The following is a 72,089-nucleotide window of genomic DNA, read 5'->3' as shown; positions in this document are numbered from 1 at the left end:
AAAACTTGGGAAGTCCTTGAGCATATGGATCTTGAGGCTCAAAATATCAACAATCCCTACTTTAGAATAAAAGTCAATCATTCAGCCCTTGTCCAAGCATACAAGGCCATTGGCACCCTATGATACGCACGATCCTAGTAGCATCCTTGCTAATTATGTGAAAGATAATGAGCCAACCCCAAGAAGCTATGGCCAACTTGATCACAACTCTTTTAGATGTCTTTATAGATATATATATATATATATATATATATATATATATATATATATATATATATATATATATATATATATATATATATATATATATATATATTCCAAAGCAAAAAGCATAAACTAGAAAGATAATTACCGCATTCCTTCCCTTAAACCTATTTGGAATCAAGTTTATAAACGAGATTATGGAAGAGCCTAACCTTGTTGTTTGAGGAGTCAATATCATAGTAGGCTTGCATTTTTTAAAGAGCTCAAGAATACCTTATCTAGCTCTATGAGATTGAGAAAAAATGCCTCATCACCTTAGCAGGAAGTTCAAGAATTAGAGAGGAGAAACCAAGATCAACCCCCATCCTTGTAGTGGTATTCACTCAAGGCCATCACAAAAATGCAAAGAAGTCAATTGATGAGTAATCTTAAAGCAAAAAAGAGCCATAAACCCTATCAAAGATGACCTTGCACATACAGAACCCACATCCATTAGGGTGATTAGTGCAATGCATAAAGTTTTCCTAGCCCTAGAATTACTTAATCATCCTCTTATAAAAGGAATCTCACATAAGAAGAACTGCATGTTGACATTTTCTTAGACCTCAACAACCTTTTACTTGATGTTATATTGTATATCACATGGCTTATAGTTAGATTGCCAAGCCTAGATCCGTATTTATAACTTTAATATAAGTTAAACTCTTATGGCTTCTTTCAAGACTTAAGACCCATGTACATATATGAATTCTCTTCTCCTTATATATAATTAATCTCTAACAATTTCAAAATTTTGCCTACACACAAGACTACATTCAACATGACAAAGAGAGATGCAAAGTAATCTTTAGATCAATTTTTGATCCTAGGTTCTCAAAGAAACAAATGCAAGGGCCTCTTGATTTCTCCAAAGCCTTAGTCATAGCTAGGAGGGGGATAAAATTCCTACTCACTTCACTCAAACTTTCATCAACTTGGTAAACTTGGCATTGCTTCATCATGCAACTCAAAGCAAAAGCAATCAAGACCCATTGACTAAACCCTAAGAAAAGAGTACTATGACAATCCACATCGCCCAATGTCAAAATTCTTCAAGAAGAGTCACTCAATGCATTGTTAACTATCTTAAATATCTTCATCATTGGCAATATACATAGTGATCTTGGCTCTTCTTCAATAGCAATATCACCATTAAAGTTTTTCAATCAAAGCAATCTTGGCCCTTGTCCTCCTGTATACATGTGTGATTAAACGTAAGAGTCAGGTTTATCGCCCCATTAGCATTTGTACTCCAAATCACATGTCAATACGGCCTAATGTAATGATGCTATATGACACTCAAAAGCACACACAATCAATGCACCACACTCAGGGGTCCTCAAGTTAGAGATGCCTAATGGACTCGATCAATTGGCTCCATCTCTAACCCTTTACCCCCTTCCTCTATGAAAACATATGTTGGAAGTTATTGCTTGCCTAACATTAGACTCGACCCCTTTGATGAGTCCCTTACACTTCTCTTTCCTACAACTCCCTTCACCCATCCTTGCACCAAAGGAATGAACTTGCAAAATGATAAGGCTAAAAAGGAACTTTACCCACAAGAAAGTCTCTCATTCACCAAATACTATCTCTTAAGTGATGAAGACAGAGTTACCATGGACGCATATAGTTTAAGAACCACTCAAGTGAAACTACCTTTTCCTTGAAATTGACAATATTTCCTACCTCTCAACCATGGAGGTCACCCTTGCTACAACAACAACCTTCATTAAGAAGCAAACAATGAAGTTGTCTTCTATCCTCCTGCATTAGCCTATATAAACACATTCACTTGCATACAATTCACACTAGAACCTATTGAGATTGGGTCCTCAAGTTGGAATATGCCTAGGAAATTTCAACTTTCCTAATGTTAAATCCATCTCCCTATTTTTTTAAAAGTTCTTCATGTCTACTTCCAAAAGCAAGTTCTTCATCCTTTTGTACCTCGCAAATTCCTCCTTTCTAACACTTCAAGTCACAATCACGATGGAGGACTCACGAATGGCATTAATAGCAACACTGCCTTTGGCAGACCCATTTTATCTATCATTGCATGAACTTTCATCTAGCAAGAAAGACAAGCTACAAATATTTCTCAATGTTTGCCACAACATGAAACAACCATTACTTCTCTATCAAACTTTGCCACTCAAGTCCCAGCATTTCATATCTATGTGCACTCTACAACATGCTACCTTCAATAAAAGTCACAAGGGACTCACACTCATCTAGGAGGAGAAAAATGTTGATGGACTTCACTAATTACCAAAAATAGTAGTTGCTAAAGTCTAGGATGTCAAAGAAGCTACCAAAGATACCATGATTATTCAAATTACCATTTTAAAAAGCTTTAAAAAATAGTGATTGTGAAAAATATTCCTTGCTAATAATAGTAAGTGAAGTAAGGCACTTAAAATAACAAGAATATATAAAGACTAGAATCTAAACAATAATAAGAAAACTTTTAAAGATAGTTAAGTCTCCAACATCTCTTTAAGTTACATCTCTACTCATGTTTTTGGTCTTGTAACTGTTCCAAAACATTTTCAAGTTAGGTTTGGAAAATTGTAGCACGCAGAGAATGCTTATTATACAAAATTTGAGTGCTAGAGTAAGCAACTTGTATAATCCATAGGTAAAACTAAAATATTATGCAAGCTTGTGTGCAATAGAACATATCACAAGCTAAATATAAGAAACACATGCATGTACACCATGGGCAAGCTGCCAAGGCATTGGCTAAAGGCCCAAGCATTGTATGTAGACAACAAAGGGACAAGAGGGCTAAGGGAATCTAGATTACAATGAAGGAAGGTAAGACTTGGTGTGCTCACCACAAAAAATCATCTTAAGATTCTTGTTCAATTCTTTTGTGGATAAGAGAGAGTGTAAGAGAGGGTGAGGGTAGCTCATAGTTTTGGAAGGTACATCATCAAGGTAGATATAGATTGGAGCCACATAGAGGAGGATGCTTGAAGTAAGCATTCTATCATGTAAACTTTAACAATAAGCTTGAATATACGAAAACAAAAATGGATTATGAAGTCCAATCCTATAGAGATCAAAAGGTTACAAGTCCATGCAAACTAGACCATCTCAAACAATCAACTTTTGGAGTACAACATTAGCAAAGTCTCATTCAATCACTCTATACAATGTCAAAAGAGAAACATCTCTAGACTATCTTGTGATCTTAAACACTCCAATATACTATAGAACACTAAAATTGTGTTACTCATTGTTTAGTTTTGCATTCATTGGCATTCAACTCATTCATGTAGTGCCATCTAATTTCATTTCATGACCCACTATTCGAATTGAATCTCTTGGGTGAATGAAAGAGGCAAACCCCTTTTTGCAAAGAAAAAGCATGACATGAGAGAGCCCAATGCTAGTTGATTGTTGAGAACTATGAGGAGATGTGGAAGAATGGGGGAAGAAGGAAGACCCACGAGCCACCTTGAGGATGTGGAATAACTAATTGAAAAAAGCACTAAATGTTACCACATCTTTCAGAATTAATGTCATGCTTTGGAGGTGGTAGCTAATAAACTTCTTACCAAGTATCGGCTATCAAAGTTTAGAAATGTATTTCCACTTTGTATGCTCTGTAGGAGGGGAGTGGAAGATGTTAAGCATGTCTTTTGGAATTGCATCAAGCCGTAGGTCATATGTGTAAGGTCAAAGGAATGGATAAAGTCAAGCTCCACTTAGTGGTCAATTGAAAACGGATGTTATTAGGAGATAGGGGTAATCTGAATGATACTTTTGAGAAGATTTGGGCTATTTTGAGGGGTCTTGTTGTGCTAACCATCAAATTGATTAAAAATAAGGCTAACTTTGCTAGACTTAAGTTCATTGAAGGAATCTTGAATGCTCAAAGCACCAAATTTTTTTATGCTACCCATTGTATATAAGGGAGGTTAGGCAAGAAAAATGAAGCTTTCAAGCTAGTTAGTAAGTTGCTAAAGAGCTTAGCTTGAGAATTCGCTTTTGTTTTGGCCTATTTGGCGATGTAAATATTTACTTAAAGTAACTCTTGCTTATATAAAAAACAATTATTTAAAGTAGATCATGCATCCTAATGGGCCATAGTTAGTCCTAAAAGTATCCTTACACATATCCACTTTACTAATACAAACCTTGTGATAACTAGTACATAGTCTTTATTATAACATTACTCAAACACTTATACTTTATGTACACATGTGAAGTTTCTTGGTCATCCTTCTTCATACAAAAAATATGAGTGCCCCAAGAAGATTTACTTTGCCTAATTTGGCCATCCTCAAATATTCAATCAATTGTCTTACTACCTCACTTTGGCTAACATATCACATTACGAACTAACACAATTCTTTGGTTCACCCCCCATTTGGGAGTTAATCCATGAGGAAATTCTTCAAGAAATTTTAAAATCAATTTTTTACAATGTAATGTTTTGCTAAACATTTTTTGAAATAATGGTAACATCAAAAGAGATGCATGATGTTGTTGAATCCATTGTCCATATTTAACCTTTCATAGTATTATCGTAGTTGTGGAATATGACTTGCCTTAAGAACTATTGCATCTATTTTTAGAATTATGAATTTACAAGAACTTCACTATGATAGAGAACCATCAAATATTTAATCCAATTGACTATATAAAGCCTAGAAATCCACTATTTCCCTACATTGTAACATATATATACCTTAAGCTCATGACATGAAATTCAACTTGCTTAGAATGCAACTAGATGTCAAAAGGAAACAAACAATGGAAAAGCTTAAATATCCAATGCTTGGATCTCAGGACATCCAACACAGCCAAAAACTCAATCTTCGGTATATGAAGGGCACGGTCATGCTTGATCCTAGCCTAAGACCCAAACAAGTAATTATTTCTATGAACCCAGATAAACCTTAATGTTACAGCAATTAAGAGTGCAACTAGTTTCCACATGCTCTCATCCAACGAAGCTTGGTCAGTGAAGAAAGCCATAGACATGCTGAAATTGTCAATCAGATTTGCTCCCTTAAGCCATCTTTTGACTTTTTTCCAAACAGGGGAGACATGTAAACAGTCCCAAAAGAGATGTTTCTCTGTCTCATCAGATCTTCCACAAAATGGACAGAGAGAGGAGATTTGGAATCTCCTAGCTAGTCTAGCATGTAATAGGAGCTTTTTATGCATTAGTCGCCATCTCATAACATTGCATCTATGGGACGACATTGCTCTCCAACTTTGCCAATGCGCCTCTTCCATGTATCCATTCTTGCCAAAGGGGATTCCTTTTTCCATTTCTCTTGTAAATTCATGTAGATAATAGGAGACGAAGAGCAGATGTCTCTAGATGATCTGCAGTGACTCAACCGCTTGCCTGTTACGAAAACAAGGTCATTCAACCATGAGTCTTCTCTTTTAACAATTGATGAAGGCCATTCCACTTTTTTATTTTGCAAGACCGCAACTAAAAAATCATTTTCCTTATCTAAAAGAAGAAACCTAACTTGAGCTTCCTCATCTGTGACCCACAAGTTGCTTTTCTTGTTCCAAATGTCATCCTAGATCCTAATGCCTTTCTCATGAACAACCCTTGCAAGCTTAGGCTTCTAGTGAATTCGTGAAAGGGGGGGGTCATAAGCAAAGGGGGATAGTCAAATACTCCTACTCAAGGAAGTGTCATCTTGTCTTGATCCCTTGGATGACCATTCAGCATTCAACAAGAGTTTCTGCCAATTTGCTACTAAGGCTTGCGCCACATTCGATTGCGGGATGGATATCTTCAATTGAGGACAAGAGATAACATCTTGCCATGGTACCTGATGCCATGGAGCTCCTTTGATCTTAGTTATTGAGATCCAGAACTTTAGAATGATAGACCAAGGCTGTGATTCCTGCATTCTCCTAAGTAGTGATAGGCTTAAGCTGAGTAACTTCGTAGGTAGGCTTTCCAGTCCTACTCCTCCTTTAGATCGGTCCTCTAGGAGTATGTCCCAGCTGATCTGAGGTTGTGCTCTCTTGCCATTTCTTGACCACAAATAGTCTCTTAGCAACTTCTCCACCTTCATCCAAGCTGCTTGGCTGAAAGGTAACAATGATCCCACATAGACAGTCATAGACAGAAGTATTGTCTTGATGGTGGTCAATCTACCTGCAAATGAAAATGTTGTTTCCATCTAACCTTTCATTTTAACTTGAAGTTTGTTAAAAAACCAGTTAAATCGTTGGGATAGTGTCACCCCAACTCCAATCGGTGCACCTAAATAGCGAACTATCTCTCCTGACTTGACAACCTTGAAACCAAGCTGAAGAATCCATTGGTTAGGGTCATTCCATGACAGTAGGAACAACTCTGTCTTAGATTGGTTGATTTTGGAGGCAGATAGTGCTGAGAACTCATCATATATTCCAAGGAGGTGGACCACAGATTGGTAATCAGCTTCAACAATAGAAGCATTGTCATCTGCAAAAATTTGAACTGTAGCTTTGGATCCATCACGGAGGGGAAGGTCTCTGATAGTACCTTTTTGTATCACATTGTCCACTTTTCAGAGAGTGGGTCAGTAATCAGTGCAAACAATAAAGGGGCTAGAGGACATTCCTGGCTAATAGATCTCTTGAGATCAAAGGCAAGGGTAAAGACTCCATTAATGTTGATAATTGCCGAAGCATTCTTGAACAATGCAGTCACCATACTGCAAAAGATTGGTCCAAACTTCATGGCTTCCAAGACACTCATTATAAAAGTCCAGCTCATTGTATCATAGGCTTTGTCCCAATCCATGTTGATATCAGGTTCAGCATCATACTTGGTCATTTTGGGTTCTTACTTTATGTGCTGCCATGGCCCTCGTCCTTTTCCCCAGAAGGAGTACATCAGCTTGAATGCCCAGTGTGGATTGAGTTCTCTGCCGTGCCTTGGCTAGTGGTCTCTAATTGGAGAACTCTAGCTAAAGCATTAGCTATGAGGGTTAAGCACTTATTTGCTAGGAAAGTACATTGATTTAGTATTGGGTGTTTACAAGGCAAGGAAAGGACATCTTATTCACTTATTGAACATTTAACAAATTCCTTCCACTTGGCCATGTGCATATCAATGTGTGGCATAAGTAGTGCACCATCATAAGACAAACAAAAGCTGGCAATCCATTTGTCAATAAGTAATAAAGAAAAGAATATATGTTCCAAAGTTATGCAAGAGAGAGAGAGAGAGAGAGAGAGAGAGAGAGAGAGAGAGAGAGAGAGAGAGAGAGAGAGAGAGAGAGAGGAAATCTCCTCGTGTTTTATTAGAGAGATACTTTATCAAGCGATCTTTTCACGGTTGGGCAATAAGCTATAGTTGCTACTTCCATTAGTTTTTTGTGAAAAGAATCCTAGTATTGGAAGTTGTAAGGGTGTTGCATTAATGTCAAAATGTGCTTTTTAAGAGGATTAATTTTACTATGTTTTGGACAAGCACATCTTGGAAAGGATAGTTAGTTAGCGACCGAAAAGGTCAAGGTCACTTGCCAAGATTGACTTAGTAGTTCATGATTTGGCTTAATGTATTTCTAGGTTGTGCTAAAACTAATTGTATGTTAGCAAGTTATAACGCATCTTTCAAGCTCGAAAACACAAGTTAGGGATCACTATTAATGCTATAAAAAAGGGAAAAAAGAAACAAGTAAACTTCGTTCAATGAGGATACTCATAAGTCTCTTAGTCGAAGCAATGTGGGTTAGGGGTCACTAGTATCACCTTTCTTGGACTTGGCCAAAGTGTATTTTTAATTGCACTTTTGAAATAAGCACTTTGAGATTGCTTTGAGACACTTGGCCAAAGTGTCTTGTGGGACTTTAGCACAAACTTGTCCAACTAGTGACTCAAAGGATCCTATTTTAGCCTTAGATATATGAATAGTCCTATTTTATTTTGAGGTATATCATGAGTTACCCGATATAATATAAGTACACACACCTAGAGAGATAAATAAAACTATATGGCTTGATTGTAATCATTTGGTAGACCTAGGATGCTATTATTAAAAAAATCTAACAATTGAAAATAGATTTTGAGTTAATTGTGCTTAAATTTTAAACATGAGTTCAAATGAAATGATGACAAGTGACCTTTTGGTAGGCTATGTGAGTGGTGGTGCAACACTTGGATTTGAAATTTGGGTTGGAATAACCTTTGGGTGAAGAGATTGAGATGAAGCCCAATCAATACTTACAAATATATCTTAATCAATAAGTGTTGATAATTTAAAAATCCTCATTGAGTCAATTATGCTTGAATTTTAAACATAAGTTTATTTATGTTGGTTTTGATGTGAGAAACATTCCATAAGCGATGGACTAATCTATTCTATGATTATTGAGATCTTTGCCATTTTGAACCAACGACAAGGCTCCCAAGCCTATGTGGCACAAGAAGGAGTTTGGTACTCAAGAAATAAAGATAGCTTTTTCTTGAAGGGTAAGTGGGGATTGAGGTTATATTTATTTTCTATTATCTCCCCCACCCAATTGAATGCATGTACACACATACTCTTTCTCTATTAATTGAATAATAAGATATGATCATGGAAAGGGGAAATGTGAGCCTTTGAAAAATTGTATGTGGCTCTCTTTCTTTCTATAGAGAGAGAGAGATCAATTTCTTTGAAAAATTGTATGTGGCTCTCTTTCTTTCTATAAAGAGAGAGAGATAAATTTATTTTTTAATTAGACATATGAAATGCATACTCTAAAAATATGCATAAATTCACATGCATGATAAAAAAAGAGTATATTTCTTTTTTTATTGAATATTGTAAGATAATCATTTTAATGATTAAACATGTTCATGCAATTAATATATCCACACACACATGTATGTGTGCAAACACATATACACATGTATGCATATATATGCATACATGCTCATACACATATAAATATACACGATATATATATATATATATATATATATAACACTTACAAATATGCACACATGCACATATGTAGATACACACATCCACACACAAATACATACATATACATATACATGTAATGCATACACACACACACACACACACACACAAAAGTGTGTGTATGCATGTGCTACACATATATACAAAACATTAAAAAAACAAAAAAGGCAAAAAAAAAGTGTCACCCACACTCACATACACATTAATTATATATAAATCATTAACTATTAAATCTTATTATGTAAATTATATGTAACTTATAATCAATATATATGTATAGTTAATATTTATATCTAAATTATATATATATATATATATATATGATATAAATATATATTAATTTAATATTTCTTAATTAATTATACATTAATTAATGGTTATTAATATATTAATTATTTATTTATAAAAATATATAACAAAAATGCATATAATAATTAATTAATAAGTTAACGTATATATATTATGTGTTATGTATATATATTTATATATAATTATAATTTATAATATGAACTAATAAGTATTATCTATACTTATCTTTCATGTATTATTTATATTAATGGTAATTTTAATTATGTAATCCAATTATTAATAGTTTTATGTAATTAATTAGATATTAATAATTAATTATTAATCTACCAATTAATTAGAGAGAGAGAGAGAGGAACAAGAAGAACAATAAGTAATTCTCAATATAGTTTATTGGGTGTCAAATTTATGTGATTTTATTGGCTTAGTGTTTAAGGACAATATGCATGCCATGAACCATGAGATAAGCTCAATGTGAATAGATCATCATTAAATGTGTCTTTAGAAATCTTCATAAGGTTTTGTTGGAGATATAATTTAAGCTTGATCCCGTTAATGTTGATCTTTTGCTCTAAATACATTAGTGAATGCCACATCCCCATATATTGCATTTTTGCTCCATATACATTAGTGAGTGTCACATCCCTATATATTGCATTTTTGAGCATTCAACATTTTGTCGATCTAAGTTGCCAAAGCTTTCAAAGTTCGGATTATGTTTCTTAAGTCAATGCCCCTTGAACCCTCTTGCCACATGAAACGTGCTTTCAAACCCCAGTGCTTCAAGAACACAAAAATCTAGGCATAGAGCACCTGGTAACTATTTAATTTAATATAAGAATACATTGTACACACTTGGAGACATGGCCAATTATGTAACTCTATCATGGTGGGCATAAACCCTAGCAATTACAAAATGGTGAGATTTTGAATTTTGGATCATCCCTAAGGTCGTTGCCTAATTGTGTAGCCTATTAATATTAATATTAATATCTTACTACTATATTGTTTTCATTGTAGGTTCGGGAAGCCCTCGGGAAGTCCAAAGGGCTTCTTGAACCTACCTCCTTTTCCAATCAAAACCCCCTCCCCTCCTCTCTTTCTCATATGTAATCTCTCCTTTTCTCTTCCCCCTCCCTTTTTTCATTTTAAAGCCCCCTTCCCTCTCTCTCACTTGTAATCTCTCTCTTTTTTTTCCCCCTCCCCTTTTTAATTAAATTTCTTCCCTCTCCCTCCTCTCTCTCTCTCTCATTTGTAGGGCCTAGGTTTTCTCACACACACACACACATACAAAGTTAGATTAAACTTTTTAATTTAAAAGTTTTTTTAAATTTAAAGATTTTCGAACATAGTTTTTTACACACTTTGAGAGGGAGATAGAAGAAGAAGAAGGAAAAAAGAAGACGACGCAGAGAGGAGGGGGAAAAAGAGGAAAGAGAATAGTCTTTTTTACATTAAACATTTTTCTTCTTTCCCCCTCCCTCATGTGCAGGGCCTAGGTTTTCTCTCTCTTAGTTAGATTAAAATTTTTAATTAAATATTTTTATCTCTTTAATTAAAAAAATTTTAGACATAGTTTTTCACACACTTTGAGAGGAAGATAGAGGAGGAAGAAGAAGAAGAAGATGGAGAAGGATAAAAAAAAGAAGAAAGAGAAAAAGACAGAGAGGAGGGAAAGAGAAAAGAGAATAGTCTTTTTTAAATTAATTTTTAAAAATATAATTTTTGACTTAGAGAGAGAAATAGAGATGAAATATATGGTTTGAAAGAGAGAGAAAATAGGGGGAGAGAAAAGAAAAGAGATAAATAGAGAGAGAAAAAAACTTGAGAGAGAGAGAGAAATATATAAAGAGCAAAAAAGAAAGAAGAGGAAAAGAAAGAGAGAGAGAGGGGGAACAGAGAGAAAGAGAATTATAGAGAGGAAATATAAAATTTGAGAAAGAGAGAGGGAGAGAAAGAGGAAGAGAGAGAAGAAAATGAGAGAGAAAATAAGAAGAATCAGAGAGAGAATTTGAACACAGAGAGAGAATTATAGAAAGATAAAAGATAAAAGCTAAAATTTAAAAGAAAGAGAAAAGAAAAGAAATTAAAGAGAGAAGAAGAAAAAAAGGAAAAAGAGAGGACAGGGGGAAGAGAAGAAAAGTAGAGAGAGAAAAAGAGGAAGAGAGATGGGAAAAATAAAAAAATTATTTTTAAAATTCAAATATTTTTTGAGAGAGAGAAAGGGAGAGGAGAGGGGGGAAGAGAGAGAGAGAGAGAAAATATAAAATTTAAAAGAGAGAAAGGGAGAGGAGAGGGGGGAAGAGAGAGAGAGAGAGAGAGAAAAGATAAAATTTAAAAGAGAGAAAGGGAGAAGAAAAATAGGAAAAAGAGGAGGAGAAGAAAAGGGGATGGGGGGATAGAGAGAGAGAGAGGAGAAAAAAAGAGAAAATATAAACATAAAAAGAGAGAATTATATATAAGAAAGAAATAAAATTTACATATTGAGAGAGAGAGAGGAACATATAGAGAGAATTATAGAGAGAGGAAATATAAAATTTAAAAAAAGAGAGAATAAAAAATGGAGAAGAAAGGGAGAAAAAAGAGAGAGAGAGAAGAAGAAAAAAAGGGAAAAAGAGGAGAGAAAGAGAAGGAAAAGAGAGGAGAGAGGGGGAGAAAAAAAGGAGAGAGAAGAGAAAAAAAAGAGAGAGAAAAAGCCAAGAGATGAAAAACAAACCAAAATAAAAAGTAAAAAGAACGAGAAAGAGAAAAAATTAAACACAAAAAAAGAAAAAATAAAAATTAAAAACAATAAAAAAAGTAAAAAATGAGAAATGGATTGTTGAACAAATTACATGGCAACTTTATTTGCAATGAAACAGCCTAGCATAAACACGCGAAACAGTAATATTTGTTTATTTGACCAGAGGAGACATTACCAAAACCCAAGTAAACGACAAAAATATGTAATTCAATAAAATAATGACGCGTCACGCGACGCATGAGTCAAAGTGCGTACCTCCGCGTTGTACTGTTGGTCAATGTCGTGAACACTCGGTCGTTCGAGCGGGCGAGCCAGCCAGCCAGCCAGTGCCTAGGAGGAGGCTCTATCATTCTTATTTACCGAGGTCGGCTAATGCCATGCTTGCTTCCTCCTCCGCCTCCGCCTCCTCGTCCTCCGTCTTCCGCTTCTTCCTTTGGTGTGTCACTGGCAACTGTAAAGGCCGCTCCTTTGCGCGCAGCCGCCGCCGCCTTCTCCTTCCATTCTCATGGATCATTTCGGCAAGATGTACGTGAGTTAAAGTTTTATCCATCCGTAAGAAGGCCCTTCCGTCTGTTGTAGATTAGGGTTTTGATCACTGTCGTGTCGTCATCTGTCCATGGTCCTAGAAAAATTCAGATATGGATTTTGCTCTTTCTAGCTGGCTTCAAGCTCGCAAAAGCAATTCAACCCCTCAAATTCTCTGAAGCAACTACCGCTTACTCCGAAGGGCCCAACTTATTAAATGAGCGGTAAACAGTTACTGCACGACTGATAGTTACTATCCCGATCGATATTCCTCCTCTTTTCTTTTCTTTCCTTGTCTGGTTTCCGCGGGGGTTTTGGGGGGCGGGCGGCTTCCCTTCCACTCTTGATTTCCAGGTAGGATAGAGTTGAGAATTCTGAACTGTGTACATATAGTATCTGGGTTGCGATTTATTATCGTATCATTCTGCTAGTGTATCGTAACACCCTTCCACAGAACAATTGGAATCCCTCCAGACTCCAAATGCATGGATACAGACAGCTGATTTTCCCCATGCTCACTTCGTAATCTGCTCTTGTCATCTGTAACATAACTCAAAGACATACTACAAGGGTTCTTGATGCATGATTCTATGGTGGGTTTTATGGACAGACTATTAGCATCTCCCATGTTCAAAAACTTGGTTTTTTGCCTTGGGACATTTTGTTCCGAGGTGTGTTTATAGAAATTTTTACTTTTCTCTGAAAAAAAAAGAAGGAAGATTGCGGTTTTTCACAAATCACATTCTTAGTTATTAACTGAGCATGAATTGCTCGCTGTAATTGCTTTCATTAGTAAAAAGCATCCTCCTAGTCCGGCGCGAGACCATGAAGCCAAGATGTTGTCCAAAATGCTTTTATGGGTATGCAGAAGCGCATGATTATTTTTCTCTTCAAGGGATGTTAGAGTCTGGCGTAAATCAGCCTAAACCCAAAAGAGCACTCATTGTTTTCATGCATTTTCTTACCAGGTTTAAAGATGAACACCGGGAGCATGGAACAGCAGTTGTATATCCGCATGATTACGGTTCCTTCACTCCTGTAAAGACCCGTGTACAATCGGACTCTTCGGGAAAGAGGTTTGAAGGCCTTAGGGGCTTCAAATCATCCCATGGAAGGTCCAGTTCAAAGGTCTTTGCCGAGGATTACAAGGCTTCACAGAAGAAAATCATTGATCCGAACAGTAACTTTGTGCAGCTATGGAGCAAAATATTTCTTGTCTCTTGCGTATTTGCCTTGTTCTTTGATCCTCTGTTTTTCTTCCTACCTGAACTCAGTCGAGCCAATTGCATCAGAATACAAAAGCGATTAGAGGTGGTTGTCACTGTACTTCGCAGCATAACAGATGCATTCTATTTATTCCATATGGCCCTTCAATTTAGAACAGCTTATGTGGCTCCATCCTCTAGAGTATTTGGGAGAGGTGTGCTAGTTGTGGATCCTCATTTGATTGCAAAGCGTTATTTATTACGAGATTTTTGGATGGATCTTATTGCAGTCCTGCCTATTCCACAAGTAAGTCAATTTGCTTGGCACCTTAATGAACATTTTAAAATACAGGTTTACCTTATTTTGTTTTAGGATCAAGAAATTCGACTCTTGGGTTTTGCATATACTAATGATTTTCAGCGTTTTGTATTTTATTTTCATCAAATCAGTTTTCATACTTATGGTTGAGAAATGTACATTCCGTAGAACATACTTGACTGCTCTTCCACTAGGATCACCCAGATTCGGACAATATAAAAAGTTTTAATATACCAGAAAAGAAATGCAGCTTTCATTTCAAAGGAAGGAAAAAGAAGCTACCTCTGACAGGAGAAATCACTTCTTTAAAAATTAAGCTCAAAAAGTCCAGGAATGCAGGATGACTTCACATATGCTCCATGTGAAGCAGATCAACCATGCCCTATCTATGCTTGCTTGTGGCAGGATAACGCAAGAGTTTAGAATCACTTTATAGATGTCACCTCAGGTAACACTGCAAAGCACTATGATTGGGTTCTTTGAAGCAGGCATTGAAGCAGCTTGAATACTAATGGCAGCATGATGAGAAAATAGGATATTTAAATTTCTGCAACAGCCAGGGCACTCCTGCAGACTTATCCTCCTGCATTAAAGTCTTCCAATTTGATCTAGGATCCTTCCATCTCTATTTGAGCATTGGTCTTATCAGCATAGTGATCAGATTATCTTGTTGCAACATACGTACATTCAAAGACTATCTAGAAGGTTTGGCTTTGCAATTTGCAAAAGCATGTTGTTGCTAACTAGTTAAGCTAGGCACTATTCAGGTGATGAGCTTTTCCATGTCACACTTACTATCAAACTAGCTGCTCATACTCTAGGAGCAACAGTAGACTACTTTGGGACCTTACAAATGAGCAAGCTTGCACAAGCTAAACATCAATCATTGGTAAGTTGTGAAGTGTGTGTATCGTCACTACACAAATTCCATTCAATTATACTTTAGGATTATGAAGTTTAACACCGATTGTTTGGTTGGCTGCATTCACTCTATTACTTGTGTTATTGCTTTTTATTTTGAAAATTAAGCGAGTTCAAATGGTAAAAAGCTGAGTTTGTGAGTCTCAGTCAATTTTAACAGCTACATGCATAGCTCATGGAAGAGTAGTGTGTCGCATACAATTTAGTTTTGAGGGTTGGAATCTTGTCATCATTGAGATGTGTGAGCAGCATGGCATCCGTACGAAGTATGGGTACCAGCTAACCTTCTTACATCTCTGCGAATGTAAAATCATTGTCATGGACTTTGTTGAGGACATTGAGCAAGGAAGAAGACATGAGTATTTGTGCCTAGAAGCTTTCACATGGCGAGAAGATACTTCCATTTTGTGCAACAGGTGATCTCACAATCCACCATGCCCACATTCTATGAATTTGAGTCCCAGCTATTGCGTTACGCTCGACTTTTGATCTATTTCATAGTTTGACCTCTACAGAGGAGGCTCTCATTGCTTCTTCTCAAAAGGGGCAGCAAGGGAAGGGTAAACAAAATCAAAATTCCAATCAAAATAAAAAACAAACTCAAAATCAAAATCAAAATCAACCTAGCGAGACCCAAGGAAACTCCTGGTCCTCTCTAAAACCTAGGTGGCAGAATGTATCGAAGAAAAATTGGTATTGCCAACATTGTCAGAAGGCTGGCCACTTTGATTACAAGTGTCGATCAAATGCAAAACAACACCAAAAGCTAAGACTCAGATTTGTGCCCCTTAGCTGGGCAACCCTTAGTAGGGGTTGTCTGACTGGTTTGCAGAGGCCCACATCGTCTTTGTAGGGACATTTGAGGATGCAAGTCTTGTTCACATTTGTGAGTTGCCTCCTAACAAGGCAACCATAGAGACCCACTTGTCGTAGCTAAGTACTTCATCTACTCCTTGGATTGTGGACAGTGGACTATCCATCATATGATCCCCATCAAGGACATTCTCATTTTTTGAGCCCCTACAGTCGGGCACATGCGAGTTGGGAACAACTTCTTGGTCATGATTTAGACTCACGGTTGTGTTAGTTTTGCCACTGAGCAAGGCCCAGATTGCACTACGTTGGATGATATATATCTTGTGTCCCCTAGTTAGGGGTGAACTTATTATCCGTTCAATAGCTTTGCCAGTTGGGTAAAGTAGTCCTTTTTACAGCGACCGTAGTTGAGGTCCTTGATTCTCAGACTATTTAGTGATTGCTCGTGGTGAGGCATAGCCTAGTGGCTAGTACCACATGATATAGTTTCTTTCCGAGTTGATAGTTGAGGGCTGTGAGTTCCACTAATTCCAGGCTCTAGCTGCTACACAGGAGCCTACGAGCATTGAGCGTCTTTGGCATTTCCATGCAGGACATCTCGGATATGACTCTCTTTATGAGTTGTTGCATCAACAAATGGTTGATGGCCTTTCACGCCTAACACTATCGCGGAATATCTGTAAAGCTTGTTAACTTGGGAAGTAGCACCATACCCTATTCCCTCGGTACTCTACACATAGAGCTAAGGTGCCTCTTGGATTAATTCATGTTGATCTTTTTGGTCCGATATCCACCGTTGCCTGAACGATGCACTATACTTTTTTTTGATTGTGGATGATTATTCTCGTTACATGTGGGTGTACTTTCTCAAGCATAAGTTGGATGTCTTCATATATTTTTTTGCTGGGGTGTTGTTGGTGCACTAACTAGATTGGTTGTCGTGTAGGATGCATGAGGACTGACAGTGGGGGTGAGTTCACCTCCCACGAGTTTTCTAAGTTTCTATAAGAGTATGATATTTCACGTCGACTTACCTCTATCAACTCTCCTTCATAGGATGGAGTTGTAGAGTGTAGGAACTAGACCATCATGAATATGATGTGCTCTATGTTATTCGTAGCAGAGCTCTCCAAGCGACTTTGGGTTGGGGCTGTTAACATTTTGGTGTACATCCTCAACTGGTGTCCCACTGTCCCTTAAAAGACTTCGTATGAGGCATTTTTTAGCTCTCGGCCTGTAGTATCTATTATGTCCTTGGACATCTGGATGGACTCTAGTAGCACTGCTCATAGTGATTATGAGGTGACTTAGTGTGAATGTACTAAGGGCACCTTGGGTTTAGGGCAGCCAAGTCCTATAAATAGGACTCAAGGCCCTATTGTGCACATTCATTGTGTGTTCACTACTTTTCGACCCTTGGCCCATTGGCGTTGTGACACATCTGTACACTCGGATGGCGTGGGTCGGTGGTATCGGATGCCAACCCTTGGGATGTGGTGAAACCAACCTTCGTTCTCGGATAGGGTGGTAAATAACCTGATTTAACATTAATTACAATAAGCAAAAATTACGTAAACTGAAAATGCACACTTAACCACTTTAATCTTAGACATTGGATACCTTGTTGGCCCCAAAATTGGCACTCCTTGTGGTATTTCTTTATCTTATATTGCAAATGGAAGGAGTACAATTGAGATTCTCTCATCTCCTCTACTAATCCAAGTACCTTTTGTTGTCAAAATTGATCAGTAAGTCTCCAAACCAATTTGCCCCTTGGTTTACTTGGGGATTGGCCTTCACTCAGCTCCTTGAAAGACAAATTCAGTCCCAAATCTGATATTGGCATGCTGGCCTCCTGAATCTCCTTGAAATTTCTCAATTTCAACTGTTGGAATTTAAGTCCTAGGTTCTCAATTTTGAGCACGTATTTTGAGGCGGCTGTCAAAACTCTAATTTCTATTGTAAATTAGAGTTTACAGCAGAGATTGATTGAAATCTCTTCCTCTGATGGCTCAAACTACTGAAAAATGCTGAGATAACTTGAGAGATGGCTGGGGGATAAGAGAGAATGTTGTAGAGAGAGATATTTCAGAGTTTCATCGCAAGAAACGCTGAAAAGCTACTGTGCCCTGCTCAAATAGCCATGGAAGCTGTTATCTATTGCTTAGGATCTATAGAAAGACTGTTGTACCCTCCTTTATGTTATCATTTGCACTAAAGAGACCTTAGGCTGTTGTTACCTGCTCTTGGAGGGCTCCAAACTGTTATCGTATGCTATAGGACTGATCCTTGGTAGTTACAAACCACATCAACAAGCTCTCTTTGCTCTCTAACAGCCTCTTTTTCTCTCACAATGGCTAGAATAGACTTCCACCAGCCTCTAAAAACGTTTTTTCCCACTTGCATAGGCAAGTTGTGCCAAGTGGCTACGTTCTAATTGCATTTTTCAGTATTATCCAGCTTATTAAATTAATTTTCAAAATATTAATTCTAAAAATTAATTCAATAAGCATTCTACTACTGAGAAAATTAATTCCACTAGCCAATAATTAAATTGGCTAGACCAATTTGTATTCCAAGTATCCCTGAGCAGTTATTGACCCTTAGATTGGCATTAATTTATTAATTAGTGCAGTCTCTAATATCGCCATTGACATTACCGGCCAATACATTGGTCTAGATTCAAATCTAACACCGGGTATCACCTAGTACCTGTTACGCATAACTGACTACAACTTTTTGCCTTAAGCACCAATTGATATCTCAGGGTCCTAGGTCCCACAATATGAAATAATTGACTTGCACCTCATATGTGGAAGTGACGTTAGTACATTTGGTTAACTTTTAATCAAATGCTAAGCAAAGCAATAAAATTTCATGTTCTTGTGACATATGGTCATGGCTCGGAGTGCTGCAAGCTCCCAAGCTTGGGGGTGAGCCCGTTTGGCTCTACGATTCTAAGGGGATGTTTCGGTTACTTTTGAGTCTTTGAGAGTTCTGCTTACACGCACAACCCTTATGATAAGATAGGCAAGCTCACTCTTTGAGCTGATCTCTTGATTTTTTTAGGATACTTCTTCAAAGGGAAAGCCTATTGTCTGTTTCTATTGCCTGTTCAATCCTTGGACAAACAAGGTGATCGTCAAGAGGGATACGGTGTTTGATGAGAGTAAAATTGTGTAGCCTTGTGAACTAGATTCTGAGTCATTTTCTCACATTATTTCTTCAGAGATAGTGCCTTCTGAGTCGGCTCTACTATCTGCTTTTGATCCACCTGTAGATTCTTGAACTCCTAGGCCTCTTCCATGAGACTTGTTAGCTTGTTGGTATCAACAGACCATGTGGGATTCGGGGATCTTTCCATCGGATTCCATTCTCTGGAGGGCCCTAGAAGATTTGTTCGACTAGCTTGTACCTCAAACTTTTTTTGCGTTGCTATTTTTAGTTGATTATATAGTGCGTTTTGAGTTGGATAGTTAGTAGGAGGCTCTTTAGCATCCCCAATGGCGAGAGGCCATGGAAAAGGAGCTAGAGAGTACTGACTAAAATGAGACTTGGACCTTGGTGGATCATTCGAGTCACAAGAAAATAATTGGGACGAAGTGGATTTTTAGGACTAAGCTAAAGGCTAATGGAATTTAGACAAGTACAAGGTTCGCCTTGTGGTACAAGGGTTTTGATAAAAGCAAGGTATTGACTATAAAGAGACCTTTGGTTCTACTGCATGGCTCACATTCTTTCATTTGTTGGTTGTGCTAGGTGCTCACTACGGTTGGCTAATCTATGAGATGGATGTCAAAAGTGCCTTTCTGGACGCTTATTTGAAGGAGAAAGTCTATGTGGAGCAGCCTTTTAGATTTTTTTTTGTTGATTAGCAAGGTAAGGTCTTTCGCTTTTGCGGAAAGCTCTTTACGAATTGAAGGAAGCGCCATGGTCTTGGTTCTAGAGAATGGATGAGTTTCTTCGAACTCACAGATGCCATTCTACCTCTTATGACCCAAACTTATGTGTCAGTAATACTTCAACGGGGGTCAACTATATATATCCTGCTATACGTAGATGATTTACTCATCATTAGCCCAGATTCTGTTGCCATAACAGAAATTAAGGCCTAGCTTTGTTCTACTTTTGAGATGATAGACCTTGGCTTGTTGTCTTACTTTTTGGGGATGGAGGTTGTTCAATTTGGGGGTAGTATTTTTGTGTCATTGTAGAAGTATGCTCTTCAGTTAGTGGACTAGTGTTCCACGGATTAGACACGGCCTGTGGCCATGCCTCTTGATCCCATTGTCCATCTTTCTAAGGATGCCCTTGGTCAGTCCTTCGATGAGCATACCTATAGGTTTGAGGTAGGGAAGCTTCTTTGGTTGATTCACACTAGGCGAGATTTAGCTTACTCAGTTAGTTTGCTTAGTCAATATTTCATTGCGCCTAGGATGTTTACATTGGCTTGCATGTCTTCATGTTTTGAGATATTTGCGGCGTACCTATTTTTATGGCTTATCTTATGGTTTTGGTGTATGTTTGTAGGGGTATGTCGTGTAACCAACCTTTCTTCCGTGGAAGGGTGGTAAATCCCTGGTTACAACTTAATTACAACAGCAAACAATAAATACAAATCTGAAAATACAAATTTATCTACTGATCTTGGACAATGCACACCCGATTGGCCCCAAAATTGGTGCCCCTTTTGGTATTTCTTTAGCTTTATTGAAGAAAAAGTTGATTTACAATGGGATTTTCCCGATCCCCTTCGCAATCCAAACTCCCCTTGCTGTCCATAGTGACCAGCAAGTCTTCAATTTGATTTGCCCCTTGATTCGGGCACTTAATTGGCCTTCACCCGCTTTGATAGAGATGGAAAATGCCCCCAATTTCAATTATTTACTGGTCCCTCCACTTGAATAGGCTAAAAACAGCTTCAGCCATATTGAATCCAAGCCTTGGAGCTTTCAATTTCTGGCATGCTTCTCGTGGCTGCTGCTAAATCCTAATTTCTGTTGTAAATTAGGGTTTACAGTAGAGAAATTTGCAATTTCTCAGTCTCCAAGGGTCCAAATGTTGAGATCTTTGGAGCAAGGTTGTGAAATGGTTGGGAGATGAGACAGAAAGCTGTAGAGAGAGAAAATTCACAGTTTTGTCGTGAAGAATGACTAAAAATTAGTCAAATGCAGCTATTGCCTTGCCACAACAACATGTAGATGCAAAGAATTGAAGAGAATTAGTCATTTACTGTTGCTGTCTTGTCTCAACAGCCTGTAGATGTTGTCACTTGATGTTGATTGGTCTTCTTCTGCCTCTGGTTGCCGTAGAAGGTTCTCCAATGGCTGCAAATCAGACCAGTAGCCTCTTCTCCTCTCTCTCTTGCAGGCTGAACCATTAAAATGCCTCTCTCTAGCCTCTAAAGACGTTTTTCAATCTTGCATGGGCATTTTTGACAAGTGGTAGCCTTCCCAAGTGGTTTTTCTAGCATTATCCATAATTAAATATTAATTTTCAGTCTTGAAATACTGAAAATTAATCTAATAATTATTTTGGTGCCCTGAAAATAATTTGACTGGCCAATAATTAAATTGGCTAGGCAACTTCCATTGCCGAGTGTCTTTGCGCCATCTTTAACCATCAGATTGGCGTTAGGTACCATTAAACGCCACTTCTCTAGTGCCACCGACTGACACTTATGGCGAAATGAATGACCTAGGCCAATAACTGGCATCAGATACCACCAAGTACATGTGTGGCATAACTTATAGTAACTTTTGCCTTTGACATCCCGTGATTTCCTTGCGTCCTGGGCTTGTAAATTTAATTTAACCCCAGTTGCACCTCACATGTGCAACATTTACTTAATCATGTGATTAAAAATTAATCCACATGTTAAGTGAGGTTTCAAAAATACATGTCCTCATGACACATTGACTTTGACAGAGAGGAGATTCTAATTCCGGCATTTCTATGGTGGCTACCTCTTTACCTTGGGCACGACACCCATCTCTTGGGCTAAGGTTGAGTATCAAGCTCTTTTTGATGGTACCACGGAGGCTATCTATTTGAGGAGCTTACTGGCGACACTTTCGTTTTGATGCGGCTCTCCCACCGTTGTCTATTGCGACAATTAGAGTGCCATTTCCTTTGTGGGAAATCCGATCATTATATCTCGAATGTGGCATATGGGGGTCCACTTCCACTTCACTAGAGAGCAGGTTGAGTTAGGCGCCATATGCCTAGAGTTTGTGCCTTCCTCCGATAACTTTGTAGATATATTGACCAAGGTGGTCAATTGACCAGTATTGCAGTATATTCTACCCAGGATCAACTTAGGTACACCCTCCTTTACTTCTTCAAATTGATGGAGAGAGGGTGATTTCCTTGAGCTTTCTCTTCCAATTTGAGAGGAGGCAACTTTCTTCTCTTGATGTTGACATGATATTATTTATAGTTTCTCTTTCATACATTTTGTATATTGTACTCTTCATCTGCATCATTAGGATGACATGATTGTATAAGGACACTTGGGCAAGTGAAGAATTCCCTTGCAAGGGCAATGCCCAAGTGGCACGGTTACATAGCATTTTGCACAACTGTGATTACACGTGCATTGCCTTTTGCATAACTCCATTGCATTGGCATTCTGTTCTTGTAAACATGCATTTGTGCACATTTATTCTTTTTCGATATTTTTGAATGGTCAACTCTAGATTTACCATATTCGGGGCATTGCCCATGGTAAGTCTCCCTTGCTTGCTTAGCTTCGCTAGCTTGCTTTCCGCACATCTTTTTTACCTCTCCACATAACTACCGTATTTGTTACACACACCACTAGTCTTTTTCTCTATTATTGACATCCAATAGTAGTAGGGATAGCTTGCTTATTTTGTGAAAACCTTTGGGTTTGGCTACTACTCTCCTGTTTGCTACTTAATCAATTGCCACCTCTTGTTTTTGAAACAATCATTATCAAACCCCCCCAAAAAAAATTTCATTGTGGTTTCATTCACCTTTGTACGACTTGGTAGGCCACTGGGCAGCTGACGTGCACCCTTTGTTCGATGCCTTGGCCTCTTTGGGGTGACCACTTGGACTCCCTTGGTAAGATAATAATCGCCTCTATAGTCTTGGTAGGCTGCTGGGCAGCCATTGTGCATCCTTTATTTGATGCCCTAGTTGCTTTGGGGTGGAACGCCTTGGGGTAAAAACTCATAAAAACAAACACTCAAAATTTCGGGTTAGCCTTTCTTTCTAGCTTAGTTTTTGGGCAGCCTAAGAGAAGGGGTTGAGCTAACATAAGCATTGCATGTTGAATTAGCCTCTTAAACAACCCCAAAAAAGCTTAATTATTGAAAATACTAAAATGGTGTGTGGTTCGAATGAGTTTTAAAATGGTTCACGGTTCGAGGTCCTGAAACTTTCTATCAATAGGCATGCTCTGCTTTCCATTTAGTTCAATCTCATTTTTTTAGGTTTCAGGCCCTCTGACTTCACTGCCCACACCTTGTTCGCAGAGGATATCTCAGCTAGGGCTGTGTGTTGCTGTCTACATCCATCAGGTGGTTGTTTCCAGCCTTCATCGTACAATTTTCATCATCCTTTGCTGCTGCCTAGATCTGACGGCTGCTGCAGTCCACTCTCTTGCTGCCGGCAGCTGCCATGTGGCATCCAACTGCTACGTTTTCCACTACTGGCTGCTGCCCTGCTGCAGATGGCTGTAGATCTGCCTGCATTTTCCATAGCTGGCTGCCGTATAGGCTGCCACATCATTACATGCAGCTGCGTTTGTTGTTTTCTCTCTCCTCTACCTATTCAGCAGACACTGCCTGTCCGACACTGATCCGCTAGCACCACACACTGATGTGTTTGCTGCTATCTGACATCTGGAGGCTGCCTTACTGCATTATCGAGATCCGTCAGGAGTATGGCACACTCTCCCGCTTAGCACCTCTGCCTCGGTTGTTGAGACATAGGAGTTTGGGGTATAATTTTCATTTCTACATAGTTTGTTTGCTGTGTTTCATTCAGATTTCCATTGTGTTCATTGTCTCTGAGTTATTGTAACCTTAACTGTGTTCTTTTGAGTTTATGCTTTGTCGTACGCTTTCATTTATGTTTCTACATTAGGGTATTTCTTCACACCTAGTGTATCCTCACACTTAGGAGTAGTTGTTGAATGCTGCCCTTTACGAGTAGTAATTATGGTAGCCGACTTGTGAAATGGTAATGAATAGAATGATTGATCTTGTTCCCATCCCTCTACATGCACCTATCCCTTTTCTCTTCTTCTTTGTCCTTCTTTTTCAGGGAAAAATAGAGCACACCTTTTTCGGGAAAAAAAGGGCACACCTTTTTAGGTGTTCAATTTTGATCTCGCAAATCCAATTTTTGGTATTTTATTCATTTTTTAATATGAGATCCTTGATTTAGATCCTTTTAGAGTCATTCAACCTCAGAAGACATATCTAAATCAATTTGCAAGTCCTCACATGGTGTATCTTGTATTTGTGATTTCTTTTTGAGCCATATACATTAAAGTCATAGCATTGATTTTTATGTAAGGCATTCCGTAGAAGTGCCACTCTTGGGCAGTGCATATCCAAATGCTTTGTTGATATCGGTTGTGTCAGGGCGAAGGCAATTAGAAGGCTTGGAAAAATGGCTAATAGTGAATTTACAAAGGTCTTATGACATTAAGAGAATGTTGTTTTGAAGGCTTGATAAGGCCTTAGGATATCATAACATAAGCCTTGATCTTACATATTATATAGCATGACCATGCGTATAAGAGGATGGGATTATCGCTATAATCCTTATCCCCCCCTTTTGATCAACATGATGCGGTTGATCTTGGTCAACAGCATGATTCTTAGGGGCAGGAAATCCTATCAATAAGTGGAGCTCCCTAGAGAATACCAAGAACATGGGGAAAGAATTGCAAGAAAATCTATCTTCTAGCACCAACAAGCATGTTATTCATCTCTTTAAAGCACCATAGAAAGAAAACAACAGGATCAACATCAATGTCTTCACGTCAATCAAGTTTTTTACTGCTTATTGATAAATCGCAGTCTTCTTTGTGTACTTAGCAATCTCATCCATTTAGAGGCATTGTGAGATATACCAGTTGTTTACATCGTACCATAAATATTGACGCTTCGTCGGTTCTATGGGTCTTGTTCCTTGCCAACTTTGCTCTTTGGTCGCATATAACCATTTGGTGGCCTTCTAGGCCAAAATTACTCCTCTTGCCAATCTCAATATCTTGTAGTGCTCAATATACTATCTGTTTTCTCAAGTATCTTGAGGTATGGGAACTTCTTGTTGGAAATCTTGTGAGATTCCCTTGGAGATACAACAGCACAATTGGACATTTTGCCAACACAGCTAAGACATGCTGCAAAAACATGGATGATAAGAGTGTGCGTAAGGCTGAGAACCTGTTGTTTCCTGGAATGAATCTTAACTACAAGGTAAGCAAGCATCAAAGGGGTGATAAAATACAAAATTTTCAAGAGTGCTACATGAGTGAAAATTACCGTAATTAGAGAGCAAAGAAAACCCTTATCTTGTGTCATAATGCACATGTTTACATTCTCCCAGATAAAATAACAATTACTTTGATGCTTATAATACAATAAACAGAGATAGGGCTTTTAGATGCTTCATTAAAAAATAATATAGCTAGCACCAGTAGTTCTAAGTCTCTTTTCTTTTCTCAAAGATTCATTCTTTATGGGTTACTGGAAAAGGTTTACTTATCAGAAATTTGCTAAATGCTGCAGCGGTTCTGTTTTTGCAGGTAGTAATTTGGATCATTGTTCCAGCATCAGGGGTGATAAGGACATATGAAACCAAGAATGCCCTTCGCTTTATAGTTTTCTTACAGTTCTTTCCAAGACTGTATTTGATTAAACCTTTGTTTTCCCAGATAGTGAAGTCAACAGGTGTTTTTACAGAGACAGCATGGGCAGGGGCTGCTTACAATCTGGTCCTTTACATGCTTGCTAGCCATGTGAGTATATGTTTAAGTGGAGAAAATTGATGAAGAAGTTAGCAATTACTGTGTATAATCTCAATGCTCTTCATCTAATTTTGATATAACCCCTGTGAAGTCTTTATTACCATTGTTGTCTCAACCTCGTGTTTGATGAGGCAAAATGTTTGTTCTAGTCTCCGAACATATCCGTTCAAAGTTGAGGCCTCGTAGCAAACCGCCACTCACATTTGATTAGGCAAAATGTGTGTTGTAATCTCTGAACATATCCTTAAAAATTTGAGGCTTAGCAGCAAACCACCAACTTCTTTTGAACTTCTTGTTTATACTTGCTAGCTCTATGGGTATATTTTTGAGTGGAGTTAAAGAATAAGAGGTTAGCAATTACTATGCATAACCTCAATGCTCTAGGTTTTGTTTTTATACAACCATTGTGAAGTTATTAACATCATTGTTTTGCTCACTCATGTTTGATGAGACAAAATGTTTGTCTAATCTCTGAAGATATGCTATGAAGAAATTTGAGGCTTAACAGCAATCCAGCAACTTCTTTTGACCTTATTTTTCCAGTATTTTCTCCTATAACCTTACCAGATTGTGTGCTCAATTATCTAAAGGTCTGATGTAAGTGATTTACTGCTCTTCAGCACCCAATACTGTTTGTTTCTAGTTTTCTTTGAGTAGATATCTCTGTGAGATGCAGCTTGTCCTAAAATTAGTTAGTAACTTTAAGGAGTATGTGTTCTTCAAGTTTTTAGTTCAATACTTAAATAGACATTTACAGTAACTTTGGATGATGTGGCTCAGTGGAGTAAAGTTGTTAGCAATATACTTTTTTCATGAACTGTACTGTGCCTGAAAAAAGCGTTAACAAATGTTGGAGATTCAGAAAGCTTCATACCAGCACAGTGTGACAAATTAGCGAAAGGATAGTGCGCCAGCTACCTAGCTTAAGCTTGCTCAAGCTCTCTTCCTTGACCTCACATAAATGCCAGGCTCTAGTTTACCTTCTTATGAATATAGGTCCGAAAATTGAGCAACCAAGTTTTTAAGGATAGCTGCATTTCTTGGGATTGTCTTTGCTGAGAAAGGCACATTTAGGCATGGTCACTATTATGCTCATGTTAATTCTTCCATAAAAGAGCTGCTGTTGACATTTCCTGTCCAACCTTTAAGGTTGTAAGTGTGTATGTGTTTCTTTACCTCATTACCAAGTCCATTAAGAAGGAAAACCTCCTTGTCATATAATTTATAGGAATTTTTAAAGGTAGAGCAATAAGACCTTTATGGTGTGTCCATTTACTTTCTGAGTGACCTGAGAACATGTGCAGGCCAAACAAGGGGTTACCATCTTAACAATTCGGGAATTTACATGTATTAGTAAAACAAAAGAAGACAAAAAATGTGGAGTCCTAAACATTTAAGATCTTGCTCTGTCAAAGGATAGATAACTATGTGTCCAAGGAACTAGTCAGTTTGGGAACAATGGAAGCATCATACTCTCCTTGTCTCCCACCTTCCTCCTTTGAACCACTGTTGACTTACTAAGAGCTACTATGGGGTTAGTTCCCAAAGGATGCTCAATGAGATAAATATCTGATCAGCTGACCCTCTATAGGCTTTTATTAGGTGTCCTACAAGGAACAATGGGGTTACAATCCATGGTATGAACTTTTGATTTGATGTAACCCCATTTCACTCTTGCTTGTATGCATTCACGGTATGTTTCATGTGTTCAATGAAACAAGATTCTAGAGACAACCAAATGGGTGATATGTTCACCTAACAATGCGAAATATTTGGGTTTGGGTTTTGGGATTGGGCCACAACCTGCTGATCATATATATGCCTTCCCACGATTCTTAATACACACAAATCAGAATATACCATTTGCTTTGCTGGTCATCATTGAGCTTTGATTGTGCTCCACATGACCACAGGCAATAGCAATAGGTTATTGATACATCCCCATGAAATGGTGCTATAGGAGATGATGGTTTTAGGGACGTAGTCCATGCATGTTGTGTAGTCAAGAGTGTTTGTGAGGACAACCTCCATGTGTGTTAGTAATATAGTTCTTATAGGAGAAGTTCACACACACACACACACACACACACACACACACACACACACACACAGAGTATGATCTCATGTGTCTTAACTTTGCTTCGTTGGACATAGTTTGCTTCGTTGGACATAGAAGTCGTTGTAAGAACTGGTGCAGCCCATCTGTTTTTAGCTATGGAAAAAGTAGGGAAATCATTTGGGTCAAGTATCTCTTGGCAACATATTACCGTGCCAGAGCATTTGGGCGGTGTTCCCTAGTGGGATGTCAATATTCATATGAAAGCTTCATAGATGGCCTTGGTATGGACCTTGTATGTGTTAGTAGAGTATGCCAGCTCATGTGTGAGTTTGAGCATGTATTGTGGGCTGGGCACATTATATAGATATTTTAGGCATTTTTATTGCGTAGCATTTTATGCTTTATAGCATTTATTGCTGCCAGTTAGTTAGCATTAATGTTGGCCGACTTGACATATTTTATGGCATTATTCATGTCTATATATTCTGGGCTCCTCCTCAGTCAATTAGTTCACCATTAGGAGGTCCCGTGGAGAGAGGAGCCGGTGCTAGTGCCCATGCAACTAGTGACTCACTGTTGTATGCGACGGTCTCATGTCTGATATATGGATTCCATATCCTAAGCATACATTTGAGTTCTCATCTATATTGTGTTCTTTCTTTTCTTTTCTCTTTTATCTTGTGTTCAACAGTTTATTTCAGCACATGGTTATGCTTCCATTGCTGAACCACTTTTGACATGGTATCAAATTTCAGCTTCTATGCTCCTGTTGTATTTTCTTTACTGATTTTAGGACTGTTTTGACCATTGCTGATCAGGTAATTGTTGCTCCAACCAGGCGACTTGTTTTACCTACGTTTTTGTTGACGTCAGCATCCATACAGCTTGACTCACCCCTCTCCTGCATGCATGGCAGTTCCAGCCTGTGTTTTGGTGTTTTTGTATCTCCTCTTGGCTGGGCGATCACTTTATTCGGCTGTTTTTTCTCTTTAAGGTAGTTTCTAGTTGATTTTTTGACTTTTTGCAACAGTTTTCTTCTTGTTTTTGTTCAGATTTTGGTGAATACTACATGTGAACTCTCATTTTTTGTAGTTTGTGCTTGTGGTTTGGCTGTGTTCCCTCTCCAAATACCTTCTTTTCTCTACTTCTCTTTTAAATCCTCTACAAAATCCTTCCAAAGGCTCATCTTATTGAACTCGTACTCTCCAAACTCCCTCCGGTGTTCGATGGAGTGGCAAATGCTTTGAGGGTGCAGACATCATCGATTCTTGTTAGTTTTACACATATGACCTCCATGCTACTTGAGCATGAGGCATCATTGCAGTTACAGGGGAGGCTTTCATCAGGTTCTAGTGAGGCTCTTGCAACTTCAGAGAGGGGTTCAAAGAAGAAGAAATCGAAGACTCAGTGTTACCACTGTGGGAAGAAAGGTCATTTATGGAAGGTCTGCAAAGAGTTAGCGGCTTCCAGGAAGAAAAAGGAGAAGCTTCAATTGACATCTAAGTTCATGGTGGGTTGGTTATTTGACAGAGAGCGGGTGGCTTTTGTTTGGAGCTCACATGAGGGAACACTTAGGCGGTCTGGCCAAAGGAGGGGGATCGTGGTCATTTATGCGCTGTGGCATTGGTGATAGGATGGCCATGTGTGCTACATTAGAGGCATTGTTGACAGAAATTGAGAGCTGCTATGATCTTCTCTATCTTCAGGAGCTGGTACAATTGACATCAACATCAGGTTCTCTCCGAGGCACCTTGGTGGTGGCTTGATCATCCACTGCCTTAGTATCCATGGTTCTACTTGGTGTTTCTATGCTATACGGACTATGATGTCATTTATCATTGTATCATTGTATTGTATCAAATCATCCATGATCTAAGAGAGGGTGTTGGCAGAGTATGTTAGCTCATGTGTGAGTCTGAGCATGTATTGTGGGTTGGGCACATTATGTAGATATTTTAGGCATTTTTATTGTGTAGCATTTTATGCTTTATAGCATTTATTGCTGCCAGTGCTAGCCGACTTGACATATTGTATGGCATTATTTATGCCTATATATTTTGGGCTCCTCCTCCTCAGTCAGTCAGTTCACCATGTGAAGGTCCCATGGAGAGAGGAGCCGGTGCTAGTGCCCACACAGCCAGTGACTCACTGCTGTATGCGACAGTCTCGTGTCTGATATATGGATTCCATTTCCCGAGCATACATTTGAGTTCTCATTTGTATTGTGTTTTTTATTTTATTTTCTCTTTTGTCTTGTGTTCAACAGTTTATTTCAGCACATGTTTATGCTTCCATTGCGGCACCACTTCTGACAATATGAGTAGCATCATCCTTGGGCAGATATTGCTATGGCTTGTGTTGAGGAAATTGCATCTCACGTGGTTGCACTAGAATCTAGGCCTTGTGTTGGCATGCCTTGAATTTGACTCAAGAAGGCAAAATGCAATAATCTTTTCTTCTTTTATACTTTGATTGCTTCTTGGTAGGAGATCCTTCACTTCACTACTTGGCATTGACCTGACTCTAGAAAGGTGCTAACTATTGTAAGTCTAGGTTCTGGTCACATCCAGGTTGCTTGAATTGCTTAATAAGCTTATAGAATGTGGTAAGTTTAATAGGATGGCATGATGGGGTTTGAGGACTATATGAGATTCTATCATCCTTGGTCGGTCTCACATTTATATTTTTTTCCATTGTATTTGTCAATACTTTTGGGTTTTGCTTATAGGCTGGTCATTGTGGTTAGATGCCATGCTTGATAGGAATCTTGTTTGATTCTTGTATCCAACGATATTGTCAATGTTTGTGTTTGTGGATTGGTTGACTTCTTAGTCTTGGTTGCATCCACAAACACATGTGGTCTTGGTTGCATCCTTCTCAGTCTGGTGTCTTCAGCATTTGGATACTTGGGCCAAACTGGATAGGATGTATATTTTCTAGAGTGAGTCCTTTCTTCTAGCAGTGATTGATATGTGGGTGGAGAGACAACACACATTTTCTGATTATTCTCCCTTGGTTTGGAAATGACTCATCGGCTGGTTTATACGTTCAAGGCTTAGCTTGCTCGCTTGCCACTATATTTCAATTAGTCTTTTTTAATTGCATGATCAGTTTATGGGGTGTATGCAACAACTGATTGCTTTGTTTAGCATAGAGTTTTTGTCAGCAAGTATCGATGCATGGCCTGTTTTTAGGGCTAATGCACGTGCTTTGTCCGGACAATATGATATTCGGTATGCATCTACTTTTCAAGCTGAATTGCAACATTTGCAATATTTTGAAACATTCGATGTATATGAAATAGGTAGGGGATACCTCTCATGACTTGTCACATGTTCTGAGTGGTTGAAATGCAAGGGTCTTTAAAAGGAGAAATACACTAAATATAAATTGCTGGCATATCTCAATGCACTTCATGATAATAACTTCCAAACTCGTACTTTCTTTGCTCATCTACGCCAAAAAAATGGGTGGAAAAATATTGTGCTTTTAATGAATGCACAAGATGACATCGTTATCGAGCTTGCGTCTATCATTCAAATGTGCCTTGACGATTATAAATTTTTATTGGGTCCGCATGAGGTTCTTTTTGATGTTGTTCACTTTGCCCATAGATACATTTATGACTTGGTCCAAAATTAGGTTAAGCATGAATGGGTAGATTTGATGGAGGTGGATATTACTAAGGTTGAAGTGGAGAATATACTGTCTCATTTATCACATAGGAAAAGCCCTAGCTGGGATGGGCTCCCTAATGAGTTGTTTTCTGCCCATGTGGAATAGCTTAAGGATCCACTGGCACACCTTTGTTAGCATATGTGGAGATCCGGTACGATGCCTTCAGATTGGAAGATTACAGTTATTCTATTTGTTGCCCAAGGTTCCTTCCCCATGTACCTTGAAATAGTGGAGACCCATTTTTGTTATGGGTTGCTTATACAAAATCTTTTCTAAAATCATTGCCAAGAGATTGCAAAAAAGTATTTTCCACAGGTGATCCATCATGTCAATATGATTTCATTAAGGGATGGAAGATCATGTATAAGACTTTGAATGTTCAAATGGAGATTGATTATGCCAAAGCCTTTAGCCAGCAGGTTATTATGATCCAATTGGATATTGAAAAGGCTTTTGATCATGTTAGCTGGTCTTTCCTACAACAACTGATATCTACCATGGGTTTTGGTCCTTGTATGACTTCTCATATTGATACCATTGGTTGAGATGTTGTGGCACATATTGTGCTTAATGGAGGGATCATAGACGAGATTGCCTTGTCCCGTTCTCTTCATCAAGGATGCTCTCTTAGTCCTTTATTGTTTGCATTGCTCACTCACCCAATGTTCTTTTTATTGGATATGCTGGTTGATGAGGGGGAAATTGTTGGTTTGACTCTTTCTAGTGGTGCTCAACTTTTGGGTCAATCTTTGGAAGATTATTCCTTTATGTTTCTTAAGGCTCATCGGGCCAATGTGAATCAAGCAATGGCTATTTAGAGTCTATTTGCTTTAGCTTCGTGGCTCCATATTAATGTTGAGAAATCTACATTGATTTCTTGTACAAAGATTGATTTGCAAATTTTGGGTTGGTAGAGAACCGCCGTTTCTAAAGGCGAAATTATGTGACACTTGGGATATCTCGATATCCCAATGGTGTGGATGTAGTTCCTTGATCCTTGCTTGATTGGATGTCCTCCCATATTCATGACATGTTTATGTACTGGAAATCTTAGGAGTGGCCTCTTCATGTGGGGCTCAATCCATGATGATTAGTATAGTCTCGTATTTTTTGTATTTACTTCCTTGGACCAAGAAGTCTCTCTTGAAATTGGTGCAACCAATCAGGAAATCATTTGGGCCATGTGTGGATTTCTTGGTAGTATGTTACTACAAAATGGTTGGGGAGAGTTGTCATGAGGACATGTATTTTTGAAACCTCACTTAATATGTGGATTAATTTTTAATCACAGGGTTAAGTGTTGCACATGTGATGTGTAACTGGGGTTAGAGTAAATTTATGAGCCTAGAACTCGAGAAAATCACGGGACGTCAAGGGCAAAAGCTGCTATAAGTTATGCTGTGCAGGTACTTGGTGGTATTTGGTGCCAACTGTTGGCCTATGTCATTCATTTGGTCATAAGTATCAATTGGTGGCACTAGAGAAGTGGCGTTTAATGGATACCTAACTTCAATCCGATGGTCAAAGATGATGCAGAGACACTTGGGAATGGATGTTGCCTAGCCAATTTCATTATTGGCTAGTCATATTAATTTTCAAGGCACGAGAATATTTATTAGATTAATTTTCAGTATTTAAAGACTGAAAATTAATATTTAATTATGGATAATGGTGGAAAAACCATTTGTGAAGGCTGCCACTTGTAAAAAATGCCCATGCTTTTTCAAGCCATGTGTGCAAGTCATCAACCTTGGGTTTCAGTTGCTTACTTCTTTTTGAAAAACTATTTTTAGTCTATTTAAGTGGAGGGACCAACAAATAAGTGAATTTGGGGCATTTTCCATCTCCATCAAAGTGGGTGAAGGCCAATTGATTGTCCGAATCAAGGGGAAAATCAAATTAAAGACTTGCTGGTCATTTTGAATAGCAAGGGGAGTTGGATACCGAAAGGGATTGGGAGAATCCCATTGTATATGAAATTCTTCTTTAATTAAGTTAAATAAATACCGAAAGGAGCACCAGTTTTGGGGCCAACAGGGTGTCCAATGTCCAAGATTATATGGTAAAGTGTGCGTTTCAGTTTTGTGAAATTGTTAATTGCTATAAATAGTGCTTAATCAGGTTATTTACCACCCTATCGGAGGAGGAAGGTTGATTCCATGGTTCTGTTGCTGGGACACCACTCAATCCCTTGATTTGGTGGGCTCAAGGTACCTGATTGCAAGCCAAAGCTTTGTGCTAGTGCTGATTCTTACTCTCAGCTGAGAAATTACACAAATATGTCTTCACACAGTGAGATGGACTCAAGTAGTGATGATGCCTCTCTATACGAACGTTCACATGGAAATGAAGGAAATGCAATGCCTGACCTTGGACAAGGTTAACACCATGGACAACAAGCTGAAAATGTTGCTGTTGGGCAAGATGCACGGCCTTTAGGGCATAAGGAGGCTGATGACTAACAAAGTGAAGAGAAATTTGATGACCAGTTCAAGAATTGGATAATGGCAACAGCAAATCTCTTTGTTGAATTAGCAAAGGATCCTTAATTTACCTGATTTTTGAATGCTCCAAAGAAGGACAGCAAAGGCAAGAAGAAGAAGATGTCTTCTACAGCTTCGGACAGCAAGATGCACCGAAGATAATGCAAAACCCTTCATTTGAAGCTCCCAATGATGCTAATGAAATAAAACAGTTGGTACCTATGGGGCCAGGAATGCAAATGCAAGGCCATCATGGAAGTGCCAATCTAATGGATTTTAGACAGCTAGGCATGTATGCTATGATGGGGCAGCCAAGATATTTTGGTGGAAGCACGATTTTCCATGCTATGGTTGGACAAGGACCGCATATAGGAATGTATGGAACAAATCCCAATGGTATGCAACAACCAATGCATGGTGTGCAAGGCCCAATGTGTTCGGGTATGGCTGAAAATATGCAAAATCCTATGTATGGTAGCATTGGCTTGATGCATAGGGCACAAAGTAGCATGCTTGGTACTGTATCTGTACCCTCGAATGCTTATGGGACTCAAGGAATGAATGTTAGTTATGCAAATTCTCCGTTTGGCATTGGTTTTAATGTAAATTCGGCAAATGCACCCTTTTTGCAGCAGCAAGTGTTGACAACTTAGCACCCGAAGGGGCAACAAAAGGCTATGATGAGGGTGGAAAAGTAGTGAATTTTGAGTCCTTCAGCGGTGTACAAGATAGGCTAAAAGCGTTGACTTTCATTTAGTAGTTTGATGTAGCTTATTCAGGTGGAAATTTCACGGAGTCCTCAAAGATTCGAAAGGTAGCCACTTTCTGAAAGGGAATGCATTAGAGTTGTGGTCCACTCTTTTGATGCAAGGTAGATTATCGTTAACGTGGGTATAATTTAAGCAAATGTTTGCATTGAATTGGTTGACAAGTACCTTTGAGGTGGGCATCATGATAGCTTGGGATAAGTTGGATGCTAAAGAATGTTGTGGTTGATGCACTGTTGCGTAAGCCAAAAATTTCAGCGGTCATTAGCATGGTTTATCACACTGAGTTGGATGCCACGAAAGAGCAATACATTGTTGATTCGGACTTTGCTAATGTTTATGATCAGCTTTGCAATGGCCAAAGGCATGGATACTTTGTGTTAAGAGATGGATTTCTAACGATGCATGGACGATCGTGTGTCACAAAGCAGTTAAGGCCTAGAGTTATGCCTGAAAGTTACGCTCCTCCATATGTAGGACACGGAGGTATTGATGCCACGATCAAGGTAGTGGAGCATTTCTTTTATTGGCTAGCTTTGAGGCATGATGTAAAACAATTTGTTAAGACATGCATCGTATGCTAGAAGGTAAATCATGATAGGCAAAAGATGTCGGGTTTGTTGCAGCCCTTGCCTATTCCAAATAGGCCTTGGTAGAGCATTGCAATGGACTTTATTTTTGAGCTTCCTAAGACACCTACATGGAATGATGGGATATGGGCTTTCATTTGTAGGTTTAGCAAACAAGCCCATTTCATTCCGGTGAGGAAGAAAATAAAGGCTAATTACATGGCACGATTGTTTTTGCAGCACATCTTTAAGTATCATGGTATGCCAAAGTCGATCATTAGTGATTGAGACCCTCGGATGACCAATTTATTTTGGAAGGGGTTGTTTGAGAATATGGGTACCACGTTGAAATTCTCATCATCCTTCCATCCGTAGACAGATGGTCAGTCTGAGGAAGCAAATTCCATAGTGTTAGATCTTTTGAGGTGCTATGTTTCAGACCACAAGACACAGTGGGAGCAGTATTTGGCTTCGGTTGAGTTTGCTTACAATAACACAGCGTATAGTTCTACGGACAAAGCTCCATTTGAGGTGGTTGAGGGTGGCAAGAAGGTACCACCTATTCTGTAAACTAAGGATAAGATATTTGAGGCTGATTGCTATGTGGAAAACTTGGATGTAACCTATGCAAATTTAAAATATGCACTTCAGAGATCGCAAGAAAAGCAAAAGAGGGCAATTGATCGCCACAGACGTGCTTTGCAGTTTGCAAAGGGTGATTATGTATTCGTGCATTTTGAAAAGGCAAGGCTAAAAAGATGAAAGGAAGAGAAATGTTGTATCCAAAGTTGAGTATGAGATGCTATGGGTCCTTCTAGGTGTTGGAGAAGATCAACAATGTGGCATATCGGCTGAAATTACCTCCACATTGGCGGATACACAATGCCTTTCATGTCAGTTTGTTGAGGCCTTTTCATGGTGATATGCAGAGGATACGTCTGTTGAGATTCAGCTTGAGGTTGAGGAGTTGGATGAGATTTTGGTACTTGAGAGCAGATTTTGGCATATAAGGAAAGAAAGGTGAAAGGTAAAGTTTCCAGGAGATACTTGGTGAAATTTTAGAATTATTCACCAATGGATGCCAAATGGATGGAAGAGGATGACTTGGTAGACCATCCTTATTTGTTGGAGCTTTACCTAGATGCCTTTCAGTTAGAGCTGACTTTAGTTTGGGCTTCGTCAGGTTTAGTAGAGCAAGGGTCCGGAGTATTGTTTGATACTCAAGGGGAAGGTAACACTTCCACTTCTCTAGTTATGAACAACTCTCGTATGTAGTGGATCTCGGATGTATTCAACATGCATCCAAGGTACTGCGCTGACAATATGTTTGCCATGAGGTCACTACTTAGTGTACTAGTCATTGTGAGATGTATGCTGACAATATGTTTGCTATGAGGTCACTACTTAGTGTACTAGTCACTGTGAGATGTATGCACATGAGTATGAGTTTTACCTGAGCATTGGAACTATACTTTTGCATCAGCTTATGATTAATTTAGCATGAATTTTGCCTCAATTTTGAGACAAATTCTGATAAATTTCAGCTCAGTCTTTGATTAGCTTAAGAACCATTTATGGTCACTTTTGGGATCAATTTTGCATCAGTTTTTGCATTGATTGTTGGTCAGTTTTTGCAATGAGTTTGTGATCAGTTTGGGGTCACATTTGCTGTAGTTTGTGATTAGTTATCAGATCAGCAAGTGATGAGTTTATGATCAGATTGTGCTTAGTTTTCAATGGTTTACATCTAGTTTCATGGACAACAACATACGTTATGATGCCATTGATGTTTTAGCCATGGTTTATGCTTGGTTATGCTATGCTATGGTTTGGTTTTGCTAGATGAGTTGAGCTCATGAGAAATAGACATGTCACGTGATAATCTGGGAATGTTTTTTATAAGATTCTTTGTGAGTCTTATAGTACGTTATGATTGGATGGTAATGTTCAATATGCGTTGGGCATATGGAATGGTTGAGCAACAGCACACAATGTTGTGTTAATATGATGCCTTGTGGAAATTCCAATCCACTATTTTGCTTTTGATGCATTTGGTGCAATCGTGGTGGTGCAATCGTGGACGATTGCAAGGATTTTAAGGGGGAGGGTTGTCATGAGAGGACATGTATTTTTAAAACCTCACTTAACATGTGGATTAATTTTTAATCACATGGTTAAGTAAATGTTGCACATGTGAGGTGTAATTGGTGTTAGAGTAAATTTACGAGTCCGGAACCTGAGCAAATTACGGGACGTCGAAGGCAAAGGTTGCTATAAGTTATGCCGCACAGGTACTTGGTGGTATCTGGTGCGAGTTGTTGGCCTATGTCATTTATTTGATCATAAGTGTCAGTTGGTGACACTAGAGAAGTGACCTTTAATGGTACTTACGCCAATCTGATGGTCAAAGATGACGCAAAGATACTCGGGAATGGAAGTTACCTAGCCAATTCAATTATTGGCTAGTCATATTATTTTTCAGGGCACCTGAATAATTATTTGGTTAATTTTCAGTATTTAAAGATTGAAAATTAATATTTAATTATGGATAATGGTGGAAAAAGTTAAAAATATTTGGGAAGACTGCCACTTGTAAAAAATGCCCATGCAAGATTAAAAAATGTCTTTAGAGGTTGGAGAGAGGCATTTTTAGTATATTTAGTTTGCAAGAGAGAGAGAGAGGAGATGTTGTTGGTCTGATTTGCAGCCATTGGAGGACCTTCTGAGGCAGCTAGGGGCAGGAGAAGACCAATCAACAGTAGGTGACAGCATCTACAGGCTATTGAGACAGGGCAACAACAGTAAATGATTGGTTTTCTTCAGTTCTTTGCATCTACAAGCTGTTGAGATAGGGTACCAGTAGTAAATGATAGATTTTCTTCAGTTCTATGCGAAGAAAGTCTGAATTTTCTCTCTCCTTAGCATTCTCTCTAATCTCCTAGCCTTTCTACAGCCTTGCTCCAAAGATTGCAACATGGAGATCACCAAAGATTGAGAAATTTCAGATTTCTCTGTTGTAAATCCTAATCTGTATCAGAAATTAGGGTTTAGCAGCAGCATTGGGAAGCGTGCCAAAAATTGGAAGCTCTAAGACTTGGATTCAACAGGGTTGAAGCTTTTTTTAGCCTATTTAAGTGGAGGGACCAGCAAATAAGTGAATTTGGGGCATTTTTCATCTCCATCAAAGCGGGTGAAGGCCAATTGATTGCCCGAATCAAGGGGCAGATCAGATTAAAGACTTGCTTTGCTGGTCATTTTGAATAGCAAGGGGAGTTGGAATACTGAAAGGGATACATCTTCTTCTTCTTCAACTAAGTTAAATAAATACCGAAAGGGGCGCCAATTTTTGGGCCAACAGGGTGTCCAATTGTGCATTTCAGTTTTGTGAATTTGTTAATTGTTGTAAATAGTGCTTAGTCAAGCTATTTACCGGCCTATTCGAGGAGGAAGGCTAGTTTCAAGAGCAGCTTTGCTGGATGTCAATCTCCATATGATAGCTTTGAGAATGGTGCTTTTGCAGTCAATCTCCATATGATAGCTTTGAGAATGGTGCTTTTGCAGGCCCTATTTGTACAAAGTCATCCTTGGACTGATATTGTGAGTGTTTTTATCGAGGAGATTGGTATCTCACATGGTTGCATGGTTATCCATGTATCTTGATGGCATGTGCTAAATTCCATGCAACCTCTTAAACTTTCATAATCCTTTCTCCGTACTCATTTGATTGGTGCTTGGTAGGAGATTCTCTACTTCACAGTTTAGCTTTTTCTTGTTCTCCAAAAGGAGGTGAATTCATTATGGGCAAAAGTGCTAGCCACTTCCAGGCTGCTAGAGTGGCTTGAAAAAGACTTGCAGCGAGATAAATTTAATCGGATAGCTCAAATGGGGTTGCAGGCAGTACATGATGCTACCATTCTTGGGCAGCTCTATCTTAATTCTTTCAGTCTCATTTGCGAGTACTTTTGGGTGCCTAGAGGCTATAGCCAAATTTGGTCGTCCTTGTAGGAGCACCTTCAATGGTATACTCCATTGCTTGCTTTTTTGCCTTCTTCCCCTTGGCAACATTGGATGCTTGTAAAACTTGATGATTTCTTGAAATGATCAACTAATTAGATCTTCCATAAAATGGTAGAGGATGAAAGATGGGTCATTGAGAAAACCAATAAAGTATAGCATGTTCATGATACTAGAGGAAATGGCAGGGTAGATTTCTCCAATTGTGGAAGTCCAAGATTCCTTATCAGAGGAGAGTTTTATATGGAAGCTGCTTATTGGGGGTATTTCCATTGGGGATGTGCTATGTGCTCACAACATCTCGTGTGGTTGATGTATCTTTTGCACTACATGTGATGAGATACCGATTCATCTCTTCATCTCCTACGCTATAGTGAGATAGATTTGGAGCTTTTTTCTGGTGTGTGGACCTCGGTGACTCGATAGTTGATACTTGTCCGTTCTTGGGTCATGGGCAAGATACCTTCTTTGTCCACTTTGCACTAAAATCATCGTTTCCTCTTCCATTTTCTTAGATGGAAAGCTCTTTGATATATTTGGTGCTCCTGTAATGCCTTCATTTTTGATTCGGCCTTGGGTATCTGTGGTCATGTGGACCTTGTTTGAGGATTACTCTTATGGAAGACCTCTTCCATGGTTTTGGCGGACATGGTCCTCCTTGACGTGGCTACTCTTTTGCTGGATATTGCTTGTTGTACTCCTATTGTGCCACCTACATGATATTTGTGGTTAGGTTTTGGTAGCCTTTTGGTTTGGCTTGTGATTGCTTGGATTTTCATGGCTGGCCAGAAGGCCTGATGTAAATACCTCCATTTAATTTAAGCTTCTTCACAAAAACATGAGATATATATATATATATATATATATATATATATATATATCTCATGTTTTTCAGAGAGAGAGAGAGAGAGAGAGAGAGAGAGAGAGAGAGGCTCAAGGGTCTTTTGCATTGGCGGTTAGATCTCATTCAGCATGTTGACATCCTCTCTAGGGAGGACTTGGTTATTTGGCATACAACAATTCCTTCGGCTCCTTTGTTATGACTTTTGAATTCCTTATGTGATTCTATATAATATAGCTACCCATTACAGGGTGTGCACGCACATGCACACACACACACAAAAGTGTGTTGAATGGGCATATGATGGGGACCGTGGTGCGGTAGACAATGTTAATTTCTAATTCAGAAATATGGAAAATTCTTCCTTCTCCAATTTATATTCATGACAGCTTTTCAGTTGAGCATCCATGCTGGGCTTTGCATAAAACACAGCTCATAGGCTCTACTCATAGAGCACCATCCACGAAACTTTTTACTGTCCTATGATTTATGGGCCTGCCCAAGTACAAGGACTATGCATGCGTATATTGTATAAGGCTACCCCTTGACAAGTGCCTATGGTACCACAGGTGGGTTATGCCAACTTGGCACTGTTGATCAGGTTGTATTGCCCACCCAGTCATTGCATATGGAGTGCCTTGTATTGATCACCATCCTTGGGGCTTTCCATGTCCTCCTTCTCCTTGCTGATCAGGCACCATTTTGTTGCTGCACATTGACCTGTTTGCTGCCAGTTATACCTGCGTTTTCTGCATTTAACACGTGACAGCATCTGTATACTCCTCTTGGATTTGTGTTTTCAGGCTGTGCTGCCATTCCACCCCCTGGCGGTCTCTGTACTGCTGCCGACTGCTGATTTCTGATCAGCATCTTTGCATTTTCAGATCTGAACTTGGTCTTGTGCAGGGCAACATCCTCTGACTGATTTCTTGTGATCAGCTTGTGAATACTGCGTGTGAGCTCTATTTTTGTGCAGTCTGTGCTGTTTGGTTGGTTGTCTTCTCTCTCTGTCTACCTTCTCTTCTCTATCTTCTCTTCTTCTCCTCTCCAGATGGCTCCTCCTTGCACTTCTACAAATGATAAGTTACATGGACTTGACTATCTTACATGGAGTGTTGTGATGAAAGCTTTGTTTGTGCAGAAGCAGATATGGTAAATTGCTAGTGAGGCTATCTCTTGGCCTCAATGTCCTTTTTCTCTTCCTAATGATTTTTATGAGGACAACCATGAGCTTCCATGGGATTTGGACAATGCAAGTGTGCATTTTGCACTGCTTTGGTGTATTTTTGCAGAACATCTCTCGAAGTATAGTTGAAGCTCTAGATAATGTACGAGGCACCTTCCACCATGTGTGCAATGACCCTTTATGGCGAGCTTTAGCATATGAAGTTTGAGTTGAAAGACACTATTTAGTCATTTTTGCTCCGTATTATATAGGTACAGGATCAGATTCGACACATGCACTCTGCCCTTCCAGAGGCATATCTCTCGCGAATGGTACTTTACAAGCTCCCCTAGAGTTTGGAGTGTCCAATGCCTTGTGGGTGCAGACATCATCTACACTTGTGAGCTTTACACGTATGTCTCCGATGTTGCTTGAGTATGATGCATCTTTGCGTTTATAGGGGAGGCTTCTGTCTCACTATGGAGATTTCAGTGAGGCCTTTACAACTTTAGAGAGGAGTGACAGGAAGAAGAGGTCAAAGGCCTAGTGTTATTGTTGTGGTAAGAAGGGCCATTTGCAGAAGGAATGCAAGGAGTTAGCAGCCTCATGGAAGAAGAAGGAAAAGACGAAGAAGCGAGATGCGTATTTCTCCTATGAGTCATCCTTTTTCTCAGACTTCGACTCTCATTCTCTGGCCAAGGAGAATTCCAAAGCGCTAAAGGGATCTGATTCTTCAGTTCGAGGGAAGGGTTTGATTGCCCCTTCCTCTATTGCCTTCTAGTCGAGGTGATGTCATCATCCCTCATGAATCTCTAGTGCAAGAGAGGGAGTGTGAGAGGGTGGTGAGATAAGGCAGCCGAGCCTCATCTATACAGCTATAGTGATGCACATGTTCCAAGAAGGGGCATCGGGTCCATGTAACTGATCGTCTATAGAAGTGTAGGGAGGGGCCATTTGGAGAGGAGAAGATAGAGAAAGAAGGTAGATAGAGAGAGAAGACAGCCAACCAAACAACACAGATCTGAAAACACAAAGATGTTGAGTAGCAAGCAACAGCAGAAGGACCACCAGGGGGTGGAATGGCAATGCAGCCTGAAAACACAAATATTCTGGAGTGTACGGATGCTATAGTTGCATTAAATATAGAAAATACAAGTATAATTGGCAGCAAACAGGTCAATGTACAGCAACAAATTAGTGCTTGATCAGCAAGGAGAAAAAGTAATCAGTAGAGAAGCATGTAGCAGGAGCCTAGATCCTACAATTTGATACTGCGGCAATGGAAGCATAGACAAGTGTTGAAATAAACCGCTGAACTCAAGACAGAAGAGAAAGAAAGAAAGAACATTCCGAAAGAAAAGAACTCAGAGATGTACTCAAGAAATGGAATCCATATACCAAACACGAGATAGTTGCGTACAACAGTGAGTCACTAGCTGCATGGGCACTGGCAATGGCTCCTCACTTCAATGGGAAGTCCACTTGATGAATGATGATGATTGTATGACTGAGGAGGAGGAGGAGCCCAATAAATAGGCACAAAATATGCCATAACCAGTAGTTAGTTGGCTAGTATTAAATACTAGCCGATTGGCATAAAATGCCAAAAACCACATGAAATGCCCACAAAAAAATGCCTGAAATCTTGACAAATGTGCCTAGCCCATTAGGCATGCACAAACTCATACATGAGCTGATAATCCTGCTAACAGCTGCCCGCTGCCTTTTGCAATTTCTATCCAAGTGGCTATCAAGTTTTAGCAAGTGCTATGGCTGGCTATCATCATAGTAAATAATAGTGGAACCCTTGCATGGAAATTACAACTCTGCCATCAAATTGTAAAGATATTGAGCTCTATATGGGTTGGCATCCACTACGCATCTTGATGATGTGACATGATATTATTAACTGGTATATTAGCTGATTAACATAAGGATATGTCAGTGATTCTACAGTTGGTGGACTACACCCACATAGTCGATCCTTGGTTATGGCACATTCATTGTGCCACCTCTTCTTTCCTTAGCGGGTTCACACTTAGTGACCTTGTGCACATATGTTGTGGTACTTTTGTATTAGTCTTTTATTATGTATTAGGCTTAATTCTTTTGTGTAAAAGAAGAAGAAATTTTCAGCTCTATCTATGTGTGTGCTTTAGTCTCCATTGCTTTTGTGTAAGTGCTCTTGTCTCTTCACCTCTCTCCCCTCTTGTCTGTTTTCATGGTATTAGAGCCATTCCACAACTTCGCGGAGCTTGATTGAAGGTTGAGGTGAAGGCATTGGAGTACGATAGCAAGCAAGGAAACAACGAGTAAGAAGCTCTTTCACCTTGCTCCATTTGCCTTAGATTATAGCTGCAATAGACTTCTATCCACAGCTTCCTGGAGCTTGATTGAAGGTTGAGGAGAAGGCATTGGAGTATGATAGCAAGCAAGGAAACAACGGGTAAGAAACTCTTCCACCTTGCTCCATTTACCTTGGGTTATAGTTGCAAGAGGCTCCTGAGGTTGACAAGGCTGCAATCTCCGATTGCAGTAAAACTTGGTGAGCAAGAAGAATAATGTATATACTGTAGATAATCCCTTTAGGGATTGGGATTATCCACTGTGATTCTTGACATCCAAGGTCATTTCGGCCTCTGTTTTGGACTTGCGAGTGGTTTCGACGGTAGTTTCTGGGTATGCTGCTGCTATTTGGGTTGTGTCAGCCGTTTACAGATTGCGGTTATTGCTGTGTAGCCAGTGGAAAAGGCTGTGTGTTTAGTTGTGGTGCACTTGATATTAGCTTGCTTATAGGCTATAGTTTTTTGCAAGTTTTTGTTTTGCCAAAATGTCTGATAACTTTAACTGAATTGTCAATAAGAAGCTTGATAAGAACAATTATCCTGCATGGAAGTTGACCATATCAAATTTCTTGAAAAGCAAAGGTATTTGGAATTACATTGAAGATGACATGGTAGTAGCACCTGAAGTTCTTGCGCGAAATGCTACTGCAAAACATGTAAAGGCTAAGAAAGATTGGGAGTAGACATAGAGTAAAGTCGTTTATTGGTTGTGTGAAGTGTCATGGATAGCATGATGGGTTGTTTGCAAAAATTTGATACCTCCCCTATTGCATGAAAGAATCTAGCAAGGCTATTTCAAGTAAACACAAAGGCCAGAAAGTTACAGCTCAAGTCAGAGTTGAACCAAGTGAAAAGAGGGAACTTATTCATTAATGATTATGCCTTGAAGATCAAGAGTATTGTGGAAGCTCTTGGATTTATCAGTGTGGTAGTTGATGATAATGATGTTGTTGTGCATGCATGCTTAGATGGACTTAGAGATGAATACGAGGGATGATATCCTTGATTTTGTAGACTTGATTTCTATATTGATATTTGAGGAGAATAACCTTGGCTTGGATTCCTTTTCTTCTTAAAGAAAGGACAAGTCTGAATAAATATTTTACTCTATTAGTAGAGGTAGAGGTCATGGTAGAGGCTAAGGTGGTGACCGTGGTCAAAGTTATGCTGCACAACGAAATAAAAGAGGACAATCCCGAGGAAGGTGGAGTCAAAGAGGCCAAGTTGCATATTTTAATATACAAGGGAATTTTGATGATAGCAGAGAGTATTGGCATTGTGGTTAGAAAGGCCATATTTCTAAAAATTGCTTAAAATGAAAAAAAGTAGCAGGGCAATTATGCATCCAGTAGTTAGCAGAAACAATGATGACAGAAGTGAACAATTGTTTCTTATGCAACACTTTATGAATACTAAGACTGCTGATGGTTCATTAAAGAATGATGTATGGTATATAGACTCAGATGCCTCTAACCACATGACTTCTCATGGAGAGTGGTTTAGAGAGATGCGTAGTCCAAAGTTGGCTGGCTATGTGGAGACAGGGGATAATATGGCTCACCCCGTTACTCATGTTGGAAATGTTCCTTTGAGTATGTTGGATGATAAAACTAAGTACCTGGTTGATGTGTTGCATGTATCAAATATTACAAAAAACTTGGTTTTTGTTGGTCAGACGGTAGAACTGGGATTGTAGGTTCGGTTCACATGTGATGGTTGTTATGTAGAATATCTAAAAAAAAATTGCAGATTGATTGCAAAAGGAAAACATACTGATAGATGGTTTACTCTTGATATAAGTGCCTAAAATGGATGCTGTTATGTATGCACAAGGTTTAGGTATTGTGGTTGATATTGAAATTTGGCATAAGAAAATTGGTCACGTGAATGTATAGTGGTTGAAAGATACACAGTCAAAACACGTTGTGGATTGTTTGCCCAAGTTTAAAGTTGATGGGATGTATAAAGTATGTGAAGCATGTTAATTTGGAAAGCAAGCAAGGCACGTGTTTCCGTATGAAAAGCATGTATGCAAGAAGCCACTTGAATGAATACATTTTGATATGTGGGGTCCTACAAAGACTACAACTTTGAGTGGTTACAAGTATTATGTTTCCTTCATTGATAATTATACTCGCAAAGTATGGGTTCACTTTATACGTGAAAAAAGTGAGGTGTTCACTCACTTCAAAAGCTTTAAGGCTTTGGTTAAGAAGGAGATATGTTTACATATTAAATGCCTAAGGTCGGATGGAGGGGGAGAATGTCTCTCGAATGAGTTTTCTAAAATTTTTCAGAAAAATGGTATATAAATGTAGTATACATGTAGATATACTCTGCAATAGAATGGAGTTGTTGAGCAAAAAAATTAGGCATATTGCAGAGGTGACTGTTGTATTAATATTAGAAAGAAACTTGCATTTTACTATTGGGTTGAAGAAATTGCTACTATTGTATATATTATGAACGCGACATTTACTATTGCGGTATATGGTATGATATTCGAAGAGAAGTTTATAGGATGAATAGCACACCCACTGCTGCGGTACATGATATGATACCCAAAGAGAAGTTTACAAGTAGAAAGCTAAATCTGTTCCATCTGAAAATATTTTGATGTATTGCTTATACATATTTTTGTGGAGTTGCATAGTAAATTGGATCCCAAAGTAAAAAAAAAAGCGTAATTGTGGGATATTCTCTTGAGAAGGGATATAGATGTTATAACCTTGTTATACGTGAGCTAAGAGTTAGCAGGGATGTTGTTTTTGATGAAACGGGTAGCTAGTATAGTAATGTCTAGAATATAATCAGGGCTAATTCGCATGACTGTGGCTGTGTAGAAAACATGTCAATAGTCACAGACATTAAGTAGACCACAAGAGTCTCTTAGTCATGGTTCTATTGATAGACCTTGGAGTGGTAGATTGAGGTCATAAGTTACTCCACCAAGTATATCATAGATGCCAAGAAAAGATAAAGAGAAAGTTGGGGACTCATCTATTATGACAAATGCATCATTACGTTTTTCTCATGTTGATGTTGACTCAGATGGCTCTGAGCAAAGCTTGGATGAGGAGTTTGGGATTCCATTTATTAAAACACCCGGTGTGCGGAAGGCATAAGAGGATGCTAAAGCACTTGGTAATAATCCAAATCCATGCAGGTCAAGTAGAGTAAGAAAGCCAACGTAATGGCAATTGACATATGATAGCTATGTAGCTCATTACTATGTATACATGGCTAAGGTTGTGGAGAATGTGGAACCCACTTGTTTTGAGGATACAGTGGGTAATGAGTATTGGGATCGTGCTATGGATGAAGAAATGACCACACCTAAGGATAATGACACATGGGAGTTGATTCCTTTACATGAAGGCAATAAAACTATTGGCTGTAAATGGGTTTTTAAGGTCAAGTATAAGTTAGATAGATCTATTGAGTGCTATAAGGCATGATTGGTTACCGAAGGATATGTGTAGACTCATGGTATTGATTATGAGGAGACTTTTGGTCCAGTAGCTAAAATAGCCACTATAAGGGCTGTCATAGTAGTGGCTGCATAAAAAAGTTAGATCATGCATCAAATGGATGTAAAGAATGCCTTGTTGCAAGGGGAGTTGCAAGAGGAAGTTTATGTGGAGTAGCCACCTGGTTATGTAGATGAGAGTCATTCAGATAATGTATACAAGCTTCGTAAGGCCTTGTATGGGCTGAAGCAAGCACCTAGGGCATGGCATGAGAAGATTACAGATGAGAGTCATTCAAATAATGTATACAACTTCGTAAGGCCTTGTATGGGCTGAAGCAAGCACCTAGGGCATGGCATGAGAGGATTACAGAATACCTTGTCAGTATTGGATTTTGTAGAGCACAAGCTGATCACTCACTCTTATGTATGTGAGAGTGATGTAGGTATTGTGATTATTACCATATATGTGGGTGATTTGATCATTGTGAGTGATAGTAAGATAGAGATTGACAATGTGAAGGGTCTCCTCAAGACTGAATTTGAGATGAAGGATTTGGGAGAGTTGCACTATTTTCTTGGCATAGAGATAATCAAGACTCCAAAGGATATATGGCTGTCACAGAGACAATATGTGTTGGATATGTTAAAGAAGTATGGTATGGCTGATTGCAAGCCTATTTCTATACATTTGGATGCTAATACTAAGCTTAGTGCACATGAGGGTGACTTGATTGAGGATGTCACTATGTATTGGAAGATAGTAGGAAGCCTCATCTATTTAATGATCACTAGGCTAGACGTAAACTACACGGTTGGTTTGGAGAGTCAGTTTATGTAGCTTCTATGGAAGTCACATTTGAATGTAGTGCGGTGCACATTGCGCTATGTCAAGTCCACATTGGACTATGCCTTATTCTATAGTGCATGTGTACCATTGGACTTGTATGGTTACACATATGCAGATTGGGATAATACTATTTCAAATAGGTCTACTAGCGGTTTCATGTTTTTCTTTGGCAGCGTTGTTGTTACTTGGAGCAGCAAGAAATAGCAGACAGTTGCCTTGTCTAGTACAGAGACAAAGTATAGAGGTGTTGCAATTGCAACATGTGAGGTAGCTTGGTTACGCAAGCTACTTGGTAATTTGGGGATGCAGTTGGACAAGAAGGTTGTCTTCTACTGTGATAACCTTAGTAGCATTTAATTGACTAGGAACCCAATATATTATGCTGTTGACATTTTCACGAAGGTCTTGGGAGCTAAGAAGCTTCAATGCTTCACGACTATGTTTGGAGTTTACGAGCTTATGTTGAGCTTGAGGAGTGTTGAGATGCCAAGCTCTACATGAGCTGGCATCCATTACACGCCTCGTTGATGCGGCAGGATATTATTCATTGGTATGTTAAGTGATCGACATGAAAATACGCCAGTGATTCTATAGTTGGACTACACCCATGTATTCTATCCTTGGTTATGGCATATTCATTGTGCCACCTCTTCTTTTCTTAGTGGGTTCACACTTAGTGGCTGCGTGTACATACATTGTGATACTTTCATATTAGTATTTTATCATGTTGTAGACATAATTCTTTTGTGTGGAAGAAGAAAAATAAGAAATTTTTAGCCCATCTCTCAGTGTGCTCTTGGTCTCTTCACCTCTCTCTGCTCTTGTGTGTTTTCACAAATTCCTTGAAATAGATAGCCTTAGTGGTATCATTGTATAAGGCACGGTATTTAGTCTCAATTGAAGATGCACTACAATCTCTTGTTTTTGGCTTGATCAAACGATCAGAGGCAAGCCCAAGGATAAAATGTAATGGCCATGCCATGCCCGGTGTTACGGGGACATGAATTTTTTATGCTTTGCTTAGCATTTGATCTAGTTATTAATCAAATGTACAGATGTGAGAAGCATGTGTTGTGCAAGTAAGTTAAGTCACAATGAAAAGCCAAGGAACCCGAGGTATTAGTGGGTGTCAAAGGCAAAAATTGTAATAAGTTATATAGGTTACTAAGTGGTGCCTAGTGTCAGTTTTGGGTACTAGTTAGTGTTAGTTTAGGCCTATGGTTTTTTTATTAGCCATTAAATGTCAGTGGTGACATTAAGAACTAGGCATTAGTTGATTAATTAATGCCAGTTCAGGGGATAATTAATACTCAAGATCACTTGGGAGTCAAAATGGCCTGGCCAATTTAATTGTGGATGGGCACATTTAGTTTTCAGGGCAAGGACGAGGGCTGATATTAATTTTATTAATTCTGAAAATCAATTAAATGATTGAAAAATCTAATTAGAAGGTTGTTGCTTGGCAAAACTTGCCCATGCAAGTGAAGGAAAGGCTATGAAAGGCTGATGGAGGGTCATTCCAGCCATTTTAGTGGATTGTAAAGGTTGAGAGAGGAGAGAGTGTTGTCCAAGCAGGTACCAGAGATTTCAAGAAGCCAGCCATCCCAATTGAATTTGGGGCTAGATTTGACCAGCCAATGGTGAGTTTGAGGCCAATCCCATGAAGCTAAAGAAATGCCGCAATGGTTGCCAATTTTTGGGGCCAACTCGATGTCCAATGTCCAAGATTGATTGGTAACATTTGGTATTTCAGTTTATGTGAATTTTTATGCTTGCTGTAGTTAGTGCTCAATCATGCCGTTCACCACCCTATCCGAGAAGGAGCATTGGTTTCATCGGGTATCAAGTCTTCAGCCTAGTCAGAATTAGTATATCTATGAAGGGTTATACCCTGACTGAATGAGAAATCATAAGCATACGTACACTTTAGATACCTTAACACGTGTATACAAGAAATCCAAGGAGACTCCTTAGTGCATTCAAGTATTGGCTAAGGATGGAAACTGGATAAGAAGGATTTGGGTGCGTGTGAATAAGTCAAAGAAGCTTTCCCACCACTTGATTAGAGCCATACTCATCAAAGGAAGGAACATCAGTGCCCTTAGTTACCTTCATAGTTGGGTCTAGTGGGTTTGCCATTGGCTGTGCATCGTGAGGATAAAACTCATCAAATAACTGAAGGGTAATGTGGCATTCCAGTTTCGGGAAAACACGAAAGAAAACAATTCCTTGTAGCCCACTTTAGGCTCAATTGGAAGCAAGCTCAGCAGGGGTATTCCAAGACGAACATATGGAAGTGGTCACTCAGCATGCTGCATGAGACTATCTTGAGAGCTCACTGCTTTCAGCCAGAAAGACCTCAAGTTGGCAACTCTACCAAAGGCTACTTCAACAAGTATGATCATGGACAGGTTGAGTCCTCTCTGGTGATTACGTTTTGCATCAATTTTGCACCCTCTTTTCCCTGCACACATGCACACATTTGTCCAGTGGAAACGTTTTATCTAGCTAGTCACAGAGATGTGGAAACATGGATAGTGACCATCAGATATAATACATTTTTCTTCCAGAGAATACCTATGATTGACTTTAAACATCAGTATGTAATATCATCATACTTCTGAGCGGTGGGCTGGTGGGCCTATTGCCGAAGTGTTCATGCTTTCTGTTGTGTCTTCGTTATCTGCTCATTTCCACATTGCTTTATATTCGTAAATGATGTGCACGTTTTGCATCCTTTTGTATTATGTTCCGGAGAGTGCTTGTAACTAACTCCCTCCAATTCTACCGATAAGTTTTCAGATGTTCTAACATTTTGCAGTGCTTGCATTTTCAAGGAGCCTAGATATGTCAATTCTTTCTATAGACACATGCGTGCTTGTGGCTGCATCAATGACCTACTCACCTGGTTATTAGTAACTTGGTTCTGTAACAAATGCATCATTCTGATCTTTCTTCAAATTTTATGTACCAGTTTATAGGAGCTTGTTGGTATCTGTTGTCAATTGAGCGCATAGACACATGCTGGCGTATGCAGTGTGGCAAACATTCGTCCATTTGTGATTATAATTATCTTTATTGTGATGGGAAACAACCAAATCAGACCGTACAAGCTTGGTTCAATACTACGGTCCATGCATATTGCGTAGGAGAGGACAACAGCCGTTTTGATTTTGGTATTTATGAGGCAGCTATTAAAAATCAGATAGTCACTGAGAAGTTTCTAAACAAATACTTCTTTTGTTTGTGGTGGGGTCTGCAACAGCTGAGGTGAGCGTTGTTGCAATGTTATTTTCTTGTGGCCATGATTCATTGAAAGTAAAACTTCCATCCTAGAAATTGGAAAGCAGAAACTTTGAAGAAGAAGCATATTGTGTTTTGATAGATAAAATGTTTAACATTATTTACATATTATATGTGATGCATCTTGTTTGCATTTGTCAAATTTCTTTGTTTGTTTGTATTTAGAAGAATGACTTACCGGTGTGGTGTGGTGATTTTTGCAGCTCATTAGGACAAAATCTTCAAACAAGTACCTTTGTGTGGGAGATAATTTTTGCCATCTTTACTGCTATTGTTGGTTTAGTACTTTTTGCATTTCTTATTGGAAACATACAGGTATGCCCACTGGCAAGTGTTTTTCTTAACAATCAAACTAGCCATGTGTACTCATTTTGCCATTCAATGTGACTTGTTCCAGACGTACCTACAATCTGTAGGGGTTCGATTGGAAGAATGGCGAGTCAAAAAGACTGACACTGAAGAGTGGATGCAGCATCGTCAATTACCTCAAGAATTACGTGAACGAGTTCGTCGTTATAACCACTATAAATGGGTGGCCACAAGGGGTGTTGATGAAGAGGCACTTCTGAAGGGCCTACCCCCTGACCTTCACCGTGATATAAAACGACATCTGTGTTTGGACCTTGTTTTAGAGGTACTTCAAGATCTGCAACATGCCTATGCTACCTATTAGCTCAGGATTCGCTCATATGCTTGTTTCATATGCAGGTGCCACTGTTCAAAGAAATGGATGAGAGACTACTAGATGCAATCTGTGAACGTCTAAAGCCTGTATTATGCACCGAAGATACTGCAATTCTTAGAGAAGGCGATCCTGTGACGGAAATGCTTTTTATTATTCGAGGTGAGCTGGACAGTGAGACCACAAATGGTGGCCGAACTGGGTTTTTCAATAAGACTAAGCTTGGACCTGGTCATTTTTGTGGGGAAGAACTCCTTACGTGGGTTTTAAACCCAAAGCCAAGTGTCAACCTGCCAACCTCTACTCGCACCATACAAGCCAAAGGGGAAGTAGAGGCATTTGCATTGACAGCAGAAGACTTGAGGTTTGTTGCCAAACAGTTTCGACGGCTCCATAGCAAGAAGCTACAGCACACTTTTAGGTACTATTCTCCTCAATGGCAAACATGGGCTGCCTGCTTGATTCAAACTGCATGGAATCGGTACAAGAAAAGAAAATCGCTGAAAACATTAGAGAGCATGGAAAATGGGCAATCGCTTAGTGCGGTTGATGATACCACCGATGAGGACCAGAATGCGATGCGAGGCGTTCACAGACTGCGGGAAACAAGCAATGCACCAGAGGAGCAGTTCACAAAGCTGGCAAAGCCAGAGGAGCCAGATTTTGGACCGGATGGTGAAGATGCACACTGACACGAGTAGTTGTTTAACTGGCATAGGAGGAAGAGTTCTGTTAAAGCCTGCCTCTGCTCACACCCCAAAGGAAGAGTGCATGGCAATGCCGAATCCCGATGGCACGCACGCACTTTGTTACCAAAATGGTGCACAAATGTTCGTGAATGAATGTGCTCTGCCAAGTCGAAACAAATGCACTTCTGCAGAGTCGGCATTCCCTGTCGTGTAGTCCACACACACATATATATATATATATATATATGTATGTATGTATGTATATGTATGTATATATCTATATATGTAGAGAAGAGGCCACTTGGCCACTTTTAAGATGTATGCATGTTTGTATCAAGTACAGCACTGCAACTCCTCTTTCGTTAAAAGAGTGCTGCAACTCTCCCGAGTCCCATGGACCAGGGTTCAGGAAAAATTTATTGAAGAAGAGGAAGTAAATCCTTTTCATCATCATCTGCGAAAGAAATATCCCCCATTGAGACGGTATCTTATACATATATTTAACAAATGTAACTATATTTTTAGAAATTTGAAGAGGATTTATTTCCTTTTTCCAAAGAATCGAGAAGGATATTTGTCAAGGTGAACAAGTTCTAGGTTGAAGCAAAGCCGTCTTTTCTCAAACCTTGCTATGGACGGCTATATCCTGCTTCAAACACTTGTTACGTATACAAAATGCACTTTCCTTAATCATCTCATTATCTAGACTAAGCTCTCAACTTCCATTTTGTGCTCCCTCATCTCCCTTTTCACCCCAAAGGTAACTTTCAAATGTAGAAAACAAGCAATTTGATCCTTGTCATCCTTGTCTCCACCAATTGCACCATGTGGAGCCCCCATTGTAGTGTCATCATGTATGATTGTGGGTGCCATGTTAGCATGTGACCTCCATATGGCAGAGAGGGTCCTTGACCATGACCAGAATCCTATCGTTCACCCTATGGTGGATGTTGCCTCCTTCGCATTAGCGTGACTTTCCATGAGCTCCAATATCTGGACTTTGCACTGAAGAAAATTAGTGGAAAAAGGGTGTGTTTTCCTTCATGTGGAAATCGACATTCAAAAATTAATCTAATAATGATCATTGTTGAATACCTTGATCTATTGTGGCTAGTGTGGTGGCAATAATAGTTGCTATTGTAGCAATGACAGTATGTGAGTTGGCGATGTGCTCGTACATCAGTGATAGCCTCATTATTGGTGCCAAGATGCTATCATCTCTATCATCTTTGTGCTTGACTTCTCCTTTGCCATCACTAAGGTTCTTAGGTCAATGTGAGCACTACGATGATGGGCAAAAGGCATTGCCCCTCCTTGTTAGTTGCCTCCATCGCCATCAACCTTCTCTTTAGAACCTTCCACTTTATCCCTTCCTCCATATAAACTGGCCTTCTTGCCTCAAAATAAGTTGTCCATGAAGAGGAAGAGGAAGTAGAATCAAAGTGTGTGTGACCAAAGAAGGTAGCCATGGCTAGCTACTCAGTAACATGAAACAATTATTCAGATTGAATGTCGTATGACAACACTAGTAGCACACATCCTCCTAAATAGCCCTAATAGTGGCGATCACTAGCACTCCCTATTTCTCAATATCAACTGGTCTCCCAAACTGCTATGAGAGAGAGATGTTCATATTAAAAGTGGATTTTAATTATGCACATAGCTCATCCACCATAGCAACATCCAAAATATTATAATAAGATTGTTTTCTCATCCACCTCACTCAACATTTTATATTTGCACAATTAGCAATATACACATAAACTAAATGAATACAATGTATGTAACTTGAGATAATTGGCTTTTATCAAGTGTCCTTGTATGGCTCCTTACAAGTGCATTGGACTTTCAATCCCTTGTTAAGTATCACAAAATAGTTAAGCTATAAAAAATAAATACTTTTATAAGATTTGAGTGTATGTACCTTAAAATACACTTAAAAGTATATTGGATTTATTATGATTCTCTCTGTCCTTTGAAGCATTTCTCTTCTTTTTCCTCATGCTATCTTTTTTTAATCTTTTCCTTCATTCTATCTTTCATCTATAAGACAAATTATAAAGATTAAAAAAGGAGCAATATCTTATTACCTTTGAGGTTTGTTTGCTTGTTTGCTTTAGAACTATAATGTTATTTACCAACATAGTGTTCTCCTCAATCTATAATAAAAAATAAACATTAATAATATTAATTTGATGTGAACTAGTGCAAAGCTGGTAATGCATATGAGGTAGGGCCAATCACTAATGCAAAGCAAAGCTAACAAATAGATACTAACAGGCTAATACAATATAGAGCAATAAGCAATGGCGCAGGACACAATGCACTAGAGAAAGGCCGAATACTCACAAGTGATATCTGCAAGAGCAATGGGACAAATGGAAGCTTGGAATTGGAGGAGGTGCACATTTGGTAGGAGTTGGAGCTAGGGTAGGGGATAACACTTAGGGTTCACGTTTGGGAATCTTTTTCTAAACCTTAGGTTGAGGCTTCTTGATATAGTGTGTAATTAGCCTTATAGTTTGTGCAATGAATAGAACGACCACTAGAGCAATTAGACATGCTATCACATATTTAATATGTATGTCTTTGCATGCATGTATATGCATATACATATGATTGCCTTATATTGCATATCTATGGTTTGATGTTAGTATGAAGGGGAGAGATAGAGGTGGTAAGAGGGTAGTGGCAAACAATGACAATGGATGTTGGAGGTTAGAGGACATGTGGAGATTGGAGACATAGACTAGAGAAGCCAGGGCACTTGCACATGATTGTAGAGCACTTGTGATAGAAGTCAAAGCACAACTGTGAAAATAATTCATACATAACATAATTGTGCTATCCCTTCTATGTTTGTGACGGATCCTTTTAGTATTCTATCTATGATGTTATCTATGAACTTTCTGAACCTATGCTTATGTTTTTGAGTCTAACTTGTGTAAGGAATATTGCCTAGCTATGCTTATTGGACTTACTTTAGTAGGGATGGGGGAATGAGCTATTGTGGAAGGAGGTGACGTGAACCCATGAAAGCTAAGGTGTGGGAATAAGAAGTAATAGAGTAGCAAGTCTTATAGTTTATGGTGAGAACAAGGCCTTAGTAGTAGTCATGTCTATTGGCTTTTGGGCTACCACACCCTTGCGTGTAAAACAAAGGCTAAGAGCTAAAAGAGAATGTAAACATAGAAAAGGTAGAAAAGCACCTCTTAATCTCGGAAGTTGACAAATGCTTAGGGTAATGAAAATGGAATGTGATGGAAAAGGCTATCCTTGGGTATGAGACTCTTTCTCTTGGGTGTAGAGAGAGGTTATTATCTTCTTGCTTCCTCCTAGCTATGGTGATAGTTGTTATAATTGCTTTGATTGCACATTGGTGCCAACAAATTGGGAATTGTAGGTATATAAGAGGAATTTACATTTGTTGTTTGGGTTGATTAAATGGTGCAGAAAGTGCTCTTACCAACTCACCTAGCATCTTCTTTTCCTCACAGGAATGTACATGACAAGACAATGCCAATGCCAGGAAAATAGTGATGACATGTAGGGTTGAAAGGATTCTTTCCATATTTCCAATGATATGCAAGTATTCACATGTACAAGGACTAAAAAGATAGTGAAATGCGTAGCGATTATCTCTTAGCGGTGACTCACTGCTTTTCATTATTTCTTCTTACCACCTTTGGTAAAATTTCAATCAAAACACTCAAAGTTGATGCACAATCCAAAAAGGTTAGTGTTAGAGATCCAATGAGGTGAATAGATTGTATTAAACTTGATTGATATCTGAAAATTAATAGGGCATGGCTAGACAAGCATTCATTAAAATTTTTTTGAGTTGTAGAGAGTCTGATGCAATGCAATGAGACATTTGATGACCCCCTATAAACAAAATACCTCTTTTCAACAAGAAGATAAGCCCAACAATAGGATTGAAAGAGAGTTTATGATGCAATGCAATGAGACATTTGATGATCCCCTATTACAATTAACCTCTCTTTAGCAAGAGGATAAGCCCAACGATAAGATTGAAAGAGAGATTAAGAGTTAAATAGTGTAGAAGTATCTCTTACAATGAATGGATTAAGAGCTGATCATCAATGGCCCATCAATCCCTTCTTGATTGAGCCCATGCTTGCTACCAAATACTTGTCTCAAGTTGGAAGATTAATTAGAATGATTTGCTCTAATTTATAGTACTCCCATGTAGCCAAGAAGAAGCATGATTGCCAAAATAGCTTGAGAGAAAACTAAAATCCCTTCAATTCTTGCTATAGGTGTGTTCTAGACCATTAAGAAGTCTCAATGTTGGTTAAAAGATCCATGAAATTTAATGATTGAGGACTTACCCTACTGTCCAAGGTGTTCAAGAGAAGAAGAATGCTCCAATTCTTGAAAGATTGCTTCAATCTTTGTCTCATAATGGTTTCCAAGGATGTACTAAACTCCCTAGAGTACTTTGAAGTAGAGGACCCTTTAATAGATCAAAATCTTTGAAGATTTGACCATAAAACCATGGCTACCTTATTACTCTAGTAATAGCAGCAATGGCAATGTTTCTACTTTGCTTCAAAGATGAAAACATTCTTCAATACTTGATGCTAAAGCTCACCTTGAGCTTGGCAAAGAGAGGAAGCCATGTAATGGTAAGATTTGAAATGAAATCTAAGAAAATACACATCTTCCCTACTTTGGACTAGTTCAAGAAAGGTTGAATAGGGTGGAAGAAGAGAAATAAAGCCTTGAATGCCAAGAAATGGAGCTTGCTATGGCTCTTGACAATGATTAGATGCCATTAACAAGAGTAAGAAACAAAACATAGAGATTTGTGATGCAAATCAAAGGTTTTTAAATGTTATCTTGGTTTATCTAGCTTTAATGCTGAAGCCTTATGCTTCAAAGATGGGATGTAGCCACCAATGCTTAATATAGAAGCTTACTATGACCATGGATAAAGCAAAGAAGTAGATCAAATAAAAAAATAAATAATCTCCAACATATTAATGCATATTTGATTTGAAAACAATGAAAATTGCGTTGGACTAGCTACTATACATGTGGCCAAACTCCTCTCCATGATGGTACTCAATAGGCTCTAAATGAGGCAAGGAACCAAGATCAAGTGGTCTTCAAGGCATGTGAATTCATTAGGGGAAGGGCAAGAAGCGATCTTTTTGAGTGAGTGTTTAAGCGAGCCTTTCTGGGCAACCCCAATAATCTTATTCCACATAGTTCACTTATTCCACCCCTAGATATATCCACCTCCACCTCCACTTCTACCATTAGCATCACCACTTTCACGACCATGACCATGACCCCACGACCACCATCACTACCTCCACCACCACTACCACCATTATTGCTGCCACCACTACCTTCACACACACACACACACACACACACACACACACACACACACACACACACACACACACACACACACACACACACACACACACAGAGTGTGTGTGTGTGTGTACTTGGACACAACTGCTATCTAACTTTCTCTCTTTCTCTCACTCTATTTGTTGTAAACATCCCATTGTTCTCTCTCTCTCTCTCTCTCTCTCTTTGTCTCTCCCCCCTTCCCTTATGCACACACACACACACACACTCAGTCTCCCTCACTCCCCTCACTCACTCATTCACTCACTCACTCACTCTCTTTTTCCATTCCATTGCTTACACTCTCTCTCCCTCCCTCTCTCATCTCTCATTCTTATTCTCTCCTAATCTCTCTCCTCATTCTCCTTTTCACTCTCTCTACCCCTGAACCTCTCTCTCAAATTGCTCCATCACTTTAGTCTCTTTCAAATTTTCTCTCTACGTGTACATTCTCTTGCTCGCTCTCTCTCTCTCTCTCTCTCTCTCTCTCTCTCTCTACACACACTCTCTCTTTGTGATGTGCAAACACAACACACACACACACACACACACACTCTCTCTCTCTCTCTCTCTCTCTCTCTCTCTCTTTCTCTCTCTTTCTCTCTCATACACAACATGGAAACATTCGTGTGATCACTCCAGAAGAACAAATCATGGCACACATGGTTCTCTCTAGAATAATAGAGCTTGTCATACATACGGGTACGAAATGTGTTGCATCAAATTTAACATTCTTTACTAGTAAGCTCTCTCCCCCTCTCTCTCTTCCTCTCCCTTTCTCTCTCTCTACCCATGCACACCTCTCTCTCTCTCTCTCTCTCTCTCTCTCTCTCTCTCAAATTGCTCCATCACGCGCCATTACAAATGACTTCCTCTAACATCAAGAATCGACTGCTTGTGTGGTGCATAATAGGCTTGGTAGAGAGGAAGGCCACATTTATGCAAACCTATGTCTTGATATTTGGCATAGCACTTGACGATGGGTCCATTTCCGCTATCTACACATATACATATATGCATGTTAGATATGGGTGATGGTGAAAGACAATGTGGGTGTGGGTGTCAGATATGAGAGAGAGAGAGAGACATGAGGATATATAAAGCATGAGAGAGAGAGAGAGAGAGAGAGAGAGAGAGAGAGAGAGAGAGAGAGAGAGAGAGAGAGAGAGAGAGAGAGAGAGAGAGAGAGAGAGAGAGAGAGAGAGAGAGAGAGAGAGAGAGGGGGAGGGAGGGAGGGGTGTTGACATTTTTTTTCACCAACTATGAGGGTGCTGACGATTCCTTCTTTGTTGACAAAATGATCCTAGTCCACACAAACTCTCTCCCATCCCCTTTATAAAAAACCCAAATAACTCTACGTCACTTTCTCTCTATATGTCTTCCCCTCTCTCGCCTACCACCTCAATCCCCAAAATTCCATAAATCTCCACAATTGTCAAGTGCCACATGTTGTAAGGTATGAAGCGAGAGCTACTAGAGGGGGAAGGGGGGTGTTCAATATATTTTTCTTCACCAGATATGGGGGCACTAGCAACCCCCTTCTTTGGCAACAAAATGATCTTAGCCCACACGCACACTCTCTCCCATCCCCTCTATTTAAAAATCCAAATAATTAACATATTAATATACTAATATATTAGTTAATTATTATACTAATTATTATTACACTACTTAGTATATCAATATCAATTATTCAATATAGTGATATTAAGATTAATATTTGTATATAAATTATTATTCTCAATATAAATTAGCTATATCAATATTAACTAGTATATCAAATAATCATAGAAATTCACACACACACACACACACACACACACACACACACACACACACACACACAGATTAATATACTAATATATTACTTTATCACAATTGATTAATATATTAATTACTTATTATAATAATTAATTTATATCAATATTAATTAGGATATCAAATAAGTATAATAATTTACTAATATTATTATACTAAGATATTAATTAATACAAATTCATTTCTCCATATATATTAATTAATATGCCAATTCATCAATATTACTATGCTAACATGTTAATTTATACTAATTGATTTATACTAAAAAATATTAATATACCAATTAATATTAACATATTAATTAGTATACTAACTAATTGATACTAATTAATATTAATTAATATGCTAATTGATTTATACTAATTAATATTTAAAAAAGTAGCAAAAGAGCTTTTCAAAATGAGAGAGAGAGAGAGAGAGAGAGAGAGAGAGAGAGAGAGAGAGAGAGAGAGAGAGAGAGAGAGAGAGAGAGAGAGAGAGAGAGAGAGAGAGAGAGAGAGAGAGAGAGAGAGAGAGAGAGAGGTGTTGACATTTTTTTTCACCAACTATGAGGGCGCTCACGATTCCTTCTTTGTTGACAAAATGATCCTAGTCCACACAAACCCTCTCCCATCCCCTTTATAAAAAACCCAAATAACTCTACGTCACTTTCTCTCTATATCTCTCCCCCTCTCTCGCATACCACCTCAATCCCCAAAATTCCATAAATCTCCACAATTGTCAAGTGCCACATGTTGTAAGGTATGAAGTGAGAGCCACTAGAGGGGGGAGGGGGGTGTTCAACATATTTTTCTTCACCAGATATGGGGGCACTAGCAACCCCCTTCTTTGGCAACAAAATGATCTTAGCCCACACGCACACTCTCTCCCATCCCCTCTATTAAAAAATCCAAATAATTAACATATTAATATACTAATATATTAGTTAATTATTATACTACTTAGTATATCAATATCGATTATTCAATATAGTAATATTAAGATTAATATTGGTATATAAATTATTATTCTCAATATAAATTAGCTATATCAATATTAACTAGTATATCAAATAATCATAGAAATACACACACACACACACACACACACACACACACACACACACACACACACACAGATTAATATACTAATATATTACTTTATAACAATTGATAAATATATTAATTACTTATTATAATAATTAATTTATATTAATATTAATTAGGATATCAAATAATTATAATAATTTACTAATATTATTATACTAAGATATTAATTAATACAAATTTATTTCTCCATATATATTAATTAATATGCTAATTTATCAATATTAATATGCTAACATGTTAATTTATACTAAAAGAAAAAGAGCTTGTGATTGCAAAAGCTAGATATAATCCATTCAAAAAAGTATTACTCAAGGAGATTTTTTATCACTTGTTAGGCCCAAGAAGAAGAGCTTCACTTCAAGCTTTCATTATAGTTAGGACCCTGAGGTATGGATAAGTCCCATTGATCTTCTGCTCACTCCAACTTATTCCAAACTTGTTCAAGTCTTTTTGGGGGAGCATTTGGACATTTGTAAGAGTTATACCATGGCATTGGAGCTAGAAACACTTATATAGGGAATGGTAGTGTCTATAAGCTCTACTTCTTCCTTCTTGTTTTTACGTACGTCTAAGTCATCTTCTACCTCTTCTTTCTTGTCTTCACCCTCAATCTCAATGGATGGAGGTGTTTCAAGATCAAAAGAATCAAGCTCATCCTCCCTCTTCTCAAACTCCATTTCTTGAGCTCAGACTAGTTGTTGTACTCCAAGTAGCTCCTTGAAACGAACAAATTTCTCTTTACCAAGTGATTTGGTAAAGATATTTGTTGCTTGGTATTTTATCTTCACATGAAGTAGATCAATCTATCCTGCAAGTACCATTTCCTTGATGAAATTGTAATGAACCTCTAGGTGTTTGGATCTAGCGTGATAGACAGGGTTTCTAGCCAGCATCACATTACTAAGATTCTCACAATGCAATGTGACTTTTCTATCCAACTGGATACCCAAATCATGTAGTAATTTCACAAGCCAAATTACTTCACATGTCGCTAAGGTTTCACTCCTGTAATCTGCCTCTATATACTAGATAAAGCAATGGTGGGCTGATTCTTACTACTCTAGCTGATCATATTGTTGCCCAAACTGAAAGCATAACCAGTAGCTGACCTCGTATCATAGACACAACTAGCCCAATAAGCATCCGTATAACCTGTGAAATTTTACATGTGGACTCCTCTAGGACACATCAACCACCCAAAAAAAAAGGCCCCATTAGAAGCCTTTGGGACACTTGGTTGGAGGTTCACATCTTGGGCCCTAAATCTGGGCGCGTCTCTGGGACCATGAATCCCTAGATTTAGGGCCCCAGACGCGAGCCTCTGGATAGGTGTTCCAAAGGCTTTTGATAGGGCCAATTTTTTAATATTGATGAGTTTTTATGATGCCCGACATGTGGGTGAAGTTTCGCTAGATTTTGATTTATAAAATTGACGATTTAATCATTTTTGAAAAAGCATTAACTGGATTATACTTCTTTGATGAGAGATGATGATACCAATTGTATTGGTTATGGTCTCATAGGCCACTCTGGCCTTTTAGAGATGTTAATAGATCTCTCTCTCTCTCTCTCTCTCTCTCTCTCTCTCTCTCTCTCTCTCTCTCTCTCTCTCTCTCTCTCTAGGAAAGTCTCAACTTGGATTTGTTCATACCCAGCCACTGTGTTTATCCAAATCACAATTGGTATTTGATGGCATGAAATTTGGGAAGTAATATATCTGCAAGAAGTAAATATCAACCCCTCCATGGTGAGATCGGATTTCAAAAGACAAGATCATGCCACCCTTTTCAAAGGCAAGCAAAGCACTGGAGAAGGCTCGGTCTATTAGACATTCCCCTTGCTGACCTTGGTCCCTAGATGAGTGGGAGTTCCTGTCATCGTCGTGCATCAAAGAGGTGTGAAGGCACGTGGTTTATGTAATATTGAGATTGACTTCGAGGAAAATGCGATGCTGCAATGGCCTATTGAATTGATGGTAAGCAACCCCTCTTGACTTTTGTTATGGCTGCTTTACCTCCCTCTCTTACCTTATTTTGGAATGTTTTTTGTAGGAAAGAGAGTGATAACCTGATGAGTCTCCAAAGTACTCAGACTTACCTCCCGACCTAGAGCACCAGGATAGTGTGTTCTCACTAGCAACATACAATTGCAAGAGGGGAGACACCCTCCAAGAGCAAGGGGGAGAGCAACACAAATGCGATCACTAGCATCTATAGAGGCGGAGGTAGCCATGGCACTTGCACATGGGGAAGGAGTAACATCAAGAGAAGGTGGACATGCTTCGACAATGCAGGCAAGGAAGGGTAAGCAAAAGCTCGTAGTATTGTAGAGTGATACTAATGAGGTGGGAGTTGAGAACAGCGAATACCAACAAAGCATCGAGTTGTGTAGTGCATAACCGGGGCGTGGCCACATGAAAAGAAAAAAGAAGCAAATACAAAGAATAGAAAAGGTGTGCATGACAGAGGATGGGGATACAAGTACTAGTAAGACTGCTCTCGCAAGTGGCAAAAGAGTAATGGGAGCTTGATATTCTAACACCACTACATATCCTTTGGGACCCCAATGGCTCGCAACCTTTGCATGAGTCTTGCACGTGGCACAATATCAAAGGTTGTGCATAGGTCCACAAAACAACAGTAGATTCATTGCCTCCGTGATCGTCCCTCCTCAATCAAGGCCCTTAGCATGAATATATGGTCTAGTGTATTGTATCCGTGGTGGAAACCAGCTTGTCCTGTAGACCGTATTTTCTTTGTTTCAGCCCACCCACTCAACTTATGCTCCACAATAGAGGCATATATCTCATAATAGTGCAGTATTTGTTAGCAACCGATGGATCTCCACTCTTCAAAATCGACACTATTGTGTGGTCACACCAACTTACTAGAAATCCCTCACATACAGCTTTATTGAAGAGATTTTCCAAGATAGGGGCCAGTGAATAACATGCATGTGCAAAATGCTCTGCCACAAGGCCAACTTGATCATGTGCTCTCCCATTCTTCAACCTCCAAATGGCATATCTCACCATCTTTTCCATAAAGAAACTGCATTGTGCTGGCCTAGAGTTTGATGGATAGGGTATTTGCTCTTGTGATGGAACATCGTATAGTGCCCTAGCATGTTCATGCCAAACCATATGTGATGTCAACTGGATTGGGGTTTGTCTCCCGTGAAATTTCCTCCTTGCCCTCTTGCTATCTCTGCTCAAAAAGAGCTGATACATCTCTGACTCTAGTTTGTAGCTAAATAATCTCTCTTCTTTTTTCACACAAGACAGCAAAAGACATTTCGTGCCTACTTATGTGTGCATGTCCCTAGTGTCATCATACCAAGCATTTTGAGGGGCAATAGAATTGTGTATTGTAGGAGTAGGACCCATCTTACATGGGAATGCCTCTGAATCATCCACCACCTTACACTAGTGCCTTGGAGTCTCCAATGATACTATGAATATACCCATCCCTTTAGTGTGCCCATTGCAAAAAAAAGTCTCGAAGAGTTGCTTGTTCCTCAATGTAACTTGTCTTATCATAGGTATGGCAACCCAACGACATAATGGGATGGGAGGCAAAGGGGTGGATATCCACATTTGTATGAAATGATGTAGTAATATTGATATTAACGTAAAATATTAAAACCATATTCAATAACATGTCACCATTGTAGTGGGAGCTCACGCTCAACCGCCAAGTCCCACGGAGGACCGCTTATTGCTTCAAGCGTTTCAAGTGAGCACAAATGGCTCTCTCTCACCTAGCCGACACACCTTCAATCCTACGGGGGTGTAGTAAGCTTACATTGATGCTCAAATGAGTAGCCTCCTTCCTCAAGCAAGTCGGTAGCTCCACGATTTGAGAGATGAAAGCTCAAGCAACCTTAAACCTCCTTCAAGCTCCATCCTCCATAGCCGCACAGAAGAAGAAGAAGAAGAAGAAGAGGAAGAAGAAGAAGAATAAGAAGAAGGAGAAGAAGAAGTAGAAGAGAGGAGATGATAGAGAGCTTCTTCTCCATGATCCCTCACCCTCACACACTCACTCTCTCATTCCCTTACACACACTCTCTCAAGCACATTCAAGCAAGTAAAAGGGAAAGAAGAACAGAAAAAGAAGAGACCACTTTTTTCACACACCAGAGAATGAGCTTCTCATTCACTTTTCAAGTTTATATACAAGCACTAAATCCCTTGGGCACCCATCCCCATTTTTACATGACTGAGCATCTTACCAAGGTCCTCTTTCCCTATTCTCTTCTAGTTGCCTTATCCCTTCACCTATGTCCATTGAGACTTTACAACTTGCACAGAGAGAGCTTGGAGCTCTTATAAAATGAATTACATTGCGCCCCACACTTTTCTTGTGAGATCCCTTGGAGGTTATCCTTCATCCTTGAGAGAGCCTCCTTGATCCTTAAGAGGACCTCCTTCATCTGTGAGAGGACCTCCTTTATCCTTGAGAGAGCCTTGCTAGAATATTTGGTGGTTTCCACGTTTTTTCTGAGCTTGCCTTCTCCTGCATTTTTCTTGCTTGGACAGAATGAGCTTCTTCATTCACGTTTTGACTTAGGATTTGAGTGTTGCCACAATAGTACTCATGTCTTATCAATGGATTGCAAGCCCATTTTCTCCTTGTTTTTGCCCTGTTTTGGGCCAGTTTACAGCAGAAACCCTAAAAATATTCGATTTGATTTCTTGATCCTATCCTACTCTGAGTGCAATAAAAATCAAAACTCCAAATCTCCTACCTATACCAAGCATTGGTTTGAGGATGCAACCCTACTTTGATGCTCGATTTGAGGTGTACAAATGCTCAAGCTTGAATCTGTTGGTCCCGATAATGGAACCAAAATGTAGCGGGAGCTTACACTCTACCGCTAAGACCCACGGATTTCTTATTGCTTCAAGCGAGCACAAAATGGCTATCTCTCACCTATCTGATACACTTTCGATCCTATGGGGGTGTAATGAGCTTACCTTGATGCCCGAATGAGTAGCCTCCTCCCTTAAGCAAGCCGGTAGCTCCACGATTTGAGATGCAAGCTCAAGCCTTCTCCTTCGAGCTCCATCCTCCATAGCCGCATGAAAGAGAAGAGAAGAGAAGAGAAGAGAAGAGAAGAGAATAGAAGAGAAGAGGAAGAGGAAGAGGAAGAGGAAGAGAGGAGACGGTGGAGAGCTTCTTCTCCATGATCCCTTACCCTCACACACTCACTCCCTCACACTCCCTCTCTCAAGCACACACAAGCAAGGAAGAAGGAGAGAAGAAGAGAAAAATAAGAGACCACTTCTACCACACACCAAAGAATAAGCTCCTCATTCACTTTTTGACTTGGGCTTCCTTTGTCTTCCTATGCTTCTTTTTTGCTACATGGTCCATGTCCGTGGTGATATGTCTTGTAACACTATCCCCCTCCTAGATGAGTTCCAGTCCCATGGCACTTGTGGGTTTGAGCTGATAAAGATTCGATGATTTGACATGCGATCATGTGAGTCAATGATGATGGGGCCTCCAAAGTTAGTGGCTTGCATTATTTGGAGTTACTTGTAAAGAAAAGAAGGTGCATTGCCTGGGGGTGTGTCTATCTTAATGTGAGGTGCATTGTGCTTGAGCTAGTGGAACTGAGAGTTGGGTTGAACCACAAGTAGGCCTGGGTGTTGTCCCACACTTGAGGACCCAATTCTTGCCTAAGGGGTGCAGTGAGTGTGGCTTAGGGAGATAGGTCTAACCATAGGCAAGGGTGACCTCCCCAGAAATGTCCCGCCCTTGATGTGTCCTAAGCGTGATGTGGGGAATCAAAATGGGTTAGGGGGTTAGGAAGGAGCTAGCTGATCGAAGCCACTGGATGTTCCTAACTTCAGGACCCTTACGTGCAGTGACTATGGCCTACATGTAACAAGATCATTCAATTGCTTTCCTTGTGATTTTCTTTTCTAGTGATCTCTTATTCGTTCACTTTCTTTAAAAAAAAATATAAAATATAAATAGATGAAGATCTAGTTCTCATCATTGGAGTCATGAAAGGGGGAACTTGAAGGCTTAATGTATTTGCTAAGAAATCATCTACTTTGGATGTATCCTTTTAGGCCTATTCGAGCATTAAGAGGAGTGGTAGATAGGAAGGGATGGTTGCAGCTAGTGAAACGATTGTCGTTCATATCCTACAAGAGGGCTACGCAAAAATATGGCAAGAGGACAACACACATCATTAGCCTAGCCATTGCACAACTATCTATGCTGGCATTGAGATAAAAAAATATTGGTGGGAGGTGGTGCTCCTGTGGTGTAGGCTTTTGTCTAAGTAGTACCCTAAGTAATCTCAGATAATTATTAGTAATAAAGGTAGGATTAGGGAAAAAAGTGAGCTCGTTGAGAAAATGGGCAATTGAGTCCTATAGATCTATTTTGAAGAAGATCAGGGTGTCCTCCGTCTTGGTGGCATTTACATTATATATCTTTGGAAAATCATATCTGCCATGAATGTCAAGATTGAAATCTGCCCCTACCCTTCTTGGGATATGGCATATGTGTTGGGTCATTTCTCTTGAAGGGTAGTGTGTTGCAAAATAACATCCAGACATCCATGTTGCCGTTTGAGATTCTGCTTTGTCACTTTGGTTGGGACTCGTAGCCTTGAACTATCCGAGGCACCTCCATGACTTTGTCTTCCCAAGACATAAATTCTTTCATCTCAAAACCTTGGAGATAGTAGAACATTTAGCCTCTCTTGTATCCTAATTTTCTTATATAACCTCTAAAATTTAAAGGCATAGTCTCTCATGTTCTCTTTTGCTGTTGTTCCACTTTCATTATCCATATAATGAGGTTATCTTCATATTCTATAATGGTGGGAAAGTTTGCATGTACTGCCACACCAAACATACATAGTATATGCAAGGAGAAGTTCACTCAAGAACACAAGAAGACAGATGGAGGCCAAATTTTTTTTTTCTTGTTTTTATTTTTTCTTTCTCATAGTATATAATGTATGCAAAGTATAGATAAGATACAATATTAAAACAAGTGGTCTACTAAGTCAAAGAGTGTATAATTGATTATATCAATCAATTGGTGCTATAACTATGCCAATAGTAGGTAAGTGTAACTAACCAAATATAATAGGTGATGAGTCAATGGCCATGTGAAGTTCTCAATGAGACCAACATGCTAAGTGTAGATGTGTAGACTCATCTAGCCAAGGCAGTCCATTGTCAATGTGTACACATGTTGAGCTTTCCATCTCAACACTTCCTTTCAAGCTCAATTTCATCTTTGTAACTCCAAGTAAGCTTTGAAATCCTCCAAGTTTCTCTACGTCAAATGCCTTTTATGAAGATATTAGTTGCTTAATATTGTGTACTTACATACACCAAATTGATCTCATGTATAAGTACCTTATCTCTCACAAAACAATAATGCACCTCAATGTGTTTTTTCCTAGCATAGAACAAGGACTCCTAGCAAACTATATATTGTTCATGTTGTCATGATGAATGACAATTGAACCATCTCTCTACATATCTAAGTCACCCAATAACTTTTGTAGTCGTACCACCTCACATGTTGCCAAAGCATCACCTCTATACTCGGCCTTTATAATTGATAAAGCAATCATTGGTGGTTGCTTTTTGGCAGCTCCAAGTAACCACTTCACTATTAAGATAAAACATGAATCCAATGGTAGATATTTTTAAAGACATGCTACCAACCCTATCTGTATTTGTTGACCCAAACATCATTATATCCCTACTTACCTCGCAAAAAAGTTTGTAATGCAAGGTGGACTTCACATACCACAATGTATGTGTTTTCCAAATGAGGCTTCTTAAGTACTTGCATAAATTGACTCACAAGCCCAGTAGGAGAGCTCAAATCTGGCCTTGTGATAGTGATATAAATCAAACTCCCTATTATCCTCCTAAACATAGTAGGGTTTTCTATCTCATCCCCAACATCAGTACTCATCTGTACTTTTTGCTCCAATTGCAGTGAAAGAGGCTTATATGTTGTCATACTATACTTGGATAGCATATCCAAGTTGTGTGGCCTTTAGGATAGCCATTTACCATCAACACATCTAATCACCTTAATACCAAGAAAGTAACTCAGCTCATCCAAATCCTTCATCTCAAACTTTTTTCTCAAAAGGTGCTTGATGTTAACAATCCCAATGTCATTATCACTTGTAATAATCAAGTCATCCATATAGATAAATATGATGACCAAATCTACATCACCCTTTCTTACATAAGGTGAGTGGCTTACAGTAGAAATAGAAAAACCAATGTTGACAACATATTCTTCAATCTTGTTAGACCATGCTCTAGGCGCTTGCTTCATCCCATAGAGTGCATTCTTTAACCTACACACATATGTGGGATGCTCTAAGTTCTCATAACTTGTTGGAAGAGTGATGATCACATACACGGGAGAAGAACTGATTGAAGAGCTTATAAATATTGAAATGGAACATCAGATGGTGGCAAAGCAAGGGTTGGCTCTCATGGTGCCATCTTCTTCAAAACAGCCATAAATCAAAAAACCCAACCTTGCCTCCTTGATGCTTGAAGTAGATGGTTTACAATACTTGCTTCTATTGGATGTGTTGCAATACTTGGAAATGAATGAAGAAGAGTTGTTTTCCATCCTAGATAGGGATTTGATGGAAGACTTAATTGATTATGATTACATGGATGTGCATTCGACGATGGTAGAGATTGGAAGATATGATGGCACAAGCTTAGGTATAGTGAGTGCCACCATAGCAGCACAAGAGCATATTACCTCGGTGGAAGAAGATTACCTTGTGCCGGATTACACTTCTTCCTGTAAATCACCGTGCAAGAAGGCATTCTTCACATCCATTTTCTACAAACTCCAACATTTGGCTATCGCCAAAGAAATCACTCATTTGATAGTTGCCATCTTATTAACTAGACTGGATGTCTCTTTAGAGTCTATGCTATGTATCTGTGCATACCCTTTCATAACTAGCTCGGCCTTATACATGTGCCAATAGAACCATATGTATTATGTTTTATTTTATAGATGCACTTATAGCCAATAGCTTTCTTGCCCTTGAGAAATGGTAATAGTTCGCAAGTGCTATTGGTCTCTAATGTAACCATCTCCTCATTCATTGTACATCCTAATGAGCAATAGCCTCCTCAAAACAAGTGGGCTCAATGTCCTCAACTACCTTTACCATATAGGTATAATGGTCAGTTGCATAACCCTCATAACCAAATAGTCTAATAGGGTATCTTACCCTACTAGGCATGCATACCATTGGAATGTGTATGACCCAGACCCACTAGAATCTCCATCAAGAACTAAATGACTAGTAGATGCATCATCCAATTTGATACTTTCATTTTCCCTTTATCATTACCTGGAACACTAGTAGATGCACTTGACGATGTGGGGATGCTCCTTAGACTGCTAGGATTGAAAGCATTACTAGATGATTTCTTTGGTCTATTAAGGATTCATGATTCTTACTTTTTTGTCTACACATGACTATCATGATCATCAACATCATCAAATGCATCTCCACTAGATGCATACTAGCTACTCATCTCATAAAAAATAACATTTCTATTAGCTTTAAACTCACTAGTGATAGGGTTATAATAACGATACCCTTTCTATTCAGTAGAGTGTCCAATCAAGATAAATTTATAACCTTTGGGTCCAATTTCTTTCTCAACTTATTAGGCACATGAATATATGTAATACAACCAAATGCTTTCAAGTATGACATGTTAGGCTTCTTGCTTGTAAAACATTCTTTAGGTGTCATACCATGAATTGCAATTGTGGGAGTTCTATTCATAATATAGACAGTAGTATGAATAGCCTCAAATCAAAGATACTTCGGCATATCCTTTTCAATCACCATCAATATATGTGAAACTTTTATAATATATCTATTTTTCCTTTCTATAACTCTATTTTGTTGTGGGGTATACCTACATGCTATTGTTCTTTTCCATGAGGCCTCAAAAAGTCACCAAACTTATTAGAGAGTTATTTCCCCCCTCCATTTAACCTTAAGCACTTAATTTTCATGCTTGTTTCCAACGACAACCTTGAAAGTTTTGAAGTGCTCAAATATATCTCTTTTTTTTCATGGAATATACCCATAGCTTTTTGGAATAATAATCAATAAATGTAACAAAATACTTGTTGCCACAAAGAGATACGTTTTTCATAGGTCCCTAAACATTTATATGTACAACATCAAGTATAGTCTTAGTTATATCTCTATCATGAAAAAAAGGTTGTCTTGCCTACTCTCCATATTAACATGCTTCATAGACCTTATGTAACTCTACAACTCTAAATCCATGCAAACTTGTAACTAACCCTTTTGACTACATCATTTTCAACCTTTGAACATTTGCATGCTCAATACTTTTGTGCTATATTTTAATGTATATAACTATATCTTTGCAATTGGTATAGTAGTATTCATAGGAGGAATTTCAATATCCAAGGTAAATATGTGTAAACTCTATTTCCCCTTCCAACTAATATGCACTTGTCGTTGAAGTCCTCCACAGAAAAACCCTTTGCATTAAATCTAACTTGGAGCCCTTGCTCTACCATTTAACCAAATAGGTACAGAATTCTTTGTGATACATGAGAAATATAATATACCTAACAAATACTTTGTCTGTTGACCATCATGAAAGGACAAAGGAACTCTTCTAATGTGTAAGATTGGGTGGCATGGATCATTGCCTATCTTTACATATTTAGATTATGTAAATCTTGGATCTCTCCAAATGATTTAGCATGGTTGCTCATATGATTAGATGCACTTGAGTCAATATACCATATATA

General features: G+C 38.9%; 1 protein-coding gene across 3 annotated transcripts; it reads left to right on the top strand.

The window, feature by feature from the left end:
* Window positions 1-12,516: 12,516 nt before the first annotated feature.
* Window positions 12,517-53,899, top strand: LOC148021645 (protein CNGC15b-like). Of its 3 annotated transcripts, XR_015694363.1 has the most exons (9): window positions 12,967-12,988; window positions 13,558-13,624; window positions 13,733-14,276; window positions 25,816-26,028; window positions 51,252-51,547; window positions 51,784-51,895; window positions 51,978-52,214; window positions 52,289-53,202; window positions 53,241-53,899. XR_015694363.1 is itself a non-coding variant. In XM_087697110.1 (8 exons), exons 1-8 carry the CDS (start codon window positions 12,982-12,984, stop codon window positions 52,952-52,954), a joined length of 2,142 nt encoding a protein of 713 aa, XP_087553236.1. In that variant the 5' UTR covers window positions 12,967-12,981; the 3' UTR covers window positions 52,955-53,898. The 3 variants fall into 3 exon arrangements, 2 of the variants coding, with proteins under 2 accessions (XP_087553237.1, XP_087553236.1); XM_087697110.1 differs by having other exon boundaries at window positions 52,289-53,898; XM_087697111.1 differs by lacking the exons at window positions 12,967-12,988; window positions 13,558-13,624 and adding an exon at window positions 12,517-12,764 and having other exon boundaries at window positions 52,289-53,894.
* The last annotated feature ends 18,190 nt before the right edge of the window (window positions 53,900-72,089 follow it).

Source organism: Lygodium microphyllum, chromosome 17 (genome assembly GCF_053477565.2).
Source record: "Lygodium microphyllum isolate KBCC chromosome 17, Lygodium_microphyllum_v1.1.10, whole genome shotgun sequence".
NCBI lineage: Eukaryota > Viridiplantae > Streptophyta > Polypodiopsida > Schizaeales > Lygodiaceae > Lygodium > Lygodium microphyllum.
The sequence above is the reverse complement of the archived record's forward strand: the minus strand, read 5'-3'. Positions and strand labels throughout refer to the sequence as shown.

What these genes read in the sequence shown, in the direction of transcription:
- LOC148021645 (XM_087697110.1), top strand. An exon ending in TTTACATGCTTGCTAGCCAT is followed by an intron (nt 26,029 to 51,251) that starts GTGAGTATATGT and finishes TTTATGTACCAG; the next exon opens with TTTATAGGAGCTTGTTGGTA. An exon ending in TGGGGTCTGCAACAGCTGAG is followed by an intron (nt 51,548 to 51,783) that starts GTGAGCGTTGTT and finishes TGATTTTTGCAG; the next exon opens with CTCATTAGGACAAAATCTTC.